Source organism: Nicotiana tabacum, chromosome 23 (genome assembly GCF_000715075.1).
Source record: "Nicotiana tabacum cultivar K326 chromosome 23, ASM71507v2, whole genome shotgun sequence".
Classification (NCBI taxonomy): domain Eukaryota; kingdom Viridiplantae; phylum Streptophyta; class Magnoliopsida; order Solanales; family Solanaceae; genus Nicotiana; species Nicotiana tabacum.
The window spans coordinates 102,759,875-102,831,963 of NC_134102.1; the positions used below are offsets into that span (position 1 = coordinate 102,759,875).

Sequence of the window (72,089 nt, forward strand, 5' to 3'; positions counted from 1 at the left end):
CAACCTCAACATCTGAGGAGATCAGAAAGGCCAAGGGTAGAGTCATGCAGGTACCCTGCCACAGAGTATGTCCTAATCAATGATGAGGGGGAGCCAGAAAGTCTTAAAGAGGTGTTGTCCCATCCAAAAAATAACCAGTGGATGAAAGCTATGCAAGAAGAGATGTAATCTCTACAGAAACATGGCACGTACAAGCTGGTTGAACTTCTAAAGGGCAAAAGACCACTCAAATACAAATGGGTCTTTAAACTCAAGAAAGATGGAAATGGCAAGCTGGTAAGATACAAAGCTCGATTAGTGGTAAAAGTCTTCGAGCAGAAGAAAGGTATTGATTTTGACAAAATTTTCTCACCCGTTGTCAAAATGACTTATATTCAAACAATCTTGAGCTTAGCAGCTAGCCTAGATCTTGAAGTTGAGCAGTTGGACATGAAAACTGTATTTCTTCACGGAGATTTAGAAGAGGAGATCTATATAGAGCAACCAGAAGGATTTGAAGTAGTTGAAAGGAAACACATGGTGTGCAAATTGAATAAGAGTCTTTATGGATTGAAGCAGGCACCAAGGCAGTGATACATGAAGTTTGACTCATTCATGAAAAGTCAAACATACATAAAGACCTATTCTGATCCATGTGTATACTTCAAAAGATTTTCTGAGAATAACTTTATTATATTGTTGTTGTATGGAGATGACATGTTAATTGTAGGAAAAGACAAGGGGCTTATTGCAAAGTTGAAGGGAGATCTGTCCAAGTCAGTTGATATGAAGGGTTTGGGCCTGGCACAACAAATTTTGGGTATGAAGATAGTTCGAGAGCGAACAAGCAGAAAGTTGTGACTGCCTCAGGAGAAGTACATTGAAAGTGTACTAGAACACTTCAACATGAAGAATGCTAAGCCAGTCAGCACACCTCTTGCTAGTCATCTAAAGTTGAGCAAGAGGATGTGTCCTACAACAGTGAAAGAGAAATGGAACATAGCTAGAGTTCCTTATTCTTCAGTAGTAGGAAGCTTGATGTATGCAATGGTATGTACCATACCTGATATTGCTCATGTAGTTGGTGTTGTTAGCAGATTCCTTGAAAATCCTGAAAAGTAACATTGGGAAACAAGTCAAGTGGATACTCATGTACCTAAGAGGTACTGTAGGAGATTGCTTTTATTTTGGAGGATCTGATCCAATCTTGAAGGACTATACGGATGTCGATATGGCAGGTGATCTTAATAATCGTAAATCTACTACAGGATACTTGTTCACATTTTCAGGGGGAGATATATCATGACAGTCGAAGTTGCAGAAGTGTGTTGCAACTCTCTACAACTGAAGCAGAGTATATTGTCGTTACTGAAGCTGGCAAGGAGATGATTTGGCTGAAACGGTTCCTTCGAGAGCTTGGATTACATCAAAATGAGTATGCCGTCTATTGTGACAGTCAAAGTGCAATAGACCTGAGCAAAAACACCATGTATCATTCAAGGACATAGCATATCGTCGTGAGATAGCACTGGATTTAAGAAAGGATAGAGGATGGATCTATGCAGGTCAAGAAGATCTATACAAGTGAGAATCCTTCGGATATGTTGACCAAGGTAGTACCAAGAGACAAGTTTGAGTTATGCAAAGACCTTGTCGGCATGCACTCAAACTAGAATCTCCGGTGTTACCTCCTTCATGTGAATGGGACTGGAGAGGGAGATTTGTGGGGTCCATCCCATGATTTAAGGCCTTTGATAAAGACTTCTAAGTCTTTTTCTTTGAATTGGCAGGCACCGTTTCTGAATTGTCAATAATTGAAGGAAAATGTCAAATATAGTAGGCGTGAGAGAGTGAGGCTCCGCCTATAAAAGGAGAGCTTCGGCTCTCATTTCTACACACCAATCTCAAAGGAAAAATATATATCTGAGAGTTAGAAAGAAAGAGCAAGGTTTCACAGACATGGTATAAGAAAATAGTCTGTGAGAAAAATAGAGAGTGAGCGATATTGTAGTGAGGTGAGAATATCAAAAGATGGTTATTTCTTTTGAGTATTATAATGGTCTTTGGAATATTTTACTCGGACCTACAAAGTGTAAAATTTCTTGTTATAGTGATATCACTTGCTCGTCTCGGGACCGTGAATTTTTCCTTATTTAAAAGGATTTTCCACGTAAAAATCTTGGTGTCATTATCACTATTTTATTCTTGTTAATTACCGTATCTCGGTACTATATTATTATTTCACTTTTATTAATATAAATATTATTTATGTACGAGGTTATTTCCAACATCAACTTAATGCACCATTCTGCCTTTTAAAACAATTTTTTCTCGATGTCAGAAAGGCATTGATTAAACAATGGGATATCTTGTCTTTTCATTATGCCTTTCTCTAAACACAATCTATACCAATAGACACTTTATGCTCTCTTTCTCTTTGCGTATCCTTTTCCTGAGGAGATAAACTTTGGGATCAACTCCCTTTAATCTTTATCCCAAGTAAAGTATTTTCTATCTGCCATTGTAGATTCCAGAAGATTTTCATGATAAATGGTCCACGGATTTTGCATTTCTTGAATAAAGTAGGTATCCTAGTCGGACACTGGATCGCTAGCTTCAGACCTGGAGAATGTGATGTTGGGTCCGAACTTGATGAACTAACTGGCCGCTCCTCATAATTTACAGTTCCATATCTTTTTCTCAAAATCGTGGTACAACAAAGTTTAGACATAACTTACAATAGTAAGAAGTATTATATTTGTCATCTCTATCAGTGACAGAATGAAGCTCTAGAAGTGCTGCTTCATCAACAAATAGATTTGCAGATTTCAACACTACAGATAAGAGAAATGAAATGAAATCTCATATTGCAGTACAACTAATTGGGAACTAATGATTGTTCAGTATACTACCGTGTGTGGAACCTGGAAAGTGGAAACTTAGTTATATATTTGAGGAGTGAAAGGAGTCAAGAACACAAATCTTTTCCATATAAAGGGTTTACGTAATATGATAGAAAAATTTAGATAATTCAAGACGAAAATATATATACATCCGGAAGAACTTTTTTTTTGTTCCTTTTAACCCTGCAGCATTGTTGTCAGCAAATTGATCTTCTTTTGGAAGCACAACACAAGTATTTGAACACTTTCAGTATAAAAGTTGTCTAATTCTGCTTGATCTGCTTTTGCAGCTGAAGCTTTAAGGCAATATTAGCAGAAACTTCTTCCTCTTTTTTCTTCTCCAAAAAGTCATACAAGGGCACTTAATTCAACAACAACAACAATCCAGTAAAATCTCATAAGTATAGTTTGGAAAGGGTAGTGTGTACTCAGACCTTATCCCTACTCGAGCGGATAGAGAGGTTGTTTCCGAAAGACCTTCGGGTCAAGTGCCTTTAGTTCATGAAGAGCAATTCCGTTTTCAAAAGAAATAAAATTGATCTTAAGAGTTTACAATTTTCTGGACCTCTCCACCGGTTTATTAAATATTCAAATTCTTTCACATATGTTGCACAAGGTGATGTTTTTGTTGGACCATCAATTCAGATTTGAACTCTCGTTGTTGTATAATATTGCAAGCTAAAAGACATGTATGAATTATGAAGTTACTCTTATCATTTGGTAGGATGTATAAGATCAATACTAAATATTAGTAATGCTGTGATTATAAGTTATGTTGGGATTGTTTCTTATTTGACTGTTTGGTTTGATGTATTAAAATTAACATGCATTGCATAATTTTTCAAATGAACTATTTCGTCCACATTAATTCTTTAGCTTTGTTCATCCGAAAGGGGCAGTTTTACATAGGTTGAAAATCAGGGATTAATAATATCAAAACTAATACATATATTATTTTTCCTAATACATCCTACCAAATAGCCCCTTATTATAACACTGATCAAACTCCTCTTGGTCCTGGCCTAAATTCGTCTCTGTCCCTCACATTTGGTCTATCTTTATTTGATAGAAATTGATAAGAAATGACCCAAACCAAAACGCATGAATAAGGTCTAAGAAGAACAAATCTCATGAGGCATTGTCGTTATGGCGATAACGTTTACACATCAGCATTGAGTATTTGAATTGCACCTCTGAAATTCTGGTACAATTTTCTCAAAGATCCAATCTTCACTAAAGAAGAAGGAAAATAAATAAAAATTGTAGTTGCATTCTCGTTTTTTACTAAACAATCTTCTTATATATGGATACACTTGAGAAAGAAAAAAAGAAGAAATTATCTCATAAGGTTTATGTAAAGCTTATTCACATCATTATATTTGTATTGAGACTTATAAAATGCAACCCAATTCAATCTCTCACCAACATATTAATGCTAAGGAGAAAAAAGAAAAGCTTAGGAGAGAGACAGGAAAGCTCAAGCTAAAATTTATTATTTGGTAATAATCAAACATCACATCCTTTATATTTTATGGAAAAGGTTCTAACTTCTCATGTATTAGTTAAATCCCTTAATTAACATTTGGAAAATATATGCCTCTACAATAGCCTGGAATATTCATGCCAAAAAGAGATTTGAAACTTTATAACCATTTACAAGTAAAATAATCCTTATGCACAAATGAATTTCTTGTTGAAAATTTAATGTAGGTACTATTGGACGGTGTTTGATGAGAGACATGTCAAATGAAGGCTCATTTAAAGAACAAGGAGCTAATTATAGAGTTGTTTCACTTTAAAGAACAAGAAGCAAATGCACTCTCTTTTAAAATCTCAAACATTTTATTTTAACTTTTATCGTTTTGCGTGCACAGTCCAAGAGGCTTTTTATGTTAAAAATTGATAAAATGTGAAATTTTACCTTAAAGATCCATTTTGAGATGACTTTGGTCAATGTTTAGAGAAAACGGAACCGGATCCGTATTTTGACAATGCTGGTGGGTCCGTATCGTGATTTGGGACTTGGGCGTATGCCCGGAATTGAATTCGGAGGTCCATAGCTCGAGTTATCACATTTTGTCGAAAAATTTAAAGTTTAAAGGTTTAATGAATTTAAAGATTTGATCAAGGTTTGACTTTATTACTACGGGGACCGAATTTTAGTTTTGGAGCTTGGTATATGTTCATTACTATATTTATGACTTGTCTGCAAAATTTGATGAAAAACAGAGTTGGTTTGACGTGATTCGGACGTCGGGTTGTTAAAATAGAAATTTTAAAGTTTCATTGAAAATTTTATTTGATTTGGTGTCTGATTCGTAGTTTTAGGTGTTATTTTGGCGATTTGATCGCGCAAGCGAGTTCGTATGAGGTTTTTGGACTTGTGTGCATATTTGGTTTGGAGCCCCGAGGGCTCGGGTGAGTTTTGGATAGGCTACGGAAGGATTTTGGACTAAGAATCATAACTGAAGCTTTTGTGCTTATGGTGTGTGCTACAGACTTCGCATTTGCGAAGAAACTATCGCATTTGCGAGCCTGGGCACTGCTGGGGTCCTCGCATTTGCGAACTTGCCATTTTCACTTTTGCGAAGGCAGAGTCGCATTTGCGACTCAGCATATTATTGATGATCTTTGCATTTGCGTAGAACAGGTCCGCATTTGCGAGGGCATCAGGGTTCGCATTTGCGACCAATTTATCACAATTGCGATTACTGAAATTCTGAGAGGAGTTCGCAAGTGCGACCTTTTTCTCGCAATTGCGACATCTGCAGCTGGGTAAAAGCTGAGTTAGACGGGATTTTTCTCATTCTTTCAAATTTCCAAACTTAAAAACCTTAAAGACGATCTTTCCAAGAGCTCTTCTTCCCCAATTCATTGGTAAGTGATTCTAACATACTTTCTTTCAATTACCCATTATATTTTATAGGATTTTAACCTAAAATCTAGGATTTTTCATGATAGAAATTGGGGATTTGGGTAGAATTAGAGATTTTTTGTAAAATTGGAATTTAGACCTCAAATTGAGGTCGGATTTCGAAACAAATTGTATAACCGGACTCGGAGGTGAATGGGTAATCGGGTTTTGGTCCGAATTTCTGGTTTGGACTAAGCGAGCCTGGGAGTTGACTTTTGTTGACTTTTTCAATAATGACCTAAATTGAACCTTTCTCATTCGTGGGTAGTTCTTAAGGCTTATTTTGAATTGTTAGTTGATAATTTGCTAGATTTAGTTGGCTTGGAGGCTTGTTCGAAAGGCAAAGCCGTGGTTGAGCTTTGAGTTAATTTTTAGAGTGAGGTAAGTGTCGTGGTTAACCTTGACTTGAGAGATTAGGACTTGTTTGCTTATTTGCTACGTGTTTAAATGTTGAGTACAACGTATATTTGAGGTGACGAGTACTTATGCGTTGTTGTTGGGTTAAAGCATGCGGTTGAAACTTGTTTCTCGTGATTTATTTCCTCGTTTGATTATGATATCCATGTCTAGACTAATTTATCACTTAATTGGTCATTCTTTCCGCATTTATGAAGTATTTGTGATAATGAAATATTATTGGAAGTTGAGGCTCGGTAGTGTAGAAACATTATTGATATAAGGTTTATTCTTGATTGTTCTTTCTCCCAAATATTTATATTTATTGCTTCATGGTAAGGGAGAGAGTGTTAATGCACGAAGGATGATGTCGTGCCGATTATTATTTTATTTGTTGATATATATATAGTGAGGAAGAGAGTTAAAGCACGAAGGGTGATGTCGTGCTGTATTTATCATTTTATGGAGAGATTGAGAGTAAAAGCACAAAGGGTGATGTCGTGCCATTATTACTGTTTCATGGTGAGGTTGAGGGTAAAAGCACGAAGGGTGATACCGTGCAGTTTATATTCATTATGTTTATCCGTTTCATTGGCTTAAGGTTTATTGACTATTTCATGTTGTCATTCCATGTTGTAGTTACCATATTTTGTACCCCTTTTTTTGCATGTCCCATCCCAATAGTACATGTTAAATCCTTATTTGTTGTTATGTTTTGCGTATATTTTCGTCTATACATGTTTAATTTCGTAGGTGTCCTGTCATAGCCTCGTCACTACCTCGTCGAGGTTAGGATCGACACTTATGGAGTATATTGGATCAGTTGTACACATACTATACTCTGCACTTCTTATACAGATTTTGGTACTGGTCCCAGCTGTACGTGAGGTGGATCAACTCGGATTAGCATTTGGAGACTCGAGGTAGAGCTGCTGGCGTCCGCAAACCTTGAAGTCCCCTTCCTCTTTCCTTATTTACTAGTCATCTCATTCGAGATATTTGTATTTATTTCAGACTCTGTATGTAGGACCTCTAGAAGCTCGTGTACTTGTGACTCCAGATCCGGGTTGTACTAGATATTGGATTATTATGCTATTTCGTACTTGTCACGACCCAAAGTCTACTAAAGGTCGTGATGGCGCCTAACATCTCCGTCAAACAACTGTGATTGATCAACTTAATTACCTATTTTTATGTTTTAAAAATCATAATTTTCCTTAATTAAATCGTATGAAATAGAATTTACACAGCTACAATAACGAATAACCCGTAGGAACCCCCAAAATTCGGTGTCATAAGTGCATGAGTGTTTTCTAAGGAGTACAATAATAATACAACATTTATCCGAATGTAATAAAATAGAATAAAATAAATAGTACAATGGAGACTCGGTGGACTACGATGCATAGCCTGGAATGCAGGTCACATGAAGTCTCCTCAACAGGTGTGCCTACGCGCCAAGGTGATCATCAATGAATATGTCAGATCCTGCACATTTAGTGCAGAAGTGCAGCATGAGTACGTAAATCAACGCGTACCTAGTAAATATCTAGCCTAACCCCAGAGAAGTAGTGACGAGGGGTCGACATCGACACTTACTAAACATCCAATAAAGCAATATAATAAAACATAAGCAGATATGAGGCATGCGATAATGATGTGGTAAATCTGTAAGTTACATAATCTTCCAATTACTTCTTTTAAACCAAGAATTTCTAAATCTTGTGTTCTACAATAACAACTCAGAAAATGTCAAGTGTCATTATCAAATAAATAAGGAATACCATATAAATGTCGGGCATCACTGGAGAGATTAGCTCGTGAATATTCGGACTACTAGCGATATAACGCATGATTCTGCCGAGGTCGTTCGGCCCGATCCGGAATAATGTGTACATTGCCGAGGGTCGTGCGGCACGAACCATAGATGCATCTATATACTATCTAGGCGTTTGGCCCGCTCCACAAGAAAAAAGAAGGAAGTTACTGAATTACGAGACAAATATTTACAATACAGTACATGAGCACATAACGAATATAATCTTTACGCTTCTCAAATAACTCGCCCATAACTCAAAGTGTTAGGGCTCGGCCTATTATACATACATTTATTTCTAAATCAAATTCAGTTATAAATTTAATTAATTAAGCTAGCAGAACAAGTTCAAATAATTCAATTATACATGATAAAGTCCTAAGTCTATCCGGACATAAATATGCTTTAGCTACATACGGACTTCCGCCACCTCATGCGTACGTAGCACCCACAACTAGTTGCACATAACAATAAATATTACCTAGGGGTAGTTTCCCCCTCACAAGGTTAAACATGAGACTTACCTCGCTCTGAAATTCCATAACCGTCTCCAAGGCCTCTCTAACACCTCAAATCAATGCCCGTCGATCCAAAACTATTCAAACAACGTGCAAACTATTCAAAATATATTCTAATACTCATAATTAATCAATTTAAACAATTCTCAACTTCGCTCGAAAAGTCAATAAAGACAACCCTAGAGCCCGCGTACCCGGATTTCGAATATTTTTGAAGATAAACTTTACTCATAACACTACGAACTAAAATATATAACTTATTCCCAATTCCATATCCAATTTCATGGTCAAAATTCAAAAATACCAATTTTCTAGGTTTTCTACCAAAATTCCAATTTTTACAATTTCTCATACTTAAATCCATATATAAACCATGTATTTAACTCACAATGTGAAGAAATCACTTACCCCATGATAGTTGATGAAGATGGCACTCCAAAATCGGCTCCCATGGACGAAATTAAGTGGGATTGAGCCAAACCCTCGTTTTAAAGAAACACACTGCCCAACCCGACCTTCGCACCTGTGGTCCAATGGCCGTTTTTGCGGATCCGCATCTGCGAAAAAACCATCGCAGGTGCGGCTCCAGCTCAACCCAACAGTCCTCGCATATGCGCCCCATGTAGCGCATCTACGCTTACGCTTCTACGAGCTTCAAGCGCTTCTGTGCTCGCGCACCTGCTCGTTTATGCCCGCTTCTACGGCCCAGGCCTTTTGGACAACCTCCGCTTCTGCGGTGCCCCATTCCGCAGGTGCGGTCCCGCTTCTGTGGCGAAACAACCGCATATGCTATCCCAAACACTGCCTAGTCAGGGTCCGCTCCTGCACTTGCCTGACCATTTTTGCGGCGTCGCACCTGCGGCCCATTTTCCATAGGTGCGATTGCACCAGATCTCAGGCCCTTCAGCAATAACACAAAGCTCCAAATTGATCCGCGACTCGTCCGGTACACATCCGAGGTCCCTAGGACCTTAACTAAATATACAAACACGTCCCAAAATACAATATGAACTTAGTCGAAACCTTAAACCATGTCAAACAACATCAAAATCATGAATCGCGCCTCGAATCAAACTTATAAATTTCCAAGTTTCCAAATCCTATATCTTGTGCCGAAACGTATCAAATCGATCCGGAATGACTTTAAATTTCAAACACGAGTCATAAATGACATAACGAAGCAAGGCTCAGAACCCCAAACGGACATCGATAACATCAAAATCCACTTCAAACCAAACTTAAGAAATTCTTATACCTTCAAAATGCCAACCTTTTATAATAAGTACCAAAATGCTCCCGGGTGATCCGACACTCAACCCGAACACACGTGCAAGTCCGAAATCATCATACGAACCTATTGGAACCTTCAAATCCCGATTCCGTGGTCGTTTACTCAAAAGTCAAATCTTAGTCAATACTTCCAACTTAAAGCTTCCGAAATTAGAATTTTCTTTCCAAACCAATCCCGAACATCCCGAAATTCGATTCCGACCACACGTACAAGTCATAATACCTGAAGTGAAGCTACTCAAGATCTCAAATTGCTGAACGACGTACTAGAGCTCAAAACGATCGGTCGGGTTGTTACAGTACTTTATTTTGGCTCCATTTATGTTTAATTGGCTTTACTTAGTTGAATTATTTAAATACTGGCTCAAGGATTTCTCTAACGTTGGCTTGCCTAGCAAGGGAAATGTTAGGCACCATCACAGTCCCAAAGGTAGGAATTCCGGATCGTGACAAAGGCATTCTAAAAGGACACTATGAAAGGGACACATATACTCTACCATCAGAATAGTCGACTAAAATGGAAGAAATTGATTGCGAGGCAGTCATGGACATTCCATGCTCACACATTTCAGGTAGGGATATAAAAATAAAATTTATAAATCATATCAAATCGATAATTCAAGTCAAACTGGAAAAACACCCGATTTATGGTTTGATTTGATTTGTTTGATATTGAAAAACAAAATCGACTACAATTGGTTTGGTTTGATTTTGACTAAAAAAAATCAAACCGAAAATAAACCAACCTGAAATTATTTGTATATAATTTTAAAAATATTTTATTCATAAAAGTATTTATTGTAATGTAATTTATAAATATTTCTTAAACGTTTTCATTGTTTTGTCTTTTAACGTTTAATTTCAAGTTTGGACTTTGAATTTTTGAATAAGCTAATAAATTTTATAGCCCATAGATGTTACTCAAATAAAGCACAAAATAAACTAAATAAATACTGATATTCACAAAAGAATATAATTCAACAATAGGAATGACAACAGTGTTGGATATATATTTTTTAGTTTTGCATTGGTTTAGATAATAAAAATGTATAACTTAGTTTATTTTTTTTTTCTTTAGTGTTTAGACATGTAATTAATATACTTATTAATTATACTTATTTTAGAATGACTTAGTACTTTTAGACTATAATTATTTTTATTATATGATAATTAATTAGAAATATTTATTTTATACTTGTTGGATCACACTGGGTATGTTTGTTGTTGTTGTTGTTGTTGTTATTTTTTATTGGTTTATGCAATTTTATTATCTTTATTATTGAATATTTTAGTATAATGTCACGACTCATCTCATATTTTGTATTATTTTCTTGGGAAACACCTTATATAATTTTATCTTACTAGGACTAAAGAAATACTTGGAGCACAATTTACATGTTTTGCGCTATGAAAACATTACCAAAACAATCCAAAAATTCGAGAAAAATCGAGATTGAAAATTCTGACTTTTGGTTTGGTTTGTTGATTTAAACTCCAACGCAATTAATTTAGTTTGATAATTAGGAAATCTGAACCAATCCGACCTATTTACCCCTAATTTCGAGCATCGACCAAACATCATTTAATGTGCTTTCAGGTTCATGCAAGGATTATGAGAATTTGAATTTGAATTTTTAGTTTTCGAATTTAAGAGATTATAATCTAAATCAAAACCAAATAAAATCGGATTGGTTCTGTATTTTAAAGATTGATTTTGATGATTAATCGTTTCGGTAATTTCGAATCTTTGATTTTCAGCCTACGTGAGCTTCTCCCTACAAAAAATGATATGTAGGATTTTAGTACGACAAAAGAAAGAGAGTTTTATGTCACGACCCAAAATCTCACATGACGTGATGGCGCCTATCTCGATACTAGGCAAGCCGACACTCTCAATAAACTCCCATATCTTTTGAGTTTGAAAACATAATATCTAAATTTAGCGGAAGAAAAACTCACAAATACATATATAAACAATCCAAAAAATCTGGTGTCACTGAGTACATGAGTATCTAATATAAATACAAATCTTGAAAATACGATCTATAATAGTCTTAGACCAAATACAGTAAAACAAGGAGATAGGGAAGGAGAGCCAAGGTCTGCGGAACACTGCAGCTACCTCAAAATCTCCTGAAAATCAACTGCGTGAAATGATCAACATACGCTATGTCCGAAATATATGGATCTGCACACGAAGTGCAAGGTATAGTATGAGTACAACCAACTCAGCAAGTAACAATAATAACTAAGAAACTAAAGATAATGACGAGCTACACAGTTGGAGTTCATTTTCAGTAATTCCAGCAAAGAATAGACATGCTTCCAAATCCAGCAGTTTAAGTCAAATCAATTTTATACAATTCAATTTCATGTAATCCGGATATAAAATCATTCAGAGATTTCACAACAATGACAGATAGCAATCAAGTGCAATAACAAATGCATAGCAAGTACAGCCTCTCAGGCAACAGTCACTCAACTCATCACAACAGCTCAACCACTCGGCTCTCAGCCCTCAGCACTCACACTCAATGGGTACCCGCGCTCACTATGGGTATACAGACTCCGGAGGGGCTCCTACGGCCCAAGCGCCATAATCCTCACGGACAACTCACGTATTGCACGGACAACTCACGTGCTATAATATCCTGCACGGACAACTCACATGCCATATATCCTTAACTCACCGATAGGCCCTCGACCTTACTCAGTCCTCAACCTCTCTAGCCTCTCGGGCTCTCGGAAATCACAAGGATCAGCCCAAACAAAGATAACATAATAAATCAACAAATATCAAGAAAGACTGAGGTATGATGCACAAGTAAAATCATGATTGAGTACAAGACAATAATTAGCAAATAATTCAATAAGTACGCGACCTCTGTGGGTCCCAACAGTACTATCACATAGCCTAAGCATGATTTTTAACATGTTTTACAGTCAAATTTCTTCAACACAAAGAGAGCTTATAGCTAACAATATGTTATTCAACTTTACAGTTTCACGGGATGGACCAAGTCACAATCCCTTCGGTGCACGCCCACACGCCCGTCACCTCTAAAATAATCACATAATACCAAAATACGGGGTTTAATACCCTCAGGACCAGATTTAAAACTGTTACTTACCTCAGAGCGTGAAATTCTTTACTCTGTTATGCCTTTTCCTCGTAAATCGGCCTTCGAATGCCTCGAATCTAGTCACAAATAATTCGTTTTAGTCAATAAAATTTATTAAAATTAATTCCACAAGAAAATACTATTTTTTCATAAAAATCTGAAATTTAGCTCAAAAATCGTCTGTGGGCCCCATGTCTCGGAACCCGATAAAATTTACAAAATCCGAAAGCTCATTCAACCACGAGTCTACGCATACTAATTTTACCAAAATCCGACCTCAACTTGACCGTCAAATCTACAAATCTTATTTCCAAATTTCTAAGTTCCAATCTCCGATTTACACCTCAAAATTATGTAATCTAGTCGGATTATTCGATGATAATTCAATATTATGGAGTAGAAATGATCACAAGGGACTTACATCAAGTTTTCCTTAAAAATATATCAAAACATTGCCTCTTCTCAAGCTCCAATTTGTCAAAAATGGCGAATGGGACGAAGTCTCTGTTTTTATAATTCTGCCCAGACTGCCTCGGTTTTGCCTCGATCTTGGCCTTCGATTTTGGCCTTCGATCGAGGTCCTCGATCATGGCTCTCAACCCTGGTCTTCGACCATGCCTTCGATCGTGGACCTCGACCTTGGTCTTCAACCCTGCCTTCAATCGTGTCCCTCGACCCTGGGTTCGATCGCGGCTTCGAGCCTGATCATCGACCCTGCCTTCGATCATGGCCCTCGACCCTAGGCTCGATCGTGGCTTTGAGCCTGATCCTCGACCCTGCATTCGATCGTGGCCCTCGACCCTGGGCTCGATCGTCCTCAATTCTGGGCTCGATTTATTTGGGCTCGATTCTGGGCTTGCTTTTATCTGGCAGAAGAAATTTACAAAAGAAGGAAATTGCAGCAGGTGTTGTAGTTCAATTTTTGATCCATTAACCATCCGAAACTCACCCGAGGCCCTCGGGACCTCAACCAAACATACCAAAAAGTCCTAAAACATCATACGAACTTAGTCGAATCCTCAAATCACCTCAAACAACGCTAAAAATCATGAATTATGCCCCAATTCAAGCCTATTGAACTTGAAACTTTCCATTTCTATAAACAACGCCGAAACCTATCAAATCATGTCTGATTGACCTCAAATTTTGCACACCAGTCATAAATGATATAACATACCTATTAAAATTTTCAGAATCGGATTTCGACCCCGATATCAAAAAGTCAACCCCCCGGTCAAACTTTCCAAAAATTCAACTTTCGGCATTTCAAGCCTAATTCCTCTACGGGCCTCCAAATATTTTTCCGGACACGCTTCTAAGTCCAAAATCACCATATGGAGCTATTGGAATCATCAAAATTCAAATCCGAGGTCATTTACACATAGGTCCATATCCGCTCCACTTTTCTAACTAAAATTCTTTTCAATTATGAGACTAAGTGTCTCATTTCATTCCGAATTCCTTCCGGACCCGAACCAACTAACCCGATAAGTCATAAATTAATTGTAAGGCATAAATTGAGCAATAAATGGGAGAACAGGGTTATAATATTCAAAACGACCGGCCGGGTCGTTACATTCTCCCCCCTATTAAACAAACGTTTGTCCTCGAACAGGTTTAGAATAATACTTGTAGTCTCAAATAAGTGTGAATATTTGCTCCGCATCTCCTGCTCAATCTCCCAAGTAGTTTCTCCGGCTGGCTGACCTCTCCACTGCACCTTCACTGATGCTATGCTTTTTGACCTCAACTTTCAAACCTGCCGGTCTAAAATAGTCACCGGCTCCACATCATAAGTCAAATTACTGCCCAGCTGTATAGTACTAAAATTCAGAATATGAGACGGATCCCCGACATACTTTCGGAGCATGGATACATGGAATACTGGATGAACACCTAATAGACTAGGTGGCAAAGCAAGTTCATAAGCCACCTCCCCAATTTTCTTAAGTATCTCAAAAGGACCAATATACCGAGGGCTCAACTTGCCATTTTTTCCAAACCTCAACACACCCTTCATGGGTGAAATCTTGAGCAGAACCTTCTCCCCAACCATGTGAACAACATCACGAACTTTCTTGTCGGCATAACTCTTCTGTCTAGACTGTGCCGTGCGAAGCCGTTCCTGAATCACTTTGACCTTCTCTAAAGTATCATGAACCAAGTCAGTGCCCAATAGCCTAACCTCACCTGGCTCAAACCAATCCACCGGCGATCGGCACTGTCTCCCATACAAATCTTCATACGGAGCCATTTGAATGCTTGACTGGTAGCTATTATTGTAAACAAACTTCGCGAGTGGCAAAAAATGATCACAAGAACCCCCAAAATCAATGACACAAGTGCGTAGCATATCCTCCAATATCTGAATAGTGCGTTCGGACTGCCCATCCGTCTGAGGGTGAAATATTGTACTCAACTGAACCTGTGTGCCCAATTCTCGCTGCACTGCCCTCCAAAACTATGAGGTAAACTGCGTACCCCGATCTAAAATAATAGACACCGGCACACCGTGTAGGCGAACAATCTCGCGAATATAAATCCCAACCAACCGATCCGAAGAATAATTAGTACCAATTGGAATAAAATGTGCGGACTTGGTTAACTGATCTACAATTACCCAAACAACATCAAACTTTCTCAAGGTCCGTGGGAGCCCAACTACGAAGTCCATGGTAACACGCTCCCACTTCCACTCCGGAATTTCAAGTCTCAGAAGCAATCCTCCTGGCCTATCATGTTCATACTTTACATGTTGACAATTTAAACACCGAGATACAAACCCAACTATATCTTTCTTCATCCGCCTCCACCAATAGTGCTGCCTAAAATCCTGATACATCTTCGCAGCGCCTGGATGAATAGAGTACCGCGAACTGTGAGCTTCCTAGAGAATCAGCTCACGCAAACCATCTACATTAGGCACACAGAGCCTGCCCTGCATCCGTAATACACTGTCATCTTCAATAGTGACTTCCTTGGCATCACCGTGCTAAACCGTGTCCTTAAGGACAAGCAGATGTGGATCATCATATTGGCGCTCTCTGATGCGATCATATAAAGAAGACCGAGAAACCACACAAGCCAAAACTCGATTTGGCTCGGAAACATCCAATCTAACAAACTGATTAGCCAAGGCATAAACATCCAAGGCTAAAGGCCTCTCTGCTACTGGTAAGTATGCTAAGCTGCCCAAACTCTCTGCCTTACGACTCAAGGCATCGGCCACCACATTGGCCTTTCTGGGATGAGAGAGCATGGTGATATCATAATCCTTAAGTAACTCCAACCATCTTCGCTGCCGCAAGATAAGACCCTTCTGTTTAAACAAATATTGTAGACTCCGATGATCGGTATATACCTCGCACTGGACACCGTATAAGTAAGCCGCCAAATTTTCAAGGCATGAACAATAGCTGCTAACTCAAGATCATGGACTGGATAATTCTTCTCATGTACCTTTAATTGTCTGGACGCATAGGCAATCACCCTACCGTCTTGCATCAGCACTGTACCGAGACTAATACGCGACGCGTCACAATACACAGTATAAGACTCTAAACCTGTAGGCAACACCAATATTGGAGTTGTAGTCAAAGATGTCTTGAGCCTCTGAAAATTCTCTTCACATTCATCCGACCACCTGAACGGAGCACCTTTCTGGGTCAATTTAGTCATAGGCAATGCAATAGACGAGAAACCCTCCATGAAACGACGATAATAACCGGCCAAGCCGAGAAAACTCTGAATCTCAGTAACTGAGGATGGTCTGGGCCAATTCTGAACTGCCTCTATTTTATTCGAATCCACCTTAATTCCTTCACTGGACACTATATGTCCCAAGAATGCCACCGAACTAAGCTAGAACTCACACTTAGAGAATTTGGCATAAAGTTTCTCCTCTCTCAGCCTCTGTAATACAATACCCAAGTGTTGTGCATGCTCCTCCTGGCTACGTGAATACACCAGAATATCATCAATAAATACCACTACAAATAAATCAAGATACGACTGGAATACACTATTCATCAAATGCATAAATGTTGCTGGGGCATTGGTTAGTCCAAAAGACATCACAAGAAATTCATAGTGGCCATAACGAGTTTTGAATGTCGTCTTTAGAATATCCGAATCCCGAATTTTCAACTGGTGATACTTTGATCTCAAATCAATTTTGGAGAACACCCTCACTCCCTGAAGTTGGTCAAATAAGTCATCAATAAGCGGTAATGGATATTTATTCTTGATTGTAACTTTATTCAACTGCCTATAATCAATGCACATCCGCATACTACCATCTTTCTTTTTCACAAACAGAACTGGTGCACCCCAAGGTACACTAGGCCTAATAAACCCTTTTTCAAGGAGTTCCTGAAGTTGCTATTTCAATTCTTTTAACTCAGTTGGTGCCATAGGATACGGAGGAATAAATACAGGTTGAGTGTCCTGCACCAAGTCAATACCGAAATCAATATCCCCGTCGGGTGGCATACCCGGCAGGTCTACAGGAAATACATTCGAAAAGTCTCGCACGATTGGTACTGAATCAATAATAGGAGTATCTGCATCTCACAAAGGCCAAATATGACAGACACCCCTTTCCAACCATACATTGGGCCTTCAAATAAGAAATTACCTTGCTAGGAACAAAATCTAGAGAACCTCTCTATTCAACCTTTGGCAACCCCGATATTGTCAACGTCACAATTTTTGCGTGACAGTCCAGAATAGCATGACATGAAGACAACCAATCCATACACAGGATTACATCGAAATCAACCATACCGAGTATTAAGAGATCAACTCTAGTCTCCAATTCCCCAATAGTTACCACACACGACCGATACACACGGTCCGTAGTAATAATATCGCCCACCGGTGTAGATACACAAATAGGTGAAACTAAGGATTCACAGGACATATCCAGATAATGAGCAAAATAAGATGATACATATGAATAAGTGGAACCAAGGTCAAATAATATAGAAGCCTCCCTGTGGTACAATGAAACAATACCTATGATCACTGCGTCTGAGGCAACAACATCTGGCATGACATGAAAAGCATAGAATCGAGCCTGCCCGCCACCTGATCAGCCTCCCCCTCTTGGGCGACCCCTAACTTCTTGACCCCCACCCCGAGCTGGCTGGGCGGGTGGTGTAACTGCTGGTACTAGTGTCGTTGGTCGAGAACTCTGTTGTGGAGCCCCACTCAACAACCTAGGACAATCTCTCTTAAAATGACCCAATTCTCCGCACTCGAAACAACCCATCCTCTAACGAAATTGCTGCTCTTGATAACCCAAAGAATTACCTATAGAAGCCTGAGCAGACAAGGCATAATGAGAACTCTGCGATGGTAGTGCACTGAATGAAGACTGGCCTGAGTGAGCACTATAAGAACCGTGGATAGCTGATGCACCATGATGAGCTGGATAACTCGCTGGAGCGTGTCTGTAAGAACAGCCCCTACCGCGGTAAAACTGACCCCCTGAAGGAACACCACTGAAATTATCGGAACTACGAGGCCTTTTAACCTCTCTCTTAACTCGTTCCTGGTTGCGAACCATCTCAATCTAACGAGCAATGTCGATAACCTCGTCGAAAGTAGCATCAGACATTCTTTCTCTGGTCATGAGTAATCGCAGCTGAAAAGTGAGGCCATCTATGAATCTCATGATCCTTTCCCTGTCTGTGGGAATCAACCAGATAGCATGACGGGCCAATTCTAAAAATCGCATCTCCTATTGTGTCACAGACCTATCACCCTGACGAAGCTACTCAAACTGCCTGTGCAACTCCTCTCTGCGGGACTGAGGTACAAACTTCTCCAGGAATAGACTGGAGAACTGCTGCCGGGTAAGGGGTGCTGCATCGACTGGCCTACACCTCTCGTAATACTCCCACCATCTGAAGGCAGCCCCAGTAAACTGAAAAGTAGTGAATGAGACCCCACTGGTCTCTAGAATACCCGTTGTCCGAAGCATCCACTGACACTTATCCAAAAAAACTTGGGCATCCTCTAACTCAACACCGCTAAATGGTGGAGGTCGATGCCTCTCAAATCTCTCAAGTTTCCTCTGCTCATCATCTGCCATAACATGAACTACCGGGGCCTGAGCAGCTACAACCGGCAGGGCTGGTAGTTCCCCCGGTATCTGAAGTCCCTGTACTACTTGGTCTGGAGTACGTGCAACAGGGGTATGAGTACCTCCCCGGCCTGAGAAGTGGTAGGTGCGGCCTGAGCCGAAACCACCTGAGCAAGGCGAGTGCAAGCTGCCAATATTTGGGCCAAAGTCTCCTGAAGGCCTGGAATCTCAATGGGCACAGCTAGTGCCTGAGCTGATCCTGTCGGCTCAGCTATATTCAGAATCTGCTCCTGAGCTGGAGCAACTAGTGGTACTACAGGTGCTGGTCCAACTGTGGTACGAGCTACACCTCGACCCCGACCTCTCACGGCCCTAACTGGTGGAACTGGTGGTTGATCGTCTGATCCGGTAGTACGTGTCCTCACCATTAGTGAGAGAATAAAATAGCAAAAATTTAGTTTCCAGAATCAACAAATTCGCACGACAAAATACAAGAAAGTGAAATTTTCCTAAGGGTTCTGCAGCCTCTCGAAGATAAAAACAGACGTCTCCGTACCGATCCGCAAGACTCTACTAAACCTGCTCATGACTCGTGAGACCTATATAACCTAGGCTCAACTTGTCACGACCCAAAATCTCACTTGTCGTGATGGCGCCTATCTCGATACTAGGCAAGTCGACACTCTCAATAAACTCCCATATCTTTTGAGTTTGAAAACATAATATCTTAATTTAGCGGAAGAAAAACTCAAAAATACATATATAAACACTCCCAAAATTCGATGTCACTAAGTACATGAGCATCTAATATAAATACAAGTCTGGAAAATATGATCTATAATAGTCTGAGACCAAATACAGTAAAACAAGGAGATAGGGAAGGAGAGCCAAGGTTTGCGAAACATGGCAGCTACCTCATAATCTCCTGAAATCCAACTGCGTGAAATGATCAACACACGCTATGTCCGGGAACACCTGGATCTGCACACGAAGTGCAGGGTGTAGTATGAGTACAATCAACTCAGCAAGTAACAATAATAAATAAGGAACTGAAGATAATGATGAGCTACACTGTTACAGTTCGTTTTCAGTAATTCCAGCAAAGAATAGAAATGCTTCCAAATCTGGCAGTTTAAGTCAAATCAATTTTATATCGTTCAATTTCATATAATCCGGATATAAAATCTTTCAGAGATTTCACAACAATGACAGATAGCAATCAAGTGCAATTAATAAAGCAAAGCAAGTACAACCTCTCAGGCGACAGTCACTCAACTCATCACAACAGCTCAACCACACGGCTCTCAGCCCTCAACACTCACACTCAATGGTTACCCGCGCTCACTGGGGTGTATAGACTCCGGAAGGGCTCCTACAGCCCAAGCGCCATAATCCGCACGGACAACTCACATGTTGCACGAACAACTCACGTGCTATAATATCCTGCACGGACAACTCACGTGCCATATATCCTTACCTCACCGACAGGCCCTCGGCCTTTCTCAGTCCTCAACCTCTCTAGTCTCTCGGGCTCTCGAAAATCACAAGGATCGGCCCAAACAAAGATAACATAGTAAATCAACAAATATCAAGAAAGACCGAGGTTTGATGCATAAGTAAAATCATGACTGAGTACAAGACAGCAATTAGCAAATAATTCAACAAGTACGCGACCTCTGTGGGTCCCAACAGTACTATTACACAGCCTAAGCATGATTTTAACATGTTTTACAGTCAAATTTCTTTAACAAAAAGAGACCTTATAGCTAACAACATGTTATTCAACTTTACAGAGCGTGAAATTCTTTACTGGGATTTAATCACATGATACCAAAATCTGGGATTTAATACCCTCAGGACCAGATTTAAAACTATTACTTACCTCAGAGCGGGAAATTCTTTACTCTGCTATGCCTTTGCCTTGCAAATCGGATGCCGAATGCCTCGAATCTAGTCACAAATAATTCATTTCTGTCAATAAACTTTATTGAAATTATTTCCATAAGAAAATACTAATTTTTCATAAAAATCTGGAATTTAGCTCAAAAATCGCCCGTGGGGCCCATATTTCGGAACCCAACAAAAGTTATAAAATTCGAAAGCCCATTCAACCACGAGTCTACCCATACCAATTTTACCAAAATCCGACCTCAACTCGACCCTCAAATCTACAAATCTTATTTTAGAATTTCTAAGTTCCAATCTCCGATTTACACATCAAAATCTTGTAATCTAGTCGGATTATTCGATGATAATTCAATATTATGGAGTAGAAATGATCACAAGGGACTTATCTCAAGTTTTACTTGAAAATATATCAAAAAATCGCCTCTCCTCAAGCTCCAATTTGTCAAAAATGGCGAATGGGACAAAGTCCCTATTTTATAATTCTGCCTAGACTGCCTCGGTTTTGCCTCGATCTTGGCCTTCGATTTTGGCCTTCGATTTTGGCCTTCGATCGAGGTCCTCGATCCTGGGTCTCGATCCTGGGCCTCGATCCTGGACCTCGATCATGGCTCTCGACCCTGCCTTCGATCGTGGCCCTCGACCCTGGGCTCGATCGTGGCTTCGAGCCTGATCATCGACTCTGCTTTCAATCGTGGCCCTCGACCCTGGGCTCAATCGTGGCTTCGAGCCTGATCCTCGACCCTGCCTTTGATCGTGGCCCTCGACCCTGGGCTCGATTCTTTGGCAGAAGAAATTTCCAACAGAAGGAAATTGCAGCAGCTGTTATAGTTCAATTTTTGATCTGTTAACCATCCGAAACTCACCCGAGGCCCTTGGGACCTCAACCAAATATACCAACAAGTCCTAAAACATCATAAGAACTTAGTCGAATCCTCAAATCACCTCAAACAATGCTAAAACCATGAATTACGACCCAATTCAAGCCTATTGAACTTTCAAACTTTTTATTTCTACAAACAACGCCGAAACCTATCAAATCACGTCCGATTGACTTCAAATTTTGCACACCGATCATAAACGATATAACAGACCTATTAAAATTTTCAGAATCGGATTTCGACCCCGATATCAAAAAGCCAACCCCCGGTCAAACTTTCCAAAAATTCAACTTTCGGCATTTCAAGCCTAATTCCTCTACGGACCTCCAAAAATTTTTTGGACACGCTCCTAAGTCCAAAATCACCATACGGAGCTATTGGTCATCAAAATTCAAGCCTAATTCCTCTACGGACCTCCAAAAAATTTTCGGACACGCTCCTAAGTCCAAAATCAACATACGAAGCTATTGGTTATTTACACATAGGTCCATATCCGGTCCACTTTTCTAACTTAAATCTTTTTCAATTATGAGACTAAATGTCTCATTTCATTTTGAATTTCTTCCGGACCCGAACCAACTAACCCGATAAGTCATAAATCAATTACAAGGCATAAATTGAGCAATAAATGGGGGAACGGGGTTATAATATTCAAAACGACCGGCTGGGTCATTACATTTTACCTTCCTATACTACATATAAAACTTTATTACCCTTCTTAATTAATTTTTAAATTAATTACATGGCCATATACAATTTACCAATCATATACGAATTAGTTTTAAATGTGTATCCCCTTATGTAAAGAATTGAATAAGGAATCAGTTATTTCTCATCCATGTTCTCTCTCTCCTGTGCTCTTTCCCGCACTCTCTCTCTCTCTCTCTCTCTCTCTCTCTCTCTCTCTCTCTCTCTCTATCTCTCATTCATGTTGCACAATTGGTATTAAAATTGAAATTGTCAATCTATAACTTAGCAATTTTCTCATTCATGTTGCACAATTGGTGTTCAAATAGAAATTGCCAATCAATAAATTTTGAAGGTGTTTGACTTTCCACCATTGATAACCATTAAAAAGCTTTGAAGTTTTGAATTCGAATTTGTGTTTTCAAAAACCATTATATGTTTGGATTAGGTGTTGTTGCAAACAATTAGGAATATTGTTTGGAGTTTATATCTCAATTTTGAAGGTGTTTGGTTTAAACTTAATTTGGCTGAATTTCAGATTGAAACTCGAAGAAGAAGAAAAAGAAGAAGAAGAAGAAGAAGACATGACATATTATATTGCAGAAATTGTAGAAAAATTATAGATAATTTGTAGATAAGTTGTATAATATATAATTAGTTGTAAGAAATTTATTTTTACTATGTATAAATCAGATGTATAAAATTTGTATTTAAGTTATCAATACTATCTTTTTACATAAAGTTATTGATATGTATCAAAATTGTATTAAGAGAGAAAGTTTTGATTGGAATTTTAGAGAGAAAAAATCACACACCACATACAAAATATATACAAATCAGATACAAAATATACAAAAGACATATTGTATAAAATTTGTATGAACATTGTATTTAAGTTGTATGATGTTGTAGATGTATTTTAACTAGTAAAAATAATGTATGAAAGTTGTAGATTAGTCGTAAATAAGTGCATATTGTATAATTAGTTGTATGATATTTATATTTAGTATGTATGAAAGTTGTAGATAAGTTATTGTCACGACCCAATTTTTCCTCCGTCTGACGTCGTGACGACACCTAGTCTCTACAACTAGGTAAGCCTAAAAATTTTGCGGAATAATAAAATAAAATATAAATTTAACCAACTATTCAAAAATACACAACAATCCCAAAACTCGGAACATCGTGAATCACAAACTATAGAAGGAAAATCTAGTGTCTCTATATATCCGAGTCTAACAAAGGAAAAATACAGAAGATAATGGACACGAGAAAAAATAGAAGGGGACTCTGAGGCCTGTGGACGCGGCAGATATACCTTGAAGTCTCCAAAGCTGTTCCGGCTCACTGATAGTGTGGCTGATAAGGAGTAACTGGATCTGCACACGAAAAATATGTGCAGAGAGTAGCATGAGTACACCACAATCGGTACCCAGTAAGTGCCAAATCTAACCTCGGTCGAGTAGTAACGAGGTCAGGTTAGGGCCCTACTGGTAAATATATAATAAAATAATATAAAGTGTAATACCGCAATAAAATAAAGGCTAAAATTTAACAACAATGAAATCATAGAAGGAAACAACTCAGTACACATAAACACAACAGGGGATCTCCCGAGATACCGTCTCGTAGTCCCAAACGTAAATGTGTAGGGGATCTCCCGGAATACCGTTCCGTAGTCCCAAAGTAAATATGCAGTACAGGAGGATCTCCCGGAATACCGTTCTGTAGTCCCAAAGTAAATATGAGGTACATGGGGATCTCCCGGAATACCTTTTCGTAGTCCCAAAGTAAATATACAACGTAAACAATAGAAATGCAACTACATCACGAAATCTTACGATTTAGACTAAGTACGAGTCAAGGAAGAAGCAGGAAATTCACTAAGCATGTTGCACAGACTTCACATAAGCAATTAAGACACGTAGACATGTTGTATTAGACTAAACATTATAGCTACACATATTGGAATAACTCAATTAAGAATAAAAATAGATTAATACTCATTAAAATGGTATAACTCAAAATAAAAGGAAAACAAGTTGTTGCTCAGTAAGAAAATTGGGTTTTACCACAACTAGTACGTGTACGTACTCGTCACCTCACGTACACGTCGCTCACATATCACAATAGTTCCAAATCTTAAGGAGATTTTTCCCACACAAAGTTAGGCAAGCCACTTACCTCGAACCAAGCTCAATCAATCGGTAAGAATGCCTTTCCCACGAATATCCGGTTCTGAATGACCCAAATCTAGCCAAAAGCAATTACATATCATAAATACAACCATAATAGACTCATCTTATTAATTAAATCAATACTTTAACAAAAATTCTGAAATTCGCCCTAAAAGGTCGACCCCGGCCCACGTCTCGAAATCAAGTAAAAGTCACAAAATTCGAAAACTCATTCACTTACGAGTCTAACCATATCAAATTTACTAAAATTCGACACCAAATGGTCCTTCAAATCCACAATTCAAACTTTTCAAATCCCTAGCCTCCAACTCCCAATTTTCACCTTAAATACACACTAACTAGGTGGGAAAATAAATGGGGAAGCAAGATTATTGATAAAAAATAAGCACAAGGGACTTACCTCAAGAAATCTCTCGAAAATGCTCAAAACAATCGCCCTAAACCGAGTTTGCCAAATCCAAAATTACAAAAATCACGAAGCCCTTCGGTTTTAACCATTGCCCAGGTATTTCCGCACCTGCGGAGCCTGGGCTCGCACCTGCGGGTGCGCTTGTGCAGAAAAATATGTGCATCTGCGCAAATCACTTTCCCCTGCCTCTGCACATGCGATAAAGGGTCGCACCTGTGGAAATTCTTTTCGCACATGCGGTCCCATCTCAGGCTGCCCAAAATCCGCTTCTGCGCCAATTTCCTCGCACCTGCGGGCAGCTTTGCGCAGGTGCGATTACAGCAGAACCAGCACCAGAAAAATCTTCCAAGTCCAAAAATGATCCAATAACCATCTGAAACTCACCTGAGGCCCCCCGGTACCTCAACCAAGCATACCAACAAGTCCTAAAATACCATATGAACTTAGTCGAGCCTTTAAACCACATCAAACAACGCTAAATCACAAATTATCAAGAACTTGAAACTTCCAAATTCGACAACTGATGCCGAAACCAACCAAACCACATCCAATTGACCCTAAATTTTGCACACAAGTCATATTCGACGCTACGGACCTACTCCAACTTCTGAAATCGGAATCCGACCCCGATATCAAAATTTTCACTACCGGTCCAAATACGCAAAAATTCTACTTTCGCCATTTCAAGTCTAAATAAGCTACAGACTTCTAAAACACAATCTGAACACGCTCCTAAGTTCAAAATCACCCAACGGAGCTAACGGAACCGAAGAAACTCCATTTCGGAGTCATATTCATACAGTTCCAACTACGGTCAAAATTCTAAGACTTAAGCTTTCATTTAGGGACTAAGTGTCACAAATCACTCCAAAAACCAAAACGAAACCTCCTGGCAAGTCACAATAGCAGAAATAAATATGGGAGAAGCAGTAAATAGAGGATCATGGCTATTACTCTCAAAATGACCGGCCGGGTCGTTACAGTTATAAATAAGTTATATATTATATAATGGTAAAATGGCCTCGGGGCCACTTAAACTTGTACTCATTTATTAACCTGATAAACAAACTCATAATTTTCTCATTTCAACACTGCTACTTGAGAAAACTGCTACTAATAAATATTTTTGACTGTTGACCGTACCTATGTGGAACCGGTATAGCTGACATGGCCACATTGAGTGAAAAGCACGTTGTCAAAGCGCGTAGATAGGATTGTTTTTATTAAAAAAAAAATTAGATTAAAAAAATATAAATGAAAAAGGAAAAGAAAAAACATATCCCTCTCCCTTCTCTTTTACCCTCCCCCACACCCTTCTCTCGTCTTCCCCAGCAAACTCCTCACCCCCTTTCTGTATTTTTCATTTCCTATTCTAATTTCCCCTCCCCCTCCCTTTCCTCGTTTCTTTTCCACTCCCTCTTCCCATTCCAATATTTTTTTATTCATTTGCTAGTTTCCACCCATTTTTTTCTGTCCCAACCTCCCTCAACTCCTCCATAACTAAGGGTGGCAATTTGAGCCCAAACCCATCCAACCCGCCCAAAGATTAATGGGTTGGGCTACATCATTTTAGCTCATGGGTCTATTTGGGCTGAGCACAAGTTAACCCATTATTTTTTATAGTTCATTCTGACTCATTAAGTAGCCCAAATACAACCTATGAAGCTCACCCCAACATATCTAGAAATTTACTACTTAGTTGCCACATTATTAGTTTGTATCTAAGTTTAAAAATGAGAATCAAGGTATTTAAGTTTTCTGTTTTTTCGCTTTTCTGCGCCACCCACTCACCCCAACCCCGCCCACCCACCCCCCCTCCCCCAAAAAATAATTTTTTAACTTTTTTTTTGTATTTTTAATTTTCTATTTTCTGTTTTTTTTTATTTTCTGTATCACCCAACCCCCACTCACCCACCCCCACCACCACAATTTTTTTACTATTTTTTTATATTTTTAATTTTCTGCTTTCTGTTTTTTCGTTTTTCTGCACCACTCCAACCCTCCACCCCACCCCACCCCCACCCAACCACAAAATATTTTTCAACTTACACATTTTAAATACTAATTTGTTATTTAAGAAAATATATTTTGATTCTCAAAATACTAATAGCATTGATTGCCTTTTATACATAGGTGTATAAAAGGTAAAAGACTTTTGTTTATGCAAGATGAGCATGGTTCTAAAACATAGGTCAAGTTGGGCGGGTTGGGCTATGACCCATTGGTTAGCCCATCTTGACCCAACCCATCTTAGCCCAAGTACACTTTGGGCTGGGTTGCGCAATGACCCATTTATTGATATAGCCCATCTTGACCCAAATTCAGCCCAACCCACCTACTTGCCACCCATATCCATAACCAACACCTTTACCCCATATCGCTGCCATCAGCTCCCCCTTTCTCTTCTTCTTTCTTTTCCCTTTTTCCTTTTTCTTTCAAAGCAAATCTAGTTAGTCGGCTATCGCTAATGGATTGCAGGTGAGAATTGATAAAAAAAAAATTATGTGGCTTTGATAGAAGAACAAGAAAATAAATTGAATTTTTTGACTTCAACGAAATTTGCCGGTGCTGTTTGGTGAAAGTAATTTTGAAATGGAATAACAACAACGTTTTACTCGAAGAGAAAATGGGGGGGGAGGGGGGGGGAGGGGTCAGTGGTAGTGATTATGACTTGAAAATGAAGATTCAAGAAAATGATAATGGTTAAAAATGGCTGAGGCTTGGTTTTGTCGTTGGTGGACTATCGACGAAGCTATGGTAGAGAAAAAAGAGAAAGAAAAATAAATTAAAAATCTGATAAATTATTTTTTGTTTTAAATGTGGGATCCAAAAATTCCACGTCATATAATAAAGATCAAGCATGTGACATAGCATTCGTGTCAGAGCAATTGACGAACACGTTCAATACGAAGTGCGTATTAGTAGTCATTTTCTCGAGTAGAGGTGTTAGAATGGGAAAATTATAAGTTTATTTATCGGGTTGACAAATAGGTGCAAAGTTTAAGTGGCTCCGAGGCCATTTTTCCTTATATAATTAGTTGTTACAATTTATTTTTAGTTTATATGATGTTGTAGATGTAGAGAATAGAAAAATTGAGGGGGGTTGGCAGACTTGATATTTCCCGCTCCGTATTAATAATATACTCGTATTGTTATATTGTTGATGAATTGGTCATGCCCGATTCAATTGAAATAGAAATATTCGTATTACTAATACTGTTAGTAATATATGTATAAAGGGCGAACAACTGAGAAGGTCGTCTTTTGAATTGTTATTCTTTTATTTCACGTTATCTTATTATTTGTAATTCATTTCTAGCGATGTTGGTAATATATTGTTAAAAAGGTGCGAGAAATTACTTTTCATTTTCAGAATAATGGTATTTCATTAGTTCAGCAAAGGAAACCAACCAGCCAATTGCAAAACTTCGTTCGGACATAAATTTCAGTCTTTTATCGTCACTAGAGATTCAGAAGTTATGGAGTTTCTGTAGTATCTTTTAAACAGCACAAAATGATTTTGGAGTTGTTACTACATCTAACCTGCCTTTGAAATACCAATATTGCATCAACAATAACACTTAGGCCGAGAGAAGCAGGGGACTACTTGTGAAAGTACGATTTTGGGTGGAGAGAGGCAACAGAGAATAGGAAAATTGAGGGGAGGAGGAAAAAAAAAGGGAAATTGTGTAACTACTAATAATGGATTGTATATAAATGGTAAGAAAAACTTGTTTAGGGCGGGTAATATACAAAATATGAACAATTTTAGTAAATAAGTTTCAAATACTGTATAGGAAGGAAAAAATCCCCAAAAGAAATACATGCAAAAGAAAATATTGATCATATTTTCTCAATATACGCCAAAAATGTATTGTGGCCAAACGCACGCGTAAGTATGCGTGATCGCCAAGTAATAAAATAGTAAGTAGAATATCATTCTCACGGTGACTTGTTATAAATTTTTTACTAAATTAGAAGATCCTAATTATCTTAAAAAGAATTAAACCCAATAATGGTGATTCTAAACTAATTAAAATGAACAAAAAAATAAATAATAAATTTTGAACAAAAGAAGTGCATATTTTTATGTTATCAGTTGATAAAAGGATCTAGGGTTATTAGATATCTAACAATTCAATTGTATTGTTCAACTGATTCAACTTCTTAATTTATCAGTTTACTAATTGATCGGAACTTACTTATGATCAGCATGCCCCGTAATACTACTGTCTATTCAAGATATATCAACCTTTATCCTTATGGTATTGAATTTATCAAAGAACAAATAAATACGATATTCAACTAAGCTAGACTGTTAGGTATATTTCTATCCTAACCGTCAAATTATTCCCGGAGGTACAGATTCAGAAACAAGCTCTACTCAATCCTCTTTGCAATATAAAATTTTCTTTTATAAGTTAACCGCTAGATTCGTAGATAATATTCAATTTATGAACAGACAATCAAATAATTATGCACATGATTGAATAAATAAACTAATATGACAAATCAAGAAACCAAAATCAATATTCGAACAATAATAGCCATGAAAGAACTAAAATCCCAAAACATGAAGTTTAACTCTATATAGACATAGTAGCCACCAATAAATCATCTAAAGAAATATAAATTCACCAAGTTTGGCAGAAGAAAAGATGAACTTCAAGCTCCACTGTTATTCCTTGATCTACCTAGGTCAAAAGTTCTCGACAAATCGTGTTTAGGGTATATTTATAGGTGTAGGAGGTATTTTAGGCAAATCCCAAGTCAGCTAGGAAAAACTGGGGGTCGTTTCTGCCCCTCGCATCCCAGCTCTGTTTCTCTTCTTTTCTCTTGATGCCTCGTGCGATCTGCCAAAATCACTATTTTACGCGAGGCCTGATTCCCCTAGCTCGTCTACCTCCTCTGGAAATGCAAGGCTTGGTGGACGAGCATCTTCAACTCTTTCTTTTGTTTAACTTTCCGTTTTGTGCCAAAAACACTCTATTAATTTTATCCAAATTTATTCCTACACATAAGTAATACATAATGAGCATCAATCACTTCAATTATCATGCAATCTTCTTTAAATAGCATAATATATGGGACACAGACATACTCAAGCACATGTACTTTTTTGCAAATTATCACATTAAAAGTTAAATCATTTTTCAAACAATGGAAAATATTTTTAACTATGCGGTGCTATTCTCATGGATTCGTGAATTATACGAACATAGTCTTTATTATTATAAGTGGACCCCATTTACCTTATTGGCATTACTATTTAGTTATATTGTGACTTAACTAGGGAGATGTCACGACCCAAACTCCCTTCGTATAACATCCTTACGACACCTAGTCTCTACGACTAAGTAAACCAAACAAATTGCGAAAATATAACAAAAACGAAAGTAAAACTTGACAACTAACAACAGTGGATAACTGAATAACTAATAACAATGCCGCTCGGCATGTACAATAACCAATACTCTATAATACACAGTCTTCCAAAGCCCGGAACATCATAAGTCACAAGTTATAGAAGGAAGCTAGTATCTCTATACACCAGAGTTTAACAAAAAAAGTACGGAAGGTAAATGTCATAGGCGAGAATAGAGGGGGACTCCGAGGTCTGCGGACGCGACTGATGTACCTTGAAGTCTCCATACAACAGCAAGCACTCTCAGCTAATAGCGAGGCTGATAAGTAGTACCTGGATCTGCACACAAAAATATGTGCAGAAGAGTAACATGATTACACTACAACAGTACTCAGTAAGTGCCAAGCCTAACCTCGGTCGAGTAGTGACGAGGTCAGGTCAGGCCCACTGGTATATAATAAATAAAGCAGGAGAATATACAGTATAATAAGAGACTAGAATTTAACAAAAGGAAATATAGCGAGGCATCAGTACAACACACATGGGTAAACAACAGGGGATCTCCTGAGATACCGTCTCGTAGTCCCAAAATAAATATATAGGGAGAAATTCCGAGGAACCGCCTCGTAGTCTCAAAAGTAAATGTGCAGGGAGAACTCCCGAGGAACCACCTCGTAGTCTCAACAGTAAATGTGCAGGGAGAACTCCCGAGAAACCGCCTCGTAGTCTCAAAAGTAAATATACAGGGAGAACTCCCGAGGAACCGCCTCGTAGTCTCAAAAGTAAATATGCTGGGAGAACTTCCGAAGAACCGCCTAGTAGTGTCAAAAGTAAACACACAACTCAACCGATAAATACCATAGTTAATAGCAAGAATTTTACAGTTAAGGCTGATAAAGAATAAGAAAAATAGGAAATCAACTAGGCATGCTTCACAATGTTCAAATAAATAGTTAAAATGTAGACGTGCGATATTAGACTAAACAGGATAACTACGCATATTGGGATAACTCAATTAAGACTGAAAAATCGACTAATACTTATTTAAATGGTATAACTCAAATTAAAGGAACAAAATCGCTACTCAGTAAAATAAATCGAATTTTTCAACAAATAGCTTGTGTACATACTCGTCACCTCACGTATACGGCGCTCACATATCACAACAATACCAAATCCTAAGGGAATTTTCCCCACACAAGGTTAGACAAGCCACTTACCTAGAACCAAGTTCAATCAATCGGTAATAATGCCTTTTCCACGAATATCCGACTCTGAATGGCCCAAATCTAGCCAAAATCAAATTCATACCATAAATACAACTATAAGAAATTAATCTAATTAATGAATTCAAAGCTAAAGCAAGAAATTAGAAAATCGCCCCAAAAGGTCTCCCCGAGCCCACGTCTCGGAATCAGGTAAAATTCACAAAATACGAACACCCATTCACTCACGAGTCTAACCATACAAGAATTACTCGAATCCGACCTCAAATCACCTTCCAAAACTCGAAATTTTAGTCTATGAAGTTTCTTCCATTTTCCCTCCAACTCAAATCCCTAATTAGATGATGAAAATAGCAATAGATTCATGAAATGTAGTCCAATCCGAGTTAGAACCACTTACCCCAACAATCTCCTGGAAGAAATCTCGAAATATCGGTACCGCACCTGCGGAAAATCCATCGCAGGTGCAAAAATAACTAAAGAGGGCTGGGACCGCATCTACGGCAAGGGGGACGCACCTGCGTGTGCGTGCCTGCGGAGCACTGTCCACTTCTATGATCATTTACCGCGCATGTGGTTCCTATAACGCATCTGCGGGCATCGCAGATGCGGAAATTTCCTCGCACCTGCGATCCCTGGCCACACCTCCAATCTCCGCTTCTGCGCTTTGTGCGCCGCACGTGCGATCCCGCACCTGTGGTCTCCCCGCCGCAGATGCGAAAACACCAGATGCCTGAAGACTTCAGCAACAACACCAATCCAACTTTTGATCCGTTAAGCACCTGAAACTCACCCGAAGCCCCCGGGACCTCAACCAAACATACCAACCAACCCTTAAATACCATACAAACATAGTCAAGCCCTCAAACCATATAAAAATCACGAATCATCCTCCGATTCAAACTTAAATAACTTAAAACTTCCAAATTCGACAACCGATGCCGAAACCAACCAAACCACGTCCGATTGACCCCAAAATTTGCACATAGGTCATATTCAACCCTACGGACCTACTCCAACTTTTAGAATTGGAATCCGACCCCAATATCAAAAAGTCTACTACTGGTCAAAATCTCCAAAAATTCGACTTTCTCCATTTTAAACCTAAATAAGCTGCATACCTCCAAAACACCATCCGGACACGCCCTTAAGTCCAAAATTACCCAACGGAGCTAACGGAACCGACGAAACTCCATCCCGGGTCATCTTCACACAGTATCGGGGCTATAACTCTTAAAATGACCAGCCAGGTCGTTACATCCTTCCCCTCTTAAAACAATCGTTCGTCCTCGAATGAGCATCAAGACATACCCGAAGTGGTGAAAAGATGAGGATAACGGTTGCACATACCGTGCTCGGTCTTCCAAGTTGCCTCCTCGACCGGCTGACCCCTCCACTGAACCTTTACTGAAGCAATGTTCTTTGACCTTAGCTTTCTGACCTGCCTGTCCAAAATAGCCATTGGCTCCTCAATAAAAGATATGTCCTTGTCCAACTAGACTGAGCTGAAGTCCAATACATGAGTCGGATCACCGTCATACTTTCGGAGCATAGAAACGTGGAATACCGGATGAACTCCTGCTAGGCTGGGAGGTAAGGCAACCTTATAAGCAACCTCCCCAACACGCTGCAACACCTCAAAAGGACTAATGTACCTCGGGCTCAGCTTGCCCTTCTTTCCGAACCTCATAACGCCCTTCATAGGCGATACCCGAAGCAAGGCCCGCTCTCCAACCATGAATGCTACATCGCGAACCTTCTGATCCGCATAACTCTTCTATATAGACTGGGTTGTGCGAAGTCGAGCCTGAATCACCTTCACCTTATCTAGGGCATCCTGGACCAAGTCTGTACCCAATAATTTAGCCTCGCCCGGCTTGAACCAACCCACTGGGGACCGACACCACCTACCATACAGAGCCTCATACGGTGCCATATGGATGCTTGACTAATAACTGTTGTTGTAGGAAAATTCCGCAAGTGGCAAGAACTGATCCCATGACCCTCCAAACTCCATCACACACGCACGGAGCATATCCTCTAATATCTGAATAGTGCGCTTGGACTGTCCGTCCGTCAGAGGGTGAAATATTGTGCTCAGCTCAATTATAGTACCCAACTCATGCTGTACGGATCTCCAGAACCGTGACGTAAACTGCGTACCCCGGTCAGAGATAATAGATACCGGTACGCCATGAAGCTTGACGATCTCACAGATGTATATTCGAGCCAGCTGCTCGAAAGAATAGGTAGTCATCACAGGAATGAAATGAGCTGACTTGGTCAGCCGGTCCATAATCACCCAAACTGCATCAAACTTCCGCTGCGTCCTTGAAAGCCCAACAACGAAATCTATTGTGATCCGCTCCCATTTCCACTCCGGAATCTCTAACTTCTGAAGCAACCCACCTGGTCGCTGATGCTCATACTTCACCTACTGGCAATTTAGGCACCGAGCTATATACTCCACTATGTCATTTTTCATCCTCCTTCACCAGTAATGATGCCTTAAGTCCTCATACATTTTCGCGGCACCCGATTGAATAGAGTACCACGAGCTATGAGCCTTCTGAAGAATCAACTCATGCAAACCATCTACATTAGGCACACATAGCCTGCCCTGCATCCTCAATATGCCATGTCGCCATCATCCCCAATAGTGACCTCCTTAGCATCACCGTGTCCTTAAGGACAAGCAGGTGGGGGTCATCATACTAACGCTCCCTGATACGATCATAAAGAGGAGTCTGAGAGACCATACAAGCCAACACTCGACTCGGCTCAGAAATATCCAATCTCACAAACTAGCTGGCTAAGGCATGGACATCCAATGCTAAGGGTCTCTCTACTGCTGGAAGATATGCTAAACTCTCCAAACTCTCTGCCCGGCGACTCAAAGCATCGGCCACCACATTGGCCTTTCCTAGGTGGTACAAAATAGTGATATCATTATCCTTAAGTAGCTCCAACCACCTACGCTGACGCAACTTAAGGTCCTTTTGCTTGAACAAATGCTGCAAACTCCGATGATCAGTGTAAATCTCATAAGGAACACCGTACAAATAGTGTTGCCAAATCTTTAGGGCATGAACAATAGCTGCTAACTCAAGGTCGTGGACAGAATAGTTCTTCTCATACACCTTCAGTTGTCTGGACACGTAGGCAATCACCCTACCGCCCTGCATCAACACCGCACTGAGACCAATCCGTGATGCATCATAATATACAATATAAGACCCCGAATCTGTAGGCAATACCAATACTGGAGCTGTAGTCAAAGCTATCTTGAGCTTCTAAAAACTCTCCTCACACTTCTCTGTCCACCTGAACGGAGCATCCTTCTGGGTCAGCATGGTCATAGGTGCTGCAATAGATGAGAATCCCTCTACAAAACGACGGTAATACCCTACCAAACCAAGAAAACTCTTGATCTCTGTAGTTGATGATGGTCTAGGACAACTCTGCACTGCTTCCACATTCTTCGGATCCACCTGGATCCCATCACTCGATACTACATGACCCAAGAATGCCACTGAGTCTATCCAGAACTCACACTTTGAAAATTTTGCATATAACCTCTTTTCTCTCAGGGTATGAAGCACAGTCATCCAGTGCTGCTCATGATCCTCCCGAGTTCGGGGGTACACCAGAATGTCGTCAATAAACACAACGACGAATAAGTCAAGATATGGCCGGAACACACTGTGCATTAAGTGCATAAAAGCTCCTGGGGCATTGGTCAGCCCAAATGACATCACAAGGAACTCGTAGTGACCATATCGAGTCCTGAAAGCAATCTTCGGGATATCTGGCTCCCGAATCTTCAACTGATGATAGCTTGAACGTAAGTCAATCTTGAAAAACACCCTGGAACCCTGTAGCTGATCAAATAAATCATCAATACGAGGCAATGAATATCTGTTCTTCACTGTAACTTTGTTCAACTGGCGGTAATCAATACATATCCACATAGAACCATCTTTCTTCTTCACAAATAAGACATGAGCACCCCAAGGTGACACACTGGGCCGAATGAAGCCCTTATCAAGCAATTCTTGTAACTGTTACTTCAACTCCTTCAACTCAGGAGGAGCCATACGATACGGAGGAATGGAGATGGGCTGAGTGCCCAGCAACAAATCAATGCCAAAATCAATATCTCTGTTGGGCGGCATGCCCGGAAGATCAGCTGGAAATACATCTGGAAAGTCCCTCACTACTAGGACTGACATAACTGTAGGGGTACCAATACTGACATCTCTCACATAAGCTAGATACGCATCACACCCCTTCTCAACCATTCGTTGAGCTTTAAGAAATGAAATAACTTTGCGGGGAGTATACTCTAAGGTACCTCTCTACTCAAATCGCGGTAAACCTGGAATAGCCAGTGTCACGGTCTTAGCGTGACAATCAAGAGTAGTATAATGGGGCGACAACCAATCCATGCCAAAGATAACATCAAAGTCTACCATGTTGAGTAATAATAAATCGGCTCTAGTCTCAAAACCACTAAGAGCAATCAAACACGACTGATACATGCGGTCTACAACGAGAGAATCTCCCACAAGAGTAGACACATAAACATGGGAACTCAAAGAATCCCGAGATACGCCCAAATACGAGGCAAAATAAGAGGACACATAGGAATATGTAGAGCCTCGATCAAATAATACCGACACATCTCAATGACAGACCGGAACAATACCTGTAATGACAGAGTTGGAAGAAACTGCCTTTGTACGAGCCGGAAGAGCATAATATCTGGCCTGGCCTCCCCCTCTAGGGCTACCTCGACCTCCCCGACCTCCACCTCGAGCTGGCTGAGGAGGTGGGGTGGTAGCTGGTGCTGGAATCATAGCCTGAGGACCCAGTGGAGCACGTTGCTGAGAAGTCTGTGGAGGTGCACCCCTCCTAAATCTGGGGCAATCCCTCATCATACGGCGAGTGTCGCTATACTCAAAATAAGCTCTCGGAGAACGTGACTGACTCGGGCCAGGTCTGCTGGACTGGCCGCTAAAAGCACCCCGAGCATGAGGCACACTAGATACTGGCGGTGCATAATAAGGCTCTTGGGCCTAGAAGGGACCAGAATACCACTAGCAGCTGGAAGAGTTGAATGAACGGGGCGACTCCCAAAACACCTACCATGACGAGTTGCTGGGGCACGAACACCAGAATAAGAACCAGTCTCTCGAGACCTCTTGGCCTCTCTCTCCTCTCTATCCCGAGCGAGCATGCCCTCCAATCTCCTAACAATACTCACAACCTGTTGGTAAGAAATATCCATCTCCAGCTCCCTGACCATACTAATCCTGATACTGGGGTGTAGTCCCTCAATAAACCGATGAACCCTCTCTCGAACTGTGACAACCAAGGCCGGTGCATGTCGGGCCAAATCACTGAAGCAGACTGCATACTCTGACACAGTCATAGCACCTTGGTGCAGCTGCTCAAACTCCGCACGCCATGAGTCCCTGAGGCTCTGAGGGACATATTCTATCAAAAATATGTCCGAGAACTGAGTCCATGTAAGTGAAGCTGCCTCATCCGGACTACTCAACTCATAAGAGTTGCCTCATTCGGACTACTCAACTCATAAGCACGCCACCACTGATAGGCTGCTCCTCTAAGCTGGAAGGTGGTAAAAGAAACCACACTCGTCTCCGCTACTCCCATAGTACGGAGAATACGATGACACTCCTCCAGAAACCCTGAGCATCATCAGTAGTCAATCCGCTGAAGGTAGGTGGGGGGGGAGGGGGTACTTCTTCTACCTCTCAAGTCTGAGTTGCTCCGCCTCAGAAGCGGTTGTCCTAGTCTCGTGCTGAACCGGAGCTACCGGCTGCATAGGGATGAACTCTGGGGCCTGGTCAACCTGGACCCTCTGCTCAGGAGTGCGGGCTGAGGGAGTCTGTGCCCCTCACCCGGCCTGAGATGTTACAGGAGCAAGTGGAATCAATCTCTGAGCTAAGGTGGTGAACATGCTCAGAAACTGGGCTAGAGTCTCCTGGAGGGCTAGTGCAACAATAAGTATCTCAGGTGTCTGCCCTCCAGCTAGAGCTACTAGGGGCTCCTCTGTAGCAACTCGTTCGGGAACTCTGGCTGCACCGCATGGACGTCCTCGGCCTCTACCCCGGCCCCGGCCTCTCGCGGCTCTAGCAGGGGGCGCGAGGGGGCACGGGTGCCTGGTTATTAGATCTATAAGTACGTGTCCTCACCATCTGTGAGAGAATAGAATACAAAAGTTTAGAATTTTGATGTCAACAAATTTCGCACGATAAGGAATCAAAGCAATATAATTTTTTCTAATAGTTCCATAGCCTCCCGAAGATAAGTACAGACGTCTCTGTACCGATCCGCTAGACTCTAATAAACCGGCTTGTGACTCACGACACCTATGAACCTAAAGCTCTGATACCAACTTGTCACGACCCAAACTCTCTCCGTATAACATCGTGACGGCACCTAGTCTCTACGACTAGGTAAGCCTAACAAATTACAGAAATATAACAACCAACAATAGTGGATAACTGAATAACTAGTAACAATGCCGCTCGGCATGTACAATAACCAATACTCTATAATACACAGTTTTTCCAAAACCCGAAATATCGTAAGTCATAAGCTACAGAAGAAAACTAGTATCTCTATACACCAGAGTCTAACAAAAGATGTACGGAAGGTAAATGTCATAGGAGAGAATAAATGGGGTTTTCGAGGTCTGCGGACGTGGCAAATGTACCTTGAAGTCTCTGTACAACATCAAACATTCACAGCTAATAGCAGGGATGATAAGTAGTACCTGGATCTGCACACAAAAATATGTGCAGAAGAGTAGCATGAGTACACCATAATGGTACCCAGTAAGTGCCAAGTCTAACCTCGGTCGAGTAGTGACGAGGTCAGGCCAGGCCCACTAGTATATAATAAATAAAGTAGGAGAATATACAATATAATAAGAGACTAGAATTTAAACAAAGATAACATAGCAAAGTAGCAACGCAAAACACACAGGGGTAAACAACAGGGGATCTCATGAGATACCGTCTCGTAGTCCCAAAATAAATATATAGGGAGAACTCCCGATGAACTGCCTCGTAGTCTCAAAAGTTAATGTGCAGAGAGAACTCTCAAGGAAATGTCTTGTAGTCTCAAAAGTAAATATACAGGAAGAACTTCCGAGGAACCGCCTCATAGTCTCAAAAGTAAATGTACAGAAAAAACTCCCGAGGAACCACCTCGTAGTCTCAAAAGTAAATATACAGAAAAAACTCCCGAGGAACCGCCTCGTAGTCTCAAAAGTAAATGTGCATAAAGAAATCCTGAGGAACTGCCTCGTAGACTCAAAAGTAAACACACAACTCAACCAATAAATACCATAGTTAACAGCAAGAATTTTATAGTTAACGCTAATAAGGAACAAGGAAAAATAGGAAATCAACTAGGCATGCTTCGCAGAGTTCAAATAAGCAGTTAAAACACGTAGACATGCGATATTACACTAAAAGAATAACTACGCATATTGGGATAACTCAATTAAGAATGAAAAACAGACTAATACTTATTTAAACGGTATAAATCAAATTAAAGGAAACAAATCGCTACTCAGTAAAATAAATTAGATTTTTCAACAAATAGCCCGTGTACTACTTCTCACCTCACGTACACGATGCTCATATATCACAACAGTACCAAATCCTAAGGGGATCTCCCCCCCCCCCCCACAAGGTTAGGCAAGCCACTTACCTCGAACCAAGCTCAATCAATCGGTAACAATGCCTTTTACCACGAATATCCGACTCTGAATGACCCAAATCTAGCAAAAATCAAATTCATACCATAAATACAACTATAAGAAATTAATCTAATTATGAAATCAAAGCTAAAGCAAGAAATTAAAAAATCACCCCAAAAAGTCTCACCGGGCCCACGTCTCGAAATCAGGTAAAAGTCACAAAATACGAATACCCATTTACTCACAAGTCTAACCATATAAGAATTACTCGAATTCGACCTCAAATCACCTTCCAAAACTCGAAATTTTAGTCTATGAAGTTTCTACCATTTCCCCCCAAATTTTCAACTCAAATACCTAATTAGATGATGAAAATAGCAATAGATTCATGAAATATAGTCCAATCCAAGTTAGAACCACTTACCCCAACAATCTCCTTGAAGAAATCTAGAAAAATCGCCTCACACCGAGTTCTCAAACTCCCAAAATCGAAATGGGTAATCAACCCTCGAATTCCTCTTTTCTGTCCAGTAAACTCGCTTCTGTGAGCCTTCAACCGTACCTGCGGGAAATCCATCGCAGGTGCGAAAATCACTAAAAAGGGCTGGGACTGCATCTGCGGCAAGGGGGCCTCACCTGCGTGTGCGCGCTTGCGGAGCACTGTCCGCTTCTGCGGTCATTTACCGCGCCTGCGGTTCCTATAACGCATCTGCGGGCATCACAGATGCTGAAATTCCCTCGCACGTGCGATCCCTGTCCATGCCTCCAATCTCCGCTTCTGCGCTTTGTGCGCTGCACGTGCGATCCTGCATCTACGGTCTCCCCGCCGCACGTGCGAAAACACTAGATGCCTGAAGACTTCAACAACAACACCAATCCAACTTTTGATCTGTTAAGCACCTGAAACTCACCTGAGGCCCCCGGGACCTCAACCAAACATACAGACCAATCCTAAAATACTATACGAATATAGTCGAGCCCTCAAACCACATCAAACAATGCTAAAATCACGAATCATCCTCCGATTCAAACTTAAAAAACTTGAAACTTCCAAATCCGACAACCGATGCCGAAACCAACCAAACCACGTCCGATAGATCCCAAATTTTGCACACAAGTCATATTCAACCCTACGGACCTACTCCAACTTCCGGAATTGAATCCGACCCCGATATCAAAAAGTTCACTACCGGTCAAAATCTCCAAAAATTTGACTTTCGCCATTTCAAGCCTAAATCAGGTACAAACCTCCAAAATACCATCCGGACACGCCCCTAAGTCCAAAATCACCCAACGGAGCTAACAGAATCGACAGAACTCCATTCCAGAGTCGTCTTTATATTCATATCCTAAGGCTTAAACCTCCATTTAGGGATTAAATGTCCCAAAACACTCCAAAAGCCAAAACGAAACCTCCCGGCAAGTCACAATAGCAGAAATAGATATGAGAGAAGCAATTAATAAGCAATCAGGGTTATAACTCTGAAAACGACCGGTCGGGTCGTTACATGAGAATGAAAATAATTGGAAAAACATAGAAGAGTGGATGCTTGGGTTGGGGGAAGGGTGGGAGGTTAAGCTGCAGAAGAGCCTATAAATTAAGGTTCTTGATAAAGCAAAGCATTGCAGCAAGAACATATCCTCTTCTCTTTCTCTAGATCTCTCTCTATATCCTAGCAATACTAATACTTTGTACTTCATTGTTGCTCTTATGATGACATGTGGTAAATGTCTTCTTCAATATCTCACTCTCTTTCTATTTGATTGTCTTCGTATATGAATTTATAACATAACAAAACTTTTTATACATGCATCTCTTGCTTAAACGGTATATACTAATATATATTGGTGCTAACAATAATTTTTTGGGGTTGGTTATAGTTTATTTCTCTCAATCTCCAAAAGTGAAAGTAATTGCAACGAGAGATGTGACTCATGATATAGTAGTTATCCAATCAAAACTACTATTTGCTCACTCTGAGTGCACTAATGGATGGGCATCTAGGACTTGTAGGTATGATGGACTTCTTCAAATTTCTAACAATTTTCAAGCTTGAATTGGCAAATTGTTGTGTCTTATTATACTTAAAATTATGTCCTACTTCTTCACAATATTTTGCTAGACAATCTTTAGATACATCTGCACTCCCTCAAAAATATTTTTAATTCAATTACCGTGATTAAAAATTTTAGTATATAAATAAAGACATGGGGGCAGAATATATCTAGTGCTATAAAATAAGTTGACTAGACCACAAAAACACTAAGAGATATGGTAAAAATTATTGAGATCAAGATAAATATACTCTAATCTTTTTCAAGTGACCATAGTAGAATATTTTTTACTTGTTACTTATGTTCCTACATAAAATAGTCTAGTAGAGTCGTTTATTAAATGATGCAGTTGAGTGTAAAACTATTACTTATGAGATTAACTCCCTATTTCTACTTAGGAAATGCTATACATTACATAAAGCAACACTTATATATTTAACCAGCCAACAAGCATAAGTTCTCTTCCTCACAATTGGTTGAGGACTAGGAATCCAATCTTTCTCATCTAAGAGTATTTGATGTATGTCATATAGTTCAATTGCTACACTATAAAATTTCGGGTTATTTTGATATTTTTTTAAAGCCTAATACATATATATATATATAGTTGATGATAAATACATGAAAATTTTAATTTCTAAGTCCCATAACGGTATTGATGGGATAATTTTCTAAAGACTAAGTTCATCATAACACATGAATTTTAAATTACATTATGGATCAAGGAAGAAAAGGAGAGAAAAAAAAATGAGATACAGTCAACCCTCTCTATAACAACCTCATTTGTTATGATATTTTTTGGCTTTTATAGTGAATAATTGTTATACACCTATAACAATATTTGACGTTTAAATATTTTTTGGCCGTTATAGATAAAAATTATCCAAATATCAATTATTTTTCCTTTTCTAATGTTACATATAAAAAATAAAAAAATTATTCAAATTTAAAATCTCAATATGCGTATTTCACTGGTTAAATACTGAAGAAAGCGAATATATTATTAATAAATTCATAACTAAATAATAAAGATTTAAACTCTAAGGCACACATTAAAGCTACTTAGAAAAATAAATTCTTTTAGGATTAATGGAAGAACTTTGTAATTATAACTTATTTCGTAGCTTTCATTCTCTTACTAGCGATATAACGCTTTAATTGGATTCGTATTCAAATTTTCAACAAAAAAGTATCCAATAACTTTCACTTGAAGATAATCTAAGAGCTTAATGTCTTGTGCAAAATAGAAACTTTGTGCAATGAAAAAGATTGTATGTATTTTTAGAATTATTATTAGTAACCTTAAAGATTCTATATGACTGTTATAGAGAGTTAATTTTACAAAGAGTGTTCTGCTATAAACATGGTCGTTGCTGTTACAAGTAAAAAGATATTATGGAGAGGTAGAATATAACTTAAAAAACTAGTTATGAGAAAAATTTAGTTTTTATAGTTAATAACTATTATATAGTGATATTATTATAAAAATGTCTGATTGTAGTTCAGAATTGAACTCGCATTATGAGCGGGAGACTTTACAACTGAATAAAATTTGTAAACCTTGTTAGTAAAAATAAATTACTTTATGAGATTAAAAAAAGAAAGAAAATCGGCTTAGGGCGAGTAACCGGAACAAAGAAATTAAGGAAAATTCTGGAGAGAAGAACGACGTCGTCCGGAGGACATATTTTAGCACCAAGCAATTGAACAGTCTATTTCGGTTATGTAAATTATTAGGAGTTGAGAAAGAAGAAAAACCTCCATAACCAATTGATGCTAGAAAGCAGCTACTGAATAAATGTCGTCAGTGTACGTATTGGAACCGCCGACGAAGGGAAAAGTTGTACTCAACACGACGTATGGGCCCTTAGATATAGAACTATGGCCAAAAGAAGCACCAAAAGCTGTAAGGAATTTCGTTCAATTGTGTCTCGAAGGTTACTATGACAATACCATTTTTCATCGTGTCATCAAATCTTTCCTTGTTCAAGGTGGTGACCCTACCGGCACTGGCACTGGTAACAAAAATTATTTCATTTTTTTAATCTACTATTTCAGTTAGCAGTTTGATTTTTTTGTTTAATTTGATTTACTTTGAATTTCATACTTTGTGTGTAATTGAACTTTGAAAATCGTGAATGTTTGATTGTAATTGCTATTTAGGGCTAAATGGAGCTTATTTGTGTAATTGGCAGGAGCGGATGTAGAGTTATCGGTATGGGTCACCGAACCTAGTAGCTTTGGCTCGGATGCTATATATATGTTAAAATATTCACTAAATACGTACAAATAATCCCTAACTGGAACCTGTAGAGTTCAAATCCTAGATCCGCCTTTGTCACTAATTGGACTTCTCAAATAGTGAGAATTTGATCATAATTACTATTGGGGCTAAGTGGTGGGAACTTAAACGTTATTCATGCATTTCATTTATGTAGTTCATGAATTAAAATGTTAAGTGTATTGGGTTAGGGGATGCATGTATTAATTTATGGTTTTGTTCATGTACTTGGGAAAAGGAGAAGACAAAAAATTAAATGAAGATACATGTACACTAGGCTTGATACATGATATGGATGTCACATAAATGCACTTGTATCCTAGTCATTTTGTTCAACCCAAGTAGTCCAAAGAAGAATCATTATAATAAAGAAGAAAGATTAAGGCGTTCACTCTCATCCATCAAATCTTGAATGACAAGATGCTGGAGATGCTCGAGAAGGTTGCAAGTGCAACCACCTCCAATAAAGCATGGAAAATTCTCCCAGCTTCCTTTAGAGATTGGACTAGGTGAAAAGTGTTTGACTCCAAACCTTATGAGGAGAGTCCAAATCGTTGCAAATAAGGCATTTGAGTCCATCTCTGATTATATTTCAATAGTTTTGGCTATTGTCATTCAAATGAAAAGGTATAGTGAAGATTTAAAGGATGAACAAGTTGTTGCAGAAGTAACACGACCCTTAGATTCATGATTTAACTATGTGGTTGTTGCCATTGAAAAGTCCAGACTTGGATACCATGGCTATTGAATAACGTATCGGATCCTTAAAAGCACATGAAGTAAGAGTGAAGAAGCTGAAATAATAATCAGTTAAACAAGCTCTGCAAGCACATCTTTCTTTGGAGGAGAAAGATGAAAAGCATGGATTGCAAGAAAGAGGTTGTGGATGTGGGAGAAGTCATTGTAATCAAGGAGGAGGAGGTGGATACCTCCAAATAAATAAATAAAAAAGTTGAGACTCCAACCAAGGAAGAGGTCATGGAAGAGGTAGAGGAAGAAGGCCGACAAGGAAGGCATGACAAATCAATGTTGAAGTTATACTTGTCATGAATTTGGTCATTACTTTTGGGAATGTAAAAAAATGTGGAAGAAAAAAATTATTTTGCAGAGAGCAAAATAGATGAAGATAGGACTTTACTTATTGGATGCAAAGGCGAAAAAAGTATAGAAAGAAACTATTGGCACCTTGATTTTGGTGCAAATACTCATATTTGTGGAGAGAAACATTTATTTGTAAAGTTTGCAAAGTTGAATGGTGGCAACATTACTTTGGGAGACTCCTTGCGAGTTCAAATCAAAGGTAAGGGTATAATTCTTTTTCATTAGAAATGTGGAAGTTATCAATTTATCTCTGGTGTCTTATATATACTAGAGATGAAAAGTAATATTTGGAGTTCGGGATAGCTTTTGGAGAAAAATTATGATATTCATTTGAAAAATGAAAGGTTGACTATGAAAGATAAAGTTGGAGATTAGTAGCCAAGGTTCCTATAGCTATACTCCCTCTACTCTAGCTTGTATGACATAGTTTGACATGATACGATGCTTAAGAAAGATATGAAGGCTTTTGAAACTTGTGGCCTTAAACATGCCATAGTATTTGTGGCTATAAAACTATTGAAACTTGTGGTTTTAAACATGCAATAACATTTGTGTGACTAAAATAACTTTATTAAGGGTAAAATGAGAAGTTTTAAGTTAATTTATTTTCAGAAATAGAAATGAGTCATTTTCTTGGCCTGGATACCACCGTCTTAAAAAACAGCAACAACAACAACAACATATCCACTATGATCCCACAAGTGAGATCTGGGAAGGTGAGTTGTACGCATACCTTACCCCTACCTGTGTGAGGTAGAAAGATTATTTCCGATAGACCCTCGACTCAAGAAAAGCATTTTCAGAACAAGTTTGAAAAATACAAGAGTAAAAAAGTTAAAGATGAAAAAGTTAAGTTTGGAAAGTATTGATACCACCAATATATAAAATAATCTTTTCTTATCTTTCAGTGAAATCCTCTTTCTTTGTCATAAAGAAGATAAAAGATTAAGCTCCAAAAATGGACACGTGACCCATCTGAAGAAGTTGAATGACTATCTTCCGGAACTTTTTTGTTCGCTGACATTATTTCTTTTTTCTTTTTCTTTTAGGGTAACTGTTTTGATCTCCGATAAATCTTCATTCAGGGTGGACTAAAATGAAGAATGTTAGCTTCACTGGAAGCTCTCACTAATCAAGCTTATCATTAGTTGGGTCTCTTATATCCTCTTTTAGCATGCATTGCTGAAGATGATTTCCGTGGACTCATGCAGGTGGTGAAAGCATATATGGTGGTGTGTTTCCTGATGAATTTCACTCCCGTTTAAGATTCAAACACAGGGGTTTGGTGGCATGTGCTGGTGCAGGCTCACCAAATTCAAATGCGAGTCAATTCTTTATGACTTTGGATCGTTGCGATTTTCTCGACAAGAAGCATACAATTTTTGGAAAAGTAATCTACTTTTCTCTTTACACCAGGCATACTACATCTTGTCAAACCTTTTAACTTGTTTCTGTAGTTTTAGAGCTTCATTCCCTTATTTGCAGGTAAGTGGGGATTCAATATATAATCTTATAACATTGGGTGAAGTTGAAACTGGCAAGGATGATCGGCCTGTGGATCCTCCACCTAAGATACTATCTGTAGAGGTACCTAGATTTCTGTTTGTGCTCCCTTTCACTGCCTGTCTATGAGGTTGTGGCTACTCTTGAATTACATATCTCATGCTTGCCTTGAGGCCCACTGGATTATCGCTCGCTCGTCTGTGGTATTACCAAAGTAGTAGTTAGATAGACTCTATGTTACTCAACAGTATTTACTATTTAGAATCAGCTTTTTAACTTACTTTTCAGCTGTTTACCTGATTATATTATGCACTTTTAGTGCTATCAAAGGTGAAAAATGCAAAAAAGCTCCGAGGTCCATTGGGCTTTCGGCGCAAAATGCAAATAAAAGGTGGGCTTTAATGAAGAAAGGCACTAATGGAGAAAAAATACAAATATGTATATGTAGTCCAAGACTAATTATTATAAGCATAAATAACAAATATATGGACAAAGAAATTGAAAAACAATTACGATAAAATGAAATATCAATTGTTCAGTATTGCCTCTTCAGGATTACGCTCATTGCCTTAGACCCTTGATGACAACTCTGAAGCACCCGCTAAGAAGCGCTCAACATGTTTTGCGCCTCGCTTCAGGAACACTGGGATGAATTGGTGGAACAAGCAGTGATGATTTGTGCAGTTGCGCAGGGGACGTACCCAGATGGATTTACTTTTAACTTTTCCTTAACACTGTTGGGATGCAGTAAATCATGATACGGAGCCTTAAATACTAAAGAGTTCTAGTTCATCCTTCATAGTTTTGATTCAAAGAAAGGAGTATAAACGAACGTTGGTAGTTAGGGCCTTACAAGTCTGGTGGGTAGTGTTCACAAGATTATTGTATTACTGAGGCTTAAAGGGGTAGCAGATAAACTGATATTTAATTCACGGATCTTAGGTGTCAGCTTTTTTCATATGTTACATGGAGCCTCTGGTTGATGTCCCTCACCGGCATCGAGACGACAAGACATGGCTACGACATGGGATACGTGCCATATTCGATCAAGCCAAAGTCACCATGTCGATGTTTTGTTAGCTCTATCAGGATTATGGTCTGAGTGGAACCAGAAGAATCGTATTTTCTTGAACTATTTTCTTTTGTTCTTTTGGTTGTCCTCTGTATGTCTCCCTGTTCATGATCATATTCTTTGTCCCATAACAGCGTTAATGTCTTTCTTTGGATTTCTCTCGTTTGCTGCAGCTTTTTCCTCTTAATTAATCTTCTGTGAGAACTTTGTCCATTTCTTTAGTTCTTTATTTGTTATATTGTAAGATGTCATATGGTTCTTTCTTGACTGTCGTAGTTTAATGGTTAAATAAAATCATCTCATTTTGCTTTCTCTTTCTCTATTGCTCCTCGTTTTGTTGAAAAAACTGTTCTTTAAGTGTTGGGTTTCTCTCTGTTTTTCTAAATTATATCTAGCTTAAGAGATGTAATTTTCTGCAAATTATGTTTCCTTTAAGGTTCTTATGTTTTGTGGGCTGTCTTAGACTTATAGATCTTCTTCTACAGCCACTGGATTAGCTAACAGTCTGATGCTTATTGCTTAATTTATTCTGTGAATCATTGATAGGTATTATGGAACCCTTTTGAGGATATTGTCCCAAGACCGAAGCTTGCAAAAGCTTTACCTTCTGAAGTAACAACTGAGAAGAAAAATGCAAAGCATAAAGCTACTAAGTAAGATTTTTTTTCCTGACTTCTAACTGAAGCAGTTATTTAGAAAGTGAAATAGTTTTCATCTATATCTTACGTTTTAACAAACCCTTTTCTGTTTCCCTCAGAAAGTTGAACTTGCTTTCATTTGGAGAAGAAGCAGAAGAGGAGGAGAAAGAGCTTGCAGCTGTGAGTACAAGGATAAGAAGCAGTCATGATGTCTTGGATGATCCACGTCTGCTGAAGGAAGGAAAACATGATCAAGCTTTGGTAATGACCATGCCAATCCTGCATCATCTCTATCTACAAAAGTATCAAGCCCTGTACCTTATAGTTGCAATGTCAGAAAAACAAGTAAAATTATGACAATCTCTGGTAAGGAGTATATGTACATAAAGGAGTGCAGTCAGTTTCTTTGTATCTCATTCCGCTTATACATCGTAAGCAAGGGAAGCTCAATTTTAGTTTCTTCAAAGCATTAGCCAAGCAGAATTGAGTTTTCCTGCATGGGGGTTAAGGAGGCTTCTGATATATTACTAGCTTCCTTGCTTCTGTATCCCTTTCCCTCCAAGTAGAACAGCCCTTTACTAGCTCATCACAAGTATTCTTTTTGTTAAGTTCAAAGAATGCACTTTCCTTAAATAGAATGTGTTAAGAAGCACTGAGATTGCATCCTAGTGCTCAAATTTCTGCTCTAAAGAAGATACCTGATATAAATCCATCCAGGAAGCATGATATTAATCACAATTTGATCCACACCATTGTAAGGTTCTACTCAATAATCTATAGTTTTCTTTTCCCAATAGGAGAGGGGTAACCGTTCATTGGATAGTTGCGTATTTGCCTGAGCGTAACGAGGATGGTTGCGTGTTAGCCTACCTGTCATGGTTGTCAGGTTTGGTGTCTTATGTATTAGACTTTGGCTCATTACAACCTAACTCTCCAAAATTACTACAATGTTGCTCTCACATTATCGCCTAACTTCCTTGTTATAGTCCCAAATCTATGCATACTGCTAATATTATGTGCTAAACATTACCTCCATATTTACCACAACTAGCTACTGTTGGGTTCCTTTCTTGTCCTTGTAATATTTTATCAATACAGTTGGATCCTCTTTGTTCACAAAAAATATTGGTAATCAGTGCGGCTTTCATTCCACATTCAACCACTATGTCATATCCTATTTGAATTATTTGCATGGAGGTGCAATTATCATTATTCCAGCTTCGTCTCCTATTTTATTCCAAATGACTTCCTCTTCAGCATCTCAAAACCTTGCAGGAGTTGTAAGATCATGCGTGTCACTCTCAGCATTATGGTCAACTTTTGGATTTTGTAGTCTTGTCACTGTTGTCTCCTCAATCATTGTTACTTTTGCAATTTTTGTTAAGTAAGCTGTCATAAGCACCAGATTTGATATGTTCATAGGATTTATATATGGTTTTGGTTTCAAGCCTTGGAAATAGTCTCTTGCAAATATGCAAGGTAAGACTACGTGCAATTATGTTGTGTAATTATGTGTAATTATGTGCAAGGTAATTATGTGTAATTATGTGCAAGGTAAGACTACGTGCAATCAACTCAATGCGGTTCGGCCCTTCCCCGAACCCTGTGCATAGTGGGAGCATGCTGCACCTGGCTGCCGTTTCTTCAGTACATATTATGTTGTAGGGTAAATAACACAGTGGAAAACTGCCCATGCAGGACTCAAATGAAGGAAAATCGACAAGGGATGTTCAGTTGACAATCAGAGAAGCTTTGGGATCAAAGAAAGAAGCGTCTAGTAAAGAATCAGAAGCTGGTTTTCATGAATCCCTTGATAACAGTGATGAAGACGAGGCTGGCTTTGATGCACGTATGCGTCAGCAGATACTAAAAAGGAGGAAGGAGCTTGGCGATCCACCGCCCAAACAAAAGTTGCTCAGAGGTAAAAACATCTATTCAAATACGAAGACTAAAACCACTTTTGCAGCACACAATGTGGTCTCGTTTTGTTTGTTTTGTGACAACTCGTCGCCAAGTATCTTCTTTAAATATCTTGCAAATTCTAAGGCATTTTGTGGTGCTCCTACGTATGCTTTCATTGCTGTTAGTTCATTTGTTTGAATAAGCTTAGCTACCTGAACTTCTTTTATAAAGTTAAGTAAATTTTATTGATGATGGAGATATATTCACTATACTTGTTGTATACCAAAAGGCAGAGACCCTAGACAAAACTGTGGTGCGCTATGAATGCCACCTGATCTTTTATACAAATTGGAACCTTGTGGGTGCAGCACACTGAAACTAGGAATTATAGACTCTTTCTTACATGTACTAAATCTTGCTCTATCCCTTCATAGCTTCTCTTGTTTCTCTTTCTGTATGACCCATATGAGTTATAGTGGAGCAACTTTCCATGTATGCGTCTTCTTTACATTCCTTGAGAAGATGGAAAAAAGGTTGGCGAATTGGAAGAGACAATATCTCTCCCTGGGTGGTAGAATAACTTTATTTAACAGTGTGCTTGACGCACTACCCACTTACACTATGTCTCTATTTCCGGCTCCTTCTTCAGTGTTGAAACACATGGACAGATTAAGGAGAGATTTTCTTTGGAATGGCAATAAACTATCAAAGCCTATTTGCCTTGTAAATTGGAAAACAGTCATCAAAGACAAAAGGAAGGGGGGTCTGGGAATTAAGAACCTTAAGAATCATAATGAAAGTCTTCTGATGAAGTGGCATTGGAGATTCAACATGGAGGAAAATGCACTTTGGAGGAGAACTTTTTTGTGGAAAAGTTTTCGTTGGACAATCCACGGCGCACCAAAGAGTCTAGAGTGCCTCATGGCACCGGTTTATGGAAACATATTAGAGGGCATTGGAACAAGTTTGAGTCAAACATGGATTTAAGAGGCAACGGAAGGAAAATCAGGTTTTGGGAAGATGCATGGTTGGGTCATACGCCACTAAAAGACCAATTTTCAGATTTTTATAATCTATCCTTGCGTCACAATGGGGCAATTGCAGATTTCTATACATCGCAAGGCTGGAATTTGAGTCTTAGAAGGAATATTAATGATTGGGAAATGGAGAGGGTAGGCCTCTTGCTACAAATGCTAAGCAACGCTGTTTTGGACCACAACAAAATGGACTCTATCAGTTGGAAGGGTCACTCCAAGGGCATTTTTTCAGTTAAAAGTTGTTACAATGGGTTTTAGCAACAATGAGTTATGGCCTTGGAAAAAATATGGTACAACATGGCACCTTTAAAGGTTTCTTGCTTCTCTTGGATTGTGGCTAAGGAGGCATGCCTCACAGAAAACAATCTCCAGAAGAGGGGTTTCAAGCTGTGCAACAGATGTCCTTTATGTGAAGAACAATCTGAAGATGTTACCCACCTTTTTTTTGCATTGCAACGTTACAAACCAGTTATGGAACATGTTCTTTTCAATATTTGGTATGTCTTGGACCATGCCTAACTCCATTTCAGAAAGCTCAAAAGACCTGGAACACTGTACCTCAAGTTATCTGGTGGCCTGTCTGGCTTGAAGGAAACAGAAGAATTTTTTTAAGGCAAAAGAAGAAATTTACAGTGCCTTTGCATTTTGTTGATCGTTTTTTGGTGCAAACTGGTTCTTGTACCAGATGTAGATGATATTTTAGACGCAATTGCTGATTTGCACAACCTGTAATTACGCCCGTTGCATTGGCTTAGTGCAAATATTTATATAATATATTATTTACCCAAAAAAAAAAATACATTCCTTTGAAAGCCTAGCTGAACAATGCCGTGGACATGTTAACTTGAACCATCTCAAAATTATCACACCACAATCGAGCAGTTACCTGACAATGTAATAGGAGATGATCCACGTCTTCACCCGAGCTCTGTCCCGTCTGTCAAATCTCATAAGGAGTTACTTTAACATTTTCTCAATTTGCGTGCTACACCTACCGATGTCTATAACAGGGACATGAAATATGTGAGGATGCTTGATAGTGCTCTTAATCTACTGCCTTCTCTCGACAAATATCATTTTTTCCATTTTGCGTGTCTCTTCTTACTCTTTCTATTACCGTGTTCTATGTTGCTCGGTCCTTGTTAGATGCACCTAGGTGTAACGGAGATAGGTGGTGGGAAGAGCTCTAACCTTGTAGTTCAACACCTGTACTAGATTCTCAATGTTCTCCACTTCACCCACTGCGATGATTTCACATTGAACTTACTGCAGATCGGAATGTTTTTACCATGTAAATTGCACAAATTTATGTGTTTATAGGCCTGTAACTGTTTAGTACTAGCACACCCCAGTTTTACATGTATACTTGTATACAATTTTTTCTTATGTGGCTTCATTTTGGTTAAGCTTTGTTAAATTTTTTGATCATTTTGCGTTTATCAAAGAGGAGTTTAATCATTTTGCATTAATCTTTTAATCATTTTGCATTAATCTTCTTATTCAGAGAATGGTAATGCAAGAAATCGTTCGCCATCTCCTCCAAGGTGCAGGTTTAATCTTATTTCTCTCCATGCTGTTCTCGTTTCTTATAGCACATTGCCATCTCAAAATACAACAGTAGCTGAATATCTAGTTTCTTGACCATATGCTCTTTAACCATCTGCTTGTGTCCAGCATTTATTACGTTCTACTTTTGTTGAACTACATGAATATGCTTTTTATATGAGATGGTCACATGGTTCAACAGTGGTTATCCCTAAATACTTATTATGTGAGAAGGCACGGGAGAAAATATGTTATTGATATATTGAATGAATAAATAATACTACACAAGAGGTCCTTATTTATAGCTATACTATACAAGGACATACTACTCCTCTACCAATGTGGGACAATACTACACTATATACATGCTGTAAATTAACACTCCCCCTCAAGCCGGTGCATACAAATCATATGTACCGAGCTTGTTACATATATAACTAATACGAGGACCAGTGAGAGACTTGGTGAAAATATCTGCAAGTTGATCATTTGACTTCACAAACTTTGTACTAATCTCTCCTGAAAGTATCTTTTCTCTGACGAAGTGACAATCAATCTCAATGTGTTTAGAACACCGGATTTGATGCAATATGAAGGGCAGCTTGATTATCGCACACAAGTTCCATCCGACTGATTTCACCAAATTTCAACTCCTTGAGCAATTGTTTGGTCCAGACTAGCTCACATGTTGCCATAGCCATTGCTCGATATTCTGCTTCTGCACTAGACCGAGCAACTACATTCTGTTTCTTGCTCTTCCAGGATACCAAATTTCCTCCTACGAAAACACAATATCCAGACGTAGAACGTCTATCAGAAGGTGATCCTGCCCAATCAGCATCTGAGTATCCAATAATCTGTTCCTGGCCTCGATCCTCAAAGAGTAACCCTTTGCCTGGAGCCGATTTTATATATCGAATAATGCAGACAACTGCATCCAAATGACTATCACAGGGAGAATTCATAAACTGACTTACAACACTCACAGGATAGGAAATGTCGGGTCTAGTCACTGTGAGATAATTTAATTTTCCAACCAGCCGCCTATAGCTTGCAGGATCGCTAAGCGGCTCCCCCTGTCCTGGCATAAGTTTAGAATTCGGATCCATCGGAGTGTCAACAGGTCTGCAACCTATCATCCCGGTCTCCTCAAGAATGTCTAAAGCATATTTTCTTTGAGAAATAACAATACCTGAGCTAGACTGGGCAACCTCAATACCCAGAAAGTACTTCAATCTGCCTAGATCCTTAGTTTGGAAGTGCTGGAAGAGATGCTGCTTCAGATTGGTAATACCATCCTGATCATTGCCAGTAATAACAATATCATCAACATAGACTACCAGATAAATACAGAGACTTGAAGCAGAGTGCCGATAAAACACAGAGTGATCAGCTTCACTACGAATCATGCCAAACTCCTAGATAACCATGCTGAACTTACCAAACCAGGCACGAGGAGACTGCTTTAGACCATAAAGTGACCGACGCAAGTGACATACAAGGCCACGAGACTCCCCTTGAGCAACAAAACCAGGTGGTTGCTCCATATAAACCTCATCCTCAAGATCACCGTGAAGAAAGGCATTTTTAATGTCCAGCTGATAGAGGGGCCAATGACGAACCGCAGCCATGGATAGAAAAAGGCGGACTGAAGCCACTTTAGCCACGGGAGAGAAGGTATCACTGTAATCGAGCCCAAATATCTGAGTATATCCTTTGGCAACAAGACGGGCCTTAAGTCGATCAATCTGTCCATCGGGACCAACTTTGGCTGCATAAACCCAACGACAACCAACAGTAGATTTACCTGAGGGAAGAGGAACAAGCTCCCAAGTACCACTTGTATGTAAAGCAGACATCTCGTCACTCATAGCCTGTCGCCATCCTGGATGAGACAACGCTTCACCTGTAGACTTAGGGATGGAAACCGAGGACAAAGAAGATATAAAAGCATAATAGGGAGATGACAGACGATGATAGCTCAAACCGACATAATGAGGATTAGGGTTAAGTGTGGTCCGTATACCTTTCCGAAGTGCAATCGGTGTACTAGGAGCAGGGTCCGCAGCAGGAGCAGGGTCAGGTGCAGGACGAGAACCAGTTGGGCCTGATGGAGGACGCAAACGACGATGATAAGTCAAGAGTGGTGTTCCTGTGGCCGGGGAACTAGGGGGAACAACACTAGACTCCTCAACGGTTGGTATGGATGAAACCTCTGTGGTCGAAGGTGGAGGAGGAGCTATAGTAAACTCCTCAAAGGTCGGTATAGGTAAGACCTCAGATATATCATGGTGGTCAGCATAGGTAAAGAAAGGTTTAGACTCAAAAAATGTGACGTCAGCTGACATAAGGTACCTACGAAGATCTGGAGAATAACAACGATATCCCTTCTGAACACGAGAATAACCAAGGAAGAATTACCAGAAACAGAAGTATCAGTCTGAGCAACTGAGGCTACTTGTGGAGATGTCTGCTTACTTGCTCGATACTGAAGGAGCTCATTATATTCTTCTTTAGATAAAGAAAATCCTTGGTTACCTGGAGTCTCGGTCTGAGCAATGTAAGCATTTTTGGGTGGACGACCTGTAAATTAACACTTATTACTGTTTGTTGGATAGCAGGTTACTGACAATATTAAGTTGTGAAATAGGAAGTTATTGAAGCTTAAATATGAGAAATTTAGTAAATTGGATAGCATGGTTAAGAAAAGGCTTCAAACTTTGATTGAGATGATGGATTTACTTCTTTTCTATATTACATGTTGTATGCTAAGGAAAGCCTTGTTTGCTGGCGCATCTCCTTTTGAAAGGGTGGAAAATGCTTTTGTACAAATGAGGGTATGCCTTTTGTTTTCTGTTAAATTCTTGAAGCACCCATGAGGTGCTAATTAGTAGAGATGATTGTGGAGAACTATATTTTGGCATAGGTTCATTTCGATTGGTATACCACTTATATATTGGGGACGTTCTCACGAAATCTGTACAATTGTTACTTTATGGTAATAATTCACTGCCTGCTCGTTCCTATTGATACCATCAGGCATCTTGGTATGGGCACGGTTAGATGAAAAGGTTGAAATAACTAGGAAATAAAGATGTGGTCAAAGATGAGGTTATCTGACCTAGGATGACTTTAGTATTTTTTTCATCTCCTTTTTGCTGACACGCTATTTTTCTCGAGTAATTTGTTGCTTGCCATGTGTCCAAGGATGCATGGTTGAGATTGGGATACTGATAGCCATTAATGTCACACTAATTAAACTGTGGTTTGATTTCGAGTGGTTTAGGTTGTATGCACTCTCCTGCCACATAATGAACTGTTTGATTTACAGATTACATTCAGAACTATATTCTCTTCTGGTGCAAAAGATGACTATCTTGAGAAAATCCTTTATATAACTTTTTTTCTAACATAAAATTTGTGCTTCTCTTTCCCTCAACATATTTGAAAGCTCATTAGTTGCAGGTTTGCAGCTCAATGATCATAATTTGATTTTAGTAGGTCTGATGCTGAACATGACGATGACCGGCCAAAAGTGGATAAGTTGGCTCTTAAGAGAAAAGGAATAGGCTCTGAAGCGAGGGCTGAACGTATGGCCAATGCAGATACAGACTTACAGTTGTTGTCTGGCCCTGAACGAGAAAGACAGCTGCTAAAGCAAAAAAGACGAGGACGAAAAGGACACGAGGAAGACGTATGCCTCTAAATACTGTTAGATTTTCCTTTTCTGGTTTATGTTTTGTAATTATTTTTTATGGGGAACAAAAAACAAAAAAGAAAACAAAAAGGGTTATTGATGTAAGTAAAAAGGGGACTTTATCTGTAGGAGGTAGACTATGGGAATGCACATACAGGCTGACACATACAAATGCGCATCCTTTATTGAGCTTAAGACACTAATGTTAGTTAAGGTAGATGATATCCAGGGATTGGAAATACCCCCACCCATCCACCCCAGGAGCGCCCACATACACGGGCACTTAAAGTTTTCTCCCTCTGAATAGAAGGAATTTTGGGGATGAAACAAAGCTTCACTGAACGAGATGTGCCTTTATGGATCCGTTTGCGTATATATACTTGCCCATCCTCCTTCCCCACCAAAAAAAGAAAAAGAAAAAAAGTTGGTGACTACTGGAAAACTCGCTGTTGTGTTGAACCAAGAGCGATTTCTTCCATTTTATGTCCCTCTTGATACATGTGGCAGTTAGGGTTCTTTTTTTTTTTGCTGTGGCAGTATGGACAAATTGAACTAAAATTTCTTTGATTTTCGTTTTCTATGTTTGATGCATTATATCTTTTGCTTTTGCATAGTTTACAGGGTTTGTGTTGGATCCCTTTTTAATGGATGTTCATCCATGGTCTCTGTTACAGGAGTTCTTCCATTTTCTGAATGTTGTTTAAACATCTTAAATGAAAAATATCTGAAATCTTGTCTCTATGTTAATTCCAATATGTAGGAAAATTTCCATGTTGAGTTTTCTCGGTAATAGTTAAAAGACGTTAACTATGGATTCAGGCTGATTTAAGTTTGAACTTATATGGAATGGATATGTGTTCTTGCTGGCAGCTTTCTCTATTCTATGCGTTTCTGCAGTTTGCTCATTATTTTTGTATGTCTGTTAGGTGCTGGCAAAACTGGAGAAGTTTAAGTCTGGACTTTTTGCTAAAGCCAATGGATCTACTAATGCTGTCAAGGAGGAAGAGTTATCCGATTGGGCAGCAGTTACACTAAAATTCGCTCCTGAACCTGGAAAGGTACTTGTTCAATAACTTGTTCTCGGGATGGTTGGAAACTTATGAAAAGCATAATTCTTCATTGTTAGGCTCTATACGTGCTTGCTTTCTGGAGTTTCTTGCTTTGGGGGCAGTGAAGATTAAATAGGAATCAAACTTCACTGAATTTGAATGTGAATCCCCAAGACCTTCATGCTTATTATGTTCATTTCTCCTTTTTAAATTATTGGTTTCATCGGCAGGATAAAATGTCTCGTACTGAGGACCCCAACGATTATGTGGTACACGATCCTCTACTGGAGAAAGGAAAAGAGAAGTTCAATAAAATGATGGCCAAGCAAAAGCGACGAGAAAGGGAATGGGCCGGCAAATCTCTTACTTGAGCTGATCTTCCAGCTGAGGAAAGTTGAAGATTGAAGTGCTATTTGTGAAGTTACTCAGTATTCATATTGAAGTGGAGATGATGTTGGTTGTTTCTTTTTTGAAGGAAAGCTAGTTGGACTATGCATTTTGAGTCCCAATGTCCTCTTCCGGAAAGAAGTTACATAAGTGCCGGACCAAAAATACATCTGGTTATATGTATTTTTCCTGTCCTGTGATCGTTTCCTTTTATTCAAAATGGATAGGAAATGTTGTAGCAATATACTTTTGATTTCAAAGGAATGTGGAAATGATCTTAAGAATGTAAATATTTAACATTCCTGTTAAAATGGCTCCAAATTTGCTCATAATGGACTACAAAAATGGTCTCTTATGTTTGAGGTTAGGTTCAAAGTGGTCCCTTAAGTATGTACTGAGCAGTTTTGGTCCTTTAAGTATGTCAAAAGTTAACACTTTTGGTCTCTGCAAAGTTTAACAATTTATGTTTTGTTAGATTTGACGAAAGCTGTGGAAGAAAAAAATTAACCCTAAACACTAGGACGGTCCCATCAAATTGTAAAAAATGTAACACAAAAAATTGCAATAGACACTAAAAAAAATACAAAAAACAGTAGAAAATATACCTCAAAAAGCTGAATCAAATTTTAGAAATGGATAAAAAAAGTAGCAAAAATTACAAAAGTTGTACCTCTAAATGTGATTTCCTCTATTTTTTTACATTTCCCGTGAAATCGAACATACAAAAATATTAATGGAGACCAAAAGTGTTAACTTTTAGCAAACTTGAAGGACTAAAACTGTTTAATATATACTTAAAGGGTTACTTTGACCCTACCCTCAAACATAAGGGATTATTTTTGTCATCTTCTCAGATGTAACCATTATATTCTCTTTCCCTATGGCCAATTGGCCATTCCCTCCTTGGACCAGTTACTCTATACCTAAAATTAACTGAAGCAAATGTGTAAAAAAAAAAATGAAGTTATCTAGATTACAGTTTCTACTCAACTCGCACTATAGTTTGCAAAAAGACAAAAATGAAATGATTAAAGTAATTCAAAACACTCAGAAACATGAAAGTGAACAAAAAACATTTTAGTTGGAATGACAGTTTGTAACATCTTCGTTAAAAAGAATGGGTCAGTGCAGTAATTAAATATTAACCATATTCCTTTAACCTGAATTGCAGTAAGAAAACTTTTAAAATTCTGGTGGTAAGGGATTTGAATGAGACAGTCTTAATGTTGCTAACATTCCTTCTTTTTCCTAATATTTTTACGAATAGGGTGTGTTCCTTTAATTGCACTAAGAAATTACTGACTGTTACAGCTATGTATGAAAGTTGAAATATATCTAATTTTTAAACCAGTAGTTTTTCTACTCTATATTTTTCTAACTAATTACACCGTTCCAAAATAAAAATAATATGCGTAAATTTTCTACAATAAATATGATTTGATAACAACAATAGCAAACCCAGTGTATTCGCACAATTGGGGTCTAAGAAGAATAGTGTACATGCATATTTTATTCTTATCTTGTGAAAGTAAAAAAGTTGTCTTGATAGATCCTCGACTCAGTAAAAACATATATAGTCATAACATTGTTTAATACAATAATGGATACAGTAATGGAAAAGATGCAATTACAACAGCAAGTTAATAAGGAAATAGAAGCAACATAAACAACCGATAGTACTAGAAATCTAAATATAAGAAAGTACAGGAATAACATTGATACTACATGTATGAAAAGTATAGGAATAACATTGATACTACATGTATGAAAAACTTATGCTTGACTACCTACTAGTTTTTAATCTAATTCTCTACCTCCACATCTTCCTGTCAAATAAATGTGATTTGATAATTTGAGAAAAGAAGATAAATAAATAACATATTCTCATCGTTTAAACTAAAATGTACACGACTTAGATTTTGACTTCTAATACTTGTCTTGTCGCTTTCATTTGTAGCTCATATGATTGATTAATTTAGTTTTGGAGCACTATAAATCTAATGACCCTAGGAATACAGTTGTTATAAATATTACTTAAAAATTGCGTAATAATGACCGAAGTAGAAGTCCTAACATGAAATTGGTTGGTTTCACACCAAATCATTTCTTAGAAAAGTTCCAAGTTGAAATCTTCTTCAGGCTAAAAACTCAAAATCACTTTCCACTTTTAGTGTGTGAACATTATGGATTGCGGCCAACCCCACTTTGACCCCAAGAACCAAAAAACATATTAGATTCTAGGACTATTACCCCACATTGGACCATTGACTAGAGGCGGAGCCACAATTTGAAATTTACGAGTTCGAGATTTTATATCTTTTAAGTTACTAAATTTTAAATTAATAATTTGTATATATTTAATAAATTTCTTAAGATAAATAGATAGTTTGGACCAAAAATACTAGGTTAGGCCGAACCCGTATGTTCTACTAATCTCTCTGCCCCTGACCAGAAACTACCTTGGAAAACTTGACATAACTTGACATCTCCCTAAAGTGAGAAAAACGTTCTCTGAATCTGTAAAGAAGAATACAAGGCTACAATCACATGTATTTTGGTGACTGGAAACAGTCAATTACCACCTTAGTATTCCCAGAAAACAGAATGGCACATGCTGTTTCTTTGACTAATCCTATGTTTTTCAAAACCCATAGGACAAAGAGAGAAAGAAATTGTTATTGTATCCTAGAATAGAAGTTACTTTTTTTTTTTTGTGTGTGTGTGGGTGGGGGGGGGGGGAGGGGGGTCCTAGAAAATAGAAAAAGAGAAACTGTAATTTAGCTGTTACCGCGTAAGTACAGCAAGCCCAAAAACTGTCGACCGTTGACGTGCATGGCAACTTCACATGCATCTTCAAATACTCTTTCGTATGCCATTTTTTTCAAAATAGGCATCCAACATTTGAACGTTACGTGGATTCAAATGCGTAATACTACCGCATCTTATCTAATTTAATCGGTTCAAAATTTATTATTTAAACATATTTAATATAATTTTTAAGGCAAACACATAGGGTATGAACGAAAACTATGAATTCGCATGAATTCATATCATCTACAATGGATACGTCCCTGCAAATAGGCATGGGTTCAATAATAATTTCAATATTTAAACTTGACGAGTTTAATATTTATATTCTTACTACCGGCCGGATCCTACTGAAGTTTTGAAATAATAGGTTAAGAATTTAATATTTATTAAAAATTTAATTTTTAAAATAATTTCTCACATACTTGTATATCTAAGTTTCGTATCAAATGTAGGTTCAACCTAGCCCTTGAAATCATATGCATTCGCCTTTATTTCAATATATCAATATATCGATCTTGAAAATCATGATGTTCCTAAACCATGCAAGTCTCTCTCCCTCTCTTTCTTTTTTCAGTCGCAATTGTTATATGTTATTTATTGAGAATACGGTTTATTTATTTTAAGCAATAAAATGTGAATTAATTTGCATTTCTAGAAAAATATTACACTGGATTAGTAAAAGACATGATTGAGCTAGATTAAAAAGATGATTGAGCTAGATGTGGCAATGCTGAGCATAAACAATTATCCTGTTAAAAGAATATGCTGTGATTAATTTAAAATTGCTGGTATCCCTTATTATAACGTACTGACTCAAGTTCCTTCCTATTTGTATAGAAATTTTATTTTTTACTTTTAATAGGATCTCTTCTTGTATGAATAACCTAAACAATATCAATACTTATATATAATGCGTTCTTTTTGTTTTATTATAATTCCCACATGAGTGAGATATTTAGTGTTGAATATTACAATTTTTTTACGGATTTTGAAAAGATGGGTGCACTATTATGAAGAGGTAAATCAAGTATATAAATTTTACAGGTTCAACTATACCTGTTAATCGGGCCGGGCTGACCCGTTTACAACCCGGTCCAGCCCGGGTCAACCCGGTACTGTAGCGTGGGGGGCGGACTGGGACGGGTTGGGCGGGGAGTGGGTTTCAAACGAATAATTTTTTTATACCGGTGCACCGGAACCCGCTAAGCCCGTTAACTCGTTAACGGATTTTTAACGGGCTACAGCCCGGTTCAGCCCGTTTTTTAACAGTTTTTTTTTTTGGACAGTTGCCAACGGTCAAATTCAAATATTGCAAATCATCCTAGCAAATGGTTTAGTTCATATTGCTGAAATTTCTCTTTTACTACATAATTTGAAGAAGAAAGAAGGATATACTTCTGTTGTTGAATCTATGCTAGATAAGTTTAAAAAATATTTCTACCAAATTCCCCCTATTTACCTAATTGGTGCTATTTTAAACTCTTCTATCAAAATGGCCACTTGTCACCAATTAATCACTGCTTTATATTCTTATATGGATATTGGACCAACTGAAACTTCTGATATTGACACTTGTATTTCTGATCTACACAAACATTTAGAAACATTATATAATTATTATGCTAACATTGTTGATGCTTCTTCTATTGTAGATGCAAATATTTCTTCAAGTTCAGTTTCAACATCTGGGACCAGTACTTTGGATGATAATGATGGTGTTGAAGATTATTTGATTTGGTCTACATTAGAGGAGCATCAAGCCATCAACAAACCAGTAGCAGGAATATTGATGAACTTCAATTCTACTTGCAAAAGTCAGCAGAACCTCGCACAAAGGAATTTCTTTCGGTCACGGCTCGAGACGTGCTAAATGTGCCGATTTCAACAGTCGCATCAGAGAGCGCATTTAGCCAAGCAAGGCAGCAACTAGCAAAGGCGGATCGAAGATTTGAGGCTTATGGGTTCCTACCGTAATTTTAAATTAATATGCAATTATATCTGGGTTTACAGTTAGATATTTATAAATATTTAGTGAATTTTTTAATATAAATACAGGGTCTATGCAAAAGTTACTGGGTTCCCGGGAACCCGTAGTCAATGCTCTAGTTCCGCCCCTGGCAACTAGGAAATACCCGTCATTCATTGGGTAGCAACGCTTTGGAAATTCTAGTGTGCTTCAGAGATTGGATAAGATCAGAACGGCGAAATCAAGGGCGTGACGAGGTAGATGAAGCGGAGGACCAAGAAATTTGAGATATAATGGTTTATGGTTCTGATTCAACCAATGCCGAAAATCAAGAACCTCATGTTGACATGGATGAACTTACAAAAATGATGCAAAGCATGTGATGTACTATTTTTTTTTTTATAATTGTTGTAAACTTTTAATTTGCTAGTTCAAAAATAACAAAATCAAAAAAAAAACTTGCAACTTAATTTGAAGTATTATATATTATTCAATAAAAATATCAAATAAAAATTTTCGGAGCTTGATCCTTACATATTACCTATTGGTCATATTAAATATTTTTTTGTAGCCACTTACTTTCAAATTTCAATTTTAAAATTATAAAATTCAAATTTCAAATTTAAAACTTTAAACTTCAAAGTTTAATTCTAAGCCTTAAAAGTTTGCAAACACTTAAGTATTAATAACATTGAATAAGAAAAATAAAATTTACTTTTAAAAAAATAAAAAATTGCACGGTCCGATCCATCCCGCTAAGCCCGAACCCGGACGGACAAAAAAATCCGAAAAAGTACAGCCCGCTAACAGCCCGCAACGTTAAACGGACGAGCTGGGTTTTTTTTGTGTCCAGCCCGTCCCAGCCCGCCCGTTAAACACCCATAGGTTCAACCTTTATTTGTGTGTACTGTTTACTATTGCACCCATTTCGCTTATATTGTAAACTTATTTTTTTAGTAGTACTAGTAATTTTCTTACATTTATATCTATACTTCGTGTCGAAAATGAAACAGTTAAACCCTTTAACTGTATGTTAAATCATCCATTGTACTAGTTTTAATATATGCATTTCTTTTAATCATATAAAATTTTAATGTGGCCAAAAAGGAATAGGAATTTCAATATGTCAGACTTGAAATTTTCAAAGAAAACCGAACAAATAAAGAAAGAAACAAAAAGAAAAGTATTTAATGGAGTAATACTCAAGAAATGACACTTAAATTTGAACTCACAACCTCACCTACAGAGGTATACTCAATAATCATCACATCATATATAATACTTTGAGCTTGGGCGCATATATATTAAGTATTTTTGAAAAAATATAGTATTAATATTATTATACATGATCTAGGGAGTGAAGCATAGGTTCACGTGCCCAACAAGAATCCTTTTCCCTAGATATGCCCGTGATAGTTATATACTTTGACAATGTAATAATTTTATATAATCAATATTATAATTTAACTTGTTTGCAGATGATATTATATTGATTGACGAGATGCGAAATGGTGTAAATGCGCAATTAGAGGTATGGAGGTAAACCCTGGAATCTAAAGGTTTCAAGTTGAGCAGGACCAAGACAGAATACTTGGAGTGTAAGTTTAGTGGCGAGACTCAAGGAGGGGAAGGGGAGGTGAGACTAGACTCGCAGGTCATCCCTAGGAGAGGGAGTTTTAAGTACCTTGGGTCTATTATTTAGGGGATGGGGAGATTGATGAAGATGTAACACATCGTATTGGGGTGGGATGGATGAAATGGAGACTCGTTTCCGGTGTTTTGTGTGACAAGAAGGTGCCACCGAAACTTAAGGGTAAGTTCTACAGAGTGGTGGTCATACCAACGATGTTGTATGGGGCTGAGTGTTGGCCAGTCAAGATCGCTCATGCATGTTCAGAAGATGAAGATAGCAGAGATGGGGATATTGAGATGGATGTGCGGGCACACCAAGTTAGATAAGATCAGAAATGAGGCTTTTCGCGACAAGGTGGGTGTGGCCCCTATTGAGGACAAGATGCGGGAAACGCGGCTTAGGTGGTTTGGTCATATGAGGAGGAGGAGCACAGACGCCCCGGTGAGGAGGTGTGAGAGGTTGACATTGGAGGGCCTACGGAGAGGTAGAGGTAGGCCAAAGAAGAGGTGGGGAGAGGTGATTAGGCAAGATATGGCGCAGCTTCCGCTGACCGAGGGCATGACCTTTGATAGGAAGGTATAGAGGTCGAGGATTAGGGTAGTAGAGTAGGTAGTCTAGAGTATTCATAACGGTAGTATTGGCAAGCAATCTCGCTTTCTGTTGGTAGCAGGTTTTTATGACTAACCGTTATTTTCTTTCATTGTTGATCACCTTACTGTCTTGTTGTTTCTATTCTGCTTTTATAAGGCTTTTTGGTATTGTCCCTTCTTGTTTATATTTTCATTAATGTGGCGCTTATGCTTTCCTGAACGGAGGGTCTATTGGAAACAACATGTCTATCCTCACAAGGTAGGGGTAAGGTCTGCGTACACACTACCCTCTCCAGACCCCACGGTGTAAGATAATACTGGGTATGTTGTTGTTGTTGTTATAATTTAACTTGTTATAATAAGTTATTCAACATTTAATCTAAGTTACCATAGTAGTCAAATTCATTATTAAATAGAGTAGCTTGCATGCAGATACTGCAACTATCTTTTAGGCAGTTAATTGTATAAATATATTTTACATGGACATATATAGCTTAAATCTTTGTCTTACACATATAAGTGTCCCTCTTGAGAGGGTACAAATCATAGGAATCGAGTTGAAGCTAAAACCTCTTAGCCGTGATATGTGGGAAATGAATTTCTAGTTTCTCATAAATTTTCTATCATCATTTCCTTTTGCTGGATTTTTTTTGTTTTTTTTTTTGTTTTTTTTTTTTTTTTTTTTTTTTTTGTTCTTGGGCGGGGAAGAATCGGAACCCCCAATTGGTCAAACTCAAGATTTTGTTTGGTTCTACTTTGCAGACTTTTGGAGGCTCTTTTCCACCCTTTATAATTTATATCAACTAGGTCCAATTTCTTCATGTTAAAGAATCAAATATTCTTATCCCTTTGTTTCCTTTTACTGTAAAATTATATATGCACCATTATATCCGTCTTTTCTTCAGGAAAAAGTAACCGAATTGTTTTCAATCTAATTTATCTCAATTATTTGTTTGTTCCTTGCAACTTTTTATAGAGTATCATTTATTTCCTTTCCCTCTCATTTAATTTTTTAGTGCCTTCCCCCCTTTTTTTAACATTCTCCTGTAAGACGTCGTTTGGATGGGTGTAACAGTTAATAGTAAAATAAAATCTCGAATAAGATAACACAATATTTGAGTGGCTATACAAGTAAAAAATAATATAATTGCCGCGTAACTAATTAACGCATCTTTTGGTTAGGGTATTAAATGATTTATATATTAAGTGATCTAACTCGAGTACTCGACCTAGTTTGCTCGACTCAACCATTTATGTTTAGTCAACTCAATTAATAAATAACTAATACTAAACTTATTGTGTACGACTTTGCATCATCAGAAAGAATTAAATTGATTAGTGAAGACCCTTAGAGGGAGTAGCTTGATGGAAATTGACATAATCATCAAGCTTCAGAGCCTTTCTGGGGTGATTTTAACTATCTACGACTCTACATAAATTGATACATATAATGAAGTTATTAAACAAAGATTAATGATTGCATATCTAGGTGCTAAATGTCAAACATAAGAAGAAAATATTGTTCCTAAATTAGTAGAGAAGTTGTATAACAAACGAATCACACTCGCAGATTCTTTATTAATGGGACCTATAATGTTCAATAAAGAAACAAATCAGCAAGTTCATTCAATAATTTAGTTCTCTTGATAATTGGGAAAAAAGGAAAATAATAACTTATTTCTATGAAAAGAATCGACGGACTTGTAGCAAATTAATATTTGCATTTTAAGAAGACAAAAAAAATAGTAAAGGACAAATATTTAGTTGAATTGGTCTACGCGTCAGAATAAACATTTGTAATCTTTGTACATGAAAATTTTAAAAAAATGAACTTCGAATCTTCCTTTTATAATATTTCCATGCAATTAATGTCAAATTCTACTCATCATTTAATACTTGTCCAAATAAAAGTATTATTAAGTAAGTAGTTCTGATATAATGAGGCAACGATCCATTTGATACTAAATTATGAGTAGTCAAAAGAGAACAAAAAAAACAAGCATTCATCTTGTAGATAGTTTGGCAAGGATGTATCTATTTATTTATTTATTTATAAGTATATAAAAGAGAAAAAGAAAAGTGATTTGTCAAGTTCTGAACTAATGAAACAACTCTTTAGTTAACGTATTGGGAAGTGGGAATCATTCAAAGATAAATTGAAAACGTGTAAGAGAAGAAAGATATATTGCGAATAGTAATTCAATAATGTCATGCTATTCTCAATATTATGACATTTGCGGAGTATCCATTTCCCTTTTCTTTAATCTTTAAAACTTACTGCTGTATCATTACAAATTATTTTAAAAGTAAATACTATACTAAGTACATCCCCAAAAAGTATTTAAAAAACCAGTAATGCTGTAATAATTAGTTTCACATTAGAAAAAAGTCAGAATTATTAAGGGAATTACAGTAATATTTTTGTTTCTATTGAAAATTGAACATTATTGTGCCTCGCAAGCGGTGAAAAATAATAGCTGATTTCTTTTTATTTATTTAAGTCTTAAATGACAAAGTTATCGGTATATTTGCGTGAAACTAAAAGGTTATAAAAATAATTTTAATGAAAATAGGATAAACTCAAATTAAATAACTCATAAAGCAAGAGAACACACAATCCTATACCTTTCACACCAACCCCCCACCCCCTTCTTTTCCAAAGATTTGTATTGTTGTAGAAAGGCCAAAACCATCCCAAATTGTCCAACCATGTTATTTTCAACTCTCCCAAGTCTTAAGTCACCGTCTTTATCACCTACCTCTTATCTTCTTGCCCCCCCCCCCCGCCCACCTCTCACCCCCACCCCACCCCCATCCCCTTAACCCCCCCCCCCCCCCACAAACTCATAAAACAAATCTGCTTTCTTCCCCCCTCGAAACTTCCTTCAAATCCAAAGCCGCGTTCATACCATTCACACACGTTTTCTTGAAAATCCTTCCATTTTTCTACATTAATTAATTCCACCCTTTTTTTCTTCTACATATATACATGTCCCATCTTTCAACCTCATTTATTATATCTTTCTTGTATATTCCGAAGTCTCTATGCGTTCACACTGTCATTCACACATTTCTTCAAACACTTTGCCTGCTTCCCCCTTTTGCCATATATGAAGCAACAACTCCCTTCTTTCCCAGAAAATTCTAGCTTTTCCCATTCCTATATCCGTGAATTACTCGAGAAAACTCTCGTTCAGATGAATGATAACGTACCCAATAAGCGTCGCAGAAGAAGAAAAGATACTGTTCAAGAAACCCCCGCCAGCAATCTGTACAATAATACTAGTGGTGGTGGAGGTGAAAATGATGAATTTGGTGGGCTTGAAAATCAAGGTGGTGGAGCTGTGAAAACAAAGGAGCTGAAAGAGATAATAACATCGTTGTTGTTACTTGAGGAGCAAGACAAGTCGGAACAAGAGGAACTTGTTAAGGAAGAGGAAGAGAATAAGCTCTTATTCGAGGCGAATCACAAGAAAACAACTAAGGTCATGTGGGATTATTATTCAAACGTTCAACAGCATCATAATGATTTAGAACAGTTAGATGGTGCTCGAAAACGAAAAGGGCGAGGCAATTCAGCTGCCGCTTGTGCCATTGCTGCTGCTGCTGCTGCTGAGGATGAAATCGTTTCGAGTAGTAAAGCTAACAGTAATAGTGAAAAGGGAGGGGCGGGGGCGCCCCAAAGGCGGTTATGGGTGAAGAATAGATCAAAAGCTTGGTGGGATCAATGTAACAGTGCTGATTTCCCCGATGAGGAGTTTAAAAAGGCGTTTCGAATGGGGAAAGATACATTTGAGATGATATGTAATGAGTTGAGCTCTGTGGTGGCGAAAGAGAACACTATGTTAAGAGATGCTGTGCCCGTGAAGCAGCGTGTCGCGGTTTGTATATGGAGATTGGCCACTGGGGAGCCACTTAGGTTGGTTTCGAAGAGGTTTGGATTGGGTATTTCAACTTGCCATAAGCTCGTGTTAGAGGTTTGTACCGCTATTAGGACTGTGTTGATGCCTAAGTATCTTCAATGGCCTGATGAAGAGAAAATGAGGAATGTAAAGGATGAGTATGAGGCTATGTCAGGGATCCCTAATGTTGTGGGATCAATGTATACTACTCATATACCTATAATTGCTCCTAAAATTAGTGTCGCCGCTTATTTTAATAAGAGGCATACGGAGAGGAATCAGAAGACATCGTACTCGATTACTGTTCAAGGTGTGGTTGATCCGAGAGGGGTGTTTACGGATGTGTGTATTGGTTGGCCTGGTTCAATGCCTGATGATCAGGTATTGGAAAAATCCGCCCTTTTCCAGAGGGCGAATACAGGGTTATTGAATGGTGTTTGGATTGTTGGCAGTTCTGGGTACCCTTTGATGGATTGGGTTTTAGTGCCTTATACACAGCAGCATCTGACTTGGACTCAACATGCTTTCAATGAGAAGATTGGAGAGGTTCAGAGGGTCGCGAAGGAGTCGTTTGTGAGGTTGAAAAGGCGATGGTCTTGCTTGCAGAAGAGAACAGAGGTGAAACTTCAAGATTTGCCAGTCGTGCTAGGGGCGTGCTGTGTGTTGTATAATATATGCGAGATGAAGAATGAGGAGATGGATCCAGAGCTCAATTTCGAGCTCATTGATGATGAGATGGTTCCTGAGATTCAATTGAGATCGACTAATGCTAGGCTTGCAAGGGATGCAATTGCTCATAATCTTTTGCACCATAACCATGCTGGTACTTCTTTCCTGTCATGAAAAAGGAGTTAACTTTGATGTGTTCTTCTTGATTTATGTAATTCTTTAAAGTTATTACATTTCACATTTGTTTTTCTTAAAGTTGTATCATATTTATTCCATCAAAGTTAGTCAAGGGGATAGTCTAATCTTCCCTTTGTGCAAAGTGATGAAAATGTTGTTTTCTAGGCCATAGACATATACTGAAATTGCAGACAAACATTGTATTTCATACTTGAATTAGAGATTGATAGAAGCAATTGGCTCTGGCGAAACAAAAATTCTTTCTTTACCAAGTGTCAGTTACATGTAACTCTATTTCTCCTATTATTGTTGTACATCAAAACCAACTACTAGTTTAATTTTAGCAGTATGTTCTCATCCGTTGTGTGTGTTATTCTTGTGGTTTAAGAGAATATGCTTATAACAGCATCAAAGCATTCTTGGAAGAATGCAGTTACCGGTTCGGCGGAACCACCAACTTTGGTTCAAGCTCCGTATTTGTCTTTTGTCTTAACAAAATAATTAATTTAGAACTCACTAACTTAAAAAGGGTTAGAATCTCAAATCCATTAACTTTAAATCTCGGCTTTAAATATCGGTTCCGCAGTGGTTAATTTAATATATAATTTTCAACAGCTTTTTGAAGTATGATATGGTTAGTAACCTATAAATATAAGTGAGGATAACTAAGTTTGTTGTATGAATCTTGTTGACAATTTAAAAATAGGACAGCTAAGCAGTGGGAAATTGATATCAAATACCAGCTGGGCTAATAAATTATTGATTAAAGTATATTTACTATAATACAATTCCATAGAATAAAACGTTCGGTTTTGAAATGCATCTACTTGGGGCAAGATTAGCATATTTAGTTCCTAAAGTCTAGTCTAATCTTGTTTCCAAGTAGAAAATCTGTCTGGAGCTACTTTTGAGAAGCTTAAAAGAAGAACTAAGGAATCTGAAGTCTTCATTCTTTTTCTTTCTCCAACCAGAAAAGAAGGAATTATGACCTAATTCGAATTGAGCCATAATTGATTGATTGATTTAGTAACTGTTGATTTTAGTAGTTTCTTGATCAGAACTTGTCTATTTCAGAGAAATTGTAATGCACTAACTAATCTAGCATTTGGTTACCTAGAGATCATTCTTTTATAATTTTATATGTACTGAATCCACACATAACCAGATGTCATTTGCCAATAAAATTTTATTAAAGAGAGATTTGCGCAAATAAACAGTGTGCAAAACGCGTTGCGTCATGCTTAGTCGACAGATTCTATTCACATTAGACTGAGATAACAAAACAGAAGGATGGAAACAAGTATTAAAATATATGATTCAGATATGGGAAACAGTTGCTTTTAGTTAGAGTGACGTTTATCATAATATATAAGTGTTATCAATAATTCTATAATTAAATTGAATCACCGCCGAACGAAGCACCGTATTTTCAGACATAAAATACAAGCACAACAGCTTAATTATTTACGCGAAAATAAAACGTACTGAGGCAATAGGTCATATAGCCGTTCATGGAAAAATTTATACTCATTCGGTGTTTACACCAATTCGATATCTTGCATATAATTTTTTATATTGTTAACTGATATGTACAAGCACAAAAGCACTCTAAGTAGTGACCTTTAAGATTAACTAAATATTTTTTGTTTGGTGTAAGTAGTGTGTGTAAAAAGTATTTACTTTCTACTCATGCACTCATCATCAACCAAAATATTATTTCAAGTTAATGCAAAACAAGGAAAATGTGAAAAGTTTACACGGAATAAAGATTTTTGACATTGTGAGTAGAAAAAGTCAAAGCCCACACAAAGCCCACAAATATGCACATTGCTAAGTTTAAAGAAAAACATTTTTTACTTTCCTATATAATATTTGAAACTTTATTACCCTTCATACTCAAGTTTTGATTTAATTACATAGGCATATATAATATATCAATTATATATATTTTAGGAATTAAATGAGTATCCTTTTATATTTTGAATTGAATAAGGAATCAATTATTTCACATTCTTATTCTCTCTCCCTCTTACGCTCTCTCTCTCCATCTCTCTCTCTCTCCGCGCTCTCTCTCTCTCTCTCCGTCACTCTCTGTCTCTCAATCTCTCATTCTCTGTTCTTTTCCCAATTTTTCTTCCTCTGATGCCCTCTATTTTTTATCCTTTCATGTTGTATATATTTTTAATGAAATTCATCAATCGATTTCAATCGTTTTACTATAGAGTTTTAACTTTGCAATTTCGTTTCATGTTGCACGATTGGTGTTCAAATTGAAAGTATCAATCAATAAATTTTGAAGGTGTTTGACTCTCCACCATTGACAGTCATTAAAAAGCTTTGAAGCTTTGAATTCGAATTTGGGTTTTCAAAAATCATTATTTGTTTGGATTGGGTATTGTTGCAAACAATTAGAAATATTGTTTGGAGTTTATATCTCAATTTTGAGGGTGTTTGGTGAAGATTAAGCTTGATTTTGGCTGAATTTCATATTGAAACTCAAAATACAATATTGTAGTAAAGTTGTAGTAAAGATTAGACATGACATACAATATACTTACAAAATTATAGTAAAGTTGTAGTATAATTGTATGTAAATTGTATTATGTTATAGTTATATATATATTTTTTATTTGAATGTT

At 38.2% G+C, this 72,089-nt stretch overlaps 1 protein-coding gene across 4 annotated transcripts; it reads left to right on the forward strand.

The window, feature by feature from the left end:
- The first annotated feature begins 43,192 nt into the window (after positions 1 to 43,192).
- Positions 43,193 to 58,028, forward strand: LOC107820857 (peptidyl-prolyl cis-trans isomerase CYP57-like). Of its 4 annotated transcripts, none has more exons than XM_075246009.1 (10): positions 43,193 to 43,508; positions 46,084 to 46,262; positions 46,358 to 46,459; positions 47,994 to 48,100; positions 48,205 to 48,346; positions 49,784 to 50,006; positions 52,529 to 52,574; positions 56,068 to 56,263; positions 57,193 to 57,324; positions 57,546 to 58,028. In XM_075246009.1, exons 1-10 carry the CDS (start codon positions 43,289 to 43,291, stop codon positions 57,684 to 57,686), a joined length of 1,488 nt encoding a protein of 495 aa, XP_075102110.1. In that variant the 5' UTR covers positions 43,193 to 43,288; the 3' UTR covers positions 57,687 to 58,028. The 4 variants fall into 4 exon arrangements, with proteins under 4 accessions (XP_075102110.1, XP_075102111.1, XP_075102112.1 ...); XM_075246010.1 differs by having other exon boundaries at positions 56,071 to 56,263; XM_075246011.1 differs by having other exon boundaries at positions 43,194 to 43,508; positions 52,529 to 52,568.
- The last annotated feature ends 14,061 nt before the right edge of the window (positions 58,029 to 72,089 follow it).

Excerpts from the sequence above, each read along its gene's own strand:
- LOC107820857 (XM_075246009.1), top strand. The coding sequence starts at position 43,289 with ATGTCGTCAGTGTACGTATTGGAACCGCCGACGAAGGGAAAAGTTGTA. Across the intron at positions 46,460-47,993 it reads CTAAGATACTATCTGTAGAG|GTATTATGGAACCCTTTTGA; the intron begins GTACCTAGATTT and ends AATCATTGATAG. Across the intron at positions 57,325-57,545 it reads TCGCTCCTGAACCTGGAAAG|GATAAAATGTCTCGTACTGA; the intron begins GTACTTGTTCAA and ends TTTCATCGGCAG.